We start from the raw sequence: 60,948 nt of genomic DNA, 5'->3' as shown, positions 1-60,948 counted from the left end.
TTGCATTCCTATAACATGCAGCTTCACACTGCTCTTCCTGCCTCCTGCTTGTAATAGTTGGGGGAGAAACCTATCCCAAGCAGAAGGCAGGTAGAGCAGTGTGAGGCTGCATCACATGAGATACCCTGAAACTACAAATACGAGTTACAGGAAGGTCACTGATCTATGACTTGGTGCCCTTAGATTGGACTCATAGCAGAGCAAGTGCGGTGTGATGAGACTCTGCCCACTTTATCTCTGCAAAGTTAGAGACATGATGGGTAAATGTATTGGAGGAGCCATATCAGAGCAGAAGAAGGAACCAAGATGATAGACAACCCATAAATGGCACTAAAGCAGATGTACACCAGAGCCTCTACCTTATTCTTTAATAATAGCATATACTGCACTATATAGGCAAAATATTGTTGCTGGAGTGCTTCTTTAAACATGAAGCTATTAAGAAGAGACACAGTAATCCTTATCACAATCATGCAGATTAATGTTGCATAGCATAAACAGTGAGACTACTATCAAAGTGCACTATACCATGGGATGGTATAGGAAATCAATATATTTTGTGGGGAAACTGGGCAACATTTTTCAACTCATAAACATTTAGAAACGATCAACCAGTCAAACTAGTTTCATAGTAATACTTCATGGAGGTCCGGTTAACGAAACTTGCACATAACAACAGCTCCTGCACAATTAGGAGTCCTGAAAATTTCCATTTTCATAGTGGTAGGATGTTTGTTCATCAAAGTCCTGGGTCATGCCTTTCTGTTTCCTCCAGCCAGCCTTGCGGACTTCATTACTCTGAATGGTAGCACCATAAGTGGTCTTTTTACTTGGACTAGTAAATGATTCATTATTAAGCTCAGTCTCTTCCGCCAGCTCATCATTGTCTATAATACCACATTTATCCTCACTAAGACTCTCTGGATCTGCCCAGTCCTGCTTCTCTCCTGAAGCAAAAATGCCATAAAATATAACACCACTGTAGTGGACTATTGCGGCTATTAGAAATACATTTTGCCATTCTTCACGAGTCTAAAAAAAAATAAAGGCAATATCATTAAAATATATTGTTTTGTCCCAAAATTACACAATGCACAGTAATACTCATCTGACATATGCAGCAAACAGGCTGGTGGATGTATTCATACAATGAAAATCACTCTTTTTCTAAACTCCATCAATACAGGCAAAAATGAATTGCTTGGCATTGAAGGGTGATGGAATGATCTTATGGGTTAAAATTTGCATTGGGGAAGCGCAGCGGCAGCGTCCACGAGCGGAGAATCATAGCTATTTTCTGCTTGCGGGATTCAAATCGGCATGCCGCGATGAGCCTATCTATTAGACCTGACAGCTCTCCCTTCTCATCCGCACTAGCTGTGCACATGGGGCCTTAATAACTGTCTACAAATACCTGAAGGGCTGTCACACTGCAGAGAGATCAGCCCTGCTCTCATTTGCACAAGGAAATACTAGAAGCAATCGAATGAAACTGAAAAGGAGGAGACACAAATTAGATATAAGAAAAAACTTTCTGACAGTGAGAGTGATCATTGAGTGGAACAGGTTACCATGGGAAGTGGTGAGTTCTGCTTCATTGGAAGTGTTCAAACAGAGGCTGGACAGACATCTGTCTGGGATGACTTAGTGAGTCCTGCACTGAGCAGGGGGTTGGACCTGATGACCTTGGAGGTCCCTTCCAACTCTACCATTCTATGATGACAGACATGCTGATTTCAGGTAATGTGCATTGGCTTTTAAGAATTTACAGGCTTCTTTTGCAGCTCCCAGCAAGAAATGAGTTAAGCTTAGGGTGCATTCACACGCCCGTTTGTTTATCCAGCACATTTCCATTTCTCTGTTCTGTCTTTAGTAATAGAAAAACTTCAATAAATGTTTTCATTTTCTCCTCAATTTTTTCCCTTGCAGTGCTATTTTCTGGCAATTAAAGGAAATATAACAGAATGGAAGCAGACACAAGACAAATGTGAAACTGGGAAACACATTTAAATAAATTAATAAAAAACTGAAGCATCTGTTTCCATTTTTCTGTTACTAAGACGAAATAGAGAAATGGAAATGTGCTGGATAGACTAACCGTAGTGTGAATGCATCCTTATTCATGAGGTAGCCTCACCAACCTTCCATGTTTGGTAGTTTTCTAGCTATTACACTACATACTGAGAAAACTGCCAATCGTGGTGGATGGGTGGCGCTATCAGCCCCTCATGAATAAACTGGACTTATATTTTGTCAGGATGACCCTCCTTACTTTATGCTGCCCACGGTGACAGCAGCATAAGGTACATCCCTGTAAGGATGTGGCCTAGTTTGGTACTTAAAGACACAATGGTTTGGGGGGGATTTTCATTTTCACTTTTTAAAAGCCAAAACCTTTTAAACTTTTCCATCAACCTATTTATATGAAGCCTTGCTTGTTGTGTGCTGTAGTTTTCAGTGGTACCATTTTGGAGAACATATAATGTTTTATATAACTTTTACTTTTTTGGATGGGCAGGGTGAAAGAACACAGGGTTACAATCTGTTTAGAAAAGATCATAAAAAGCAGAAAGAGGGAGGGGTTTATCTAAAATCCTGTTTAAAGCACACACTATGGGAGGATATATGTGAGGGAGATGAACATGTGGAGTCTCTATGGGTAGAGATACATGAAGGAAAAAACAATAATAAAATCCTCATAGGGATTTTCTGTAGGCCACCAAATATAACAGAAGCCAGCAAAATCTATTACTGAGGCAAACAGATGAAGCTGCAAATCACAATGAGGGAATTATTATGGGAGACTTTAACGATCCGGATATAAACTGGAAAGTTGAAACCTGCGGATCTCCTAAGGCTGCCTGCAATGGGAGCCGTCTGTGCGTAGCCCACACAGAATCGCAGCATGCCTCAATTTCTTTCTCTTTTAGAGAGACTCATTGACAAGAAGAATGAAAAATCGTTTTACTATTTCTATATTAAAGAACAGTTTAGAGTTAAATACTGGAAGTGTTGGCTTTTTAATAGATAAAGTTGCAAAAATTGTAGAGGGTGATGAGGAGAAGGTAAATCTATTAAATAGTTTTTTCTTACTTCTATTGTGGGTAAAATGTTTGAAGGGATTCTGAGAGATGCTATCCTGGAGAACCTCAAGGAAAATAAATGTATAACTCCCTATCAGCATGGGTTTATGAGGGGTCGCTCTTGTCAAACCAATCTGATCAGCTTAAATGAGGAGGTAAGTTCTAGACTGGACCAAGGAGAGTCATTGGATATTGTATATCTGGAGTTTTCCAAAGTGTTTGATACTTTGCCTCATAAAAGGTTGGTATATGAAAAGAGAATGCTTGGTCCAAGTGAGAATGTATGTAAGTGGGTAAGTACCTGGCTCAGTGATAGAAAGCAGAGGGTGGTTATTAATGGTACATACTCTGATTGTGTCATGGGCGGTTGCTGCGCGATGGCAAGAAAATACACTGCTGCGCGGAAATCCCTCAATCGGCAGAAATCCTCAGAATGACTGTTAATGCTTAAATAGAGCTAGCTGTCCTCTTTTCACAAAGTTGGACGCAAGTAAACTCTCTCCCCCTCCCTTTTTTCAGTTGTCATAGAAGTCTATGGGAGCTTCTAGCCTATCTCGTCAAAAAATAAGGCAAGACGTATTTTTTGACGCTGCGTATAAAATCAGTCGCCGTTTTCGGTTGCTGATGTCTTATTTTTCTTGGCATGATTTTTTTTACACGCCCAAAAATTGTTCATTTGAATAAATACATTGGAATCCAATGCTTTAGTTGGTTAGGATTTTTGAATGCATCTACAAAAGCTGTGGGTATACGGTCATCTGAATAAGGCTTAAATGGGAAACCACCGAGGAACACTGACATGGAAAAGGACATTGGGATTTTAGCTAACTGTAAACTTAACTGGTACAATCAGGCAGCTGCTGCCAAGGCAAATAGGATCATAAAGTGCATCAACAGAGGTATAGGAGCACATGGCGAGAACAATGTTCTTCCTCTTTGCAGGTCACTGGTTAGACCACACATTGAATATTGTGTACAGTTTGGGGCAGAAGGACATAACGGAGCTTGAGCGGGTACAAAAAAAGGAATACAATATCCAGAGAGGTTATCAAAATTGGGATTATGTAGTTTAAAAAAAAAGCCGTCTGAGGGGTGACCTAATAACTATGTATAAATATATCAGGGAACAATACAGAGGTCACTCCCATGATCTGTTTATACAAAGGACTGTGACGGTAACAAGGGGGCATCCACTATGTCTAGAGGAAAGGAGGTTTCTACACCGGCATAGAAGTAGGTTCTCTACTGTAAGAGCAGTGAGACTATGGAACTCTCTGCCTGAGGAGGTGGTGATGGTGAATTCGATATAAGAGTTTGAGGGGCCTGGATGCCTTTCTTGAGCATTACAATATTATATGTTATGATCGCTGATTACTTCACAAGGGTTGTTGATCAAGCGATTATTCTGATTGTCAGGCTTGAAGTCAGAAAGGAATTTTTTTCCTATTTAACCCCTTCCCGCTGCAGGGCGTAAGTTTACGTCCTGGGAGCGGGGTACTTCCCGCAACAGGGCGTAAACTTACGTCCTGGAGATAGCGGGGGATCACATATGATCCAGCGCTATCCCGCAGCGGGAGCCGGCTGTCAGTCACAGCCGGCGTCTCGCTGCAGCAGCGGGGGGACATCGGAGATGCGCCCGCCACTTTTAACCCCTTCCCTGCCGCGATCTAAGTAGATCGCGGCAGGGAAAGAGTTCACAGCGGGAGCGCGGCTCCCTCTGTGTCTCCGGACGGAACTCGCGATGTCATTGCGAGAGCCCGGCCTGTCACCATGGCAACAGGACGCCAGACACTGGCGTCCTGTATTGCCTATGCCTGAGATCGCTGTATGAGCGATAAGGCATGGGAGAGCAGTAGCTCTGCCATGCCTTATACCAGCGATCATCAGGACAGTGGTTAAAGTCCCTCAGAGGGACACAAACAGTGTAAAAAAAAGAAAGATTTAAAAAATGAATTAAAAAAAATGTAAAAAAAAAGAGTAAAAAAACCATTTTTTATGCTTTTTCTCAGATTAGCATAAAAAAAGGTAAAAAAAAATAAAACCCCACATATTTGGTATTGTCGCGTCCGTAACAATGCGTACAATAAGTTGCACATGCTTTTGATTGTGCACCGAAAAAAACGCTAAAAAAAAAGCTAAAAAACTGAGGCAAAATGCTCATTTTTAGCATTTTGCCTTACTAAAAACGCAATAAAAGTGATCAAAAAAGTCGTATGTACACCAAAATGGTACCAATAAAATCTACAGCTCGTCTCGCAAAAAATAAGCCCTCATAGAGCTCTGTACATCAAAAAATAAAAAAGTTACGTGACTTTGAATGCAGCAATTTAGAATAGAAAAAAGATTTCCAAAAAAAAGGGTTTTTATTGCAGAAAAGTGGGAAAACCTAAAAAAAATGTTAGAATTTTGGTATCGTTGTAACCGTACCGGTCTGCAGAAAAAATGGAAAGTCTCATTTATGCTGCATGATTAACGGTGTAAAAAAAAAATAAAAAAATCTATGGCAGAATTGATGCGTTTTCTCTCTCTATCATTAAAAAAAAAAAAAAAATTACAATATAGTCTATGTACCCAAAATTGGCATCCATAAAAACTACAGTTCGCCACGCAAAAAACAAGCCCTCATACGGCCGCGTCCACGGAAAAATAAAAAAGTTATGGCTTTTGAAAAATGGAGATGGAAAAATACCAAAAAATCGCTTGGTCCTCAACGCCAAAATAGGCCATGTCATGAAGGGGTTAATGAGGAAAATGGGCTTCTACCCCATTGGAGTTTCTTTTGCCTTACTCTGGATCCACATTGGGGAAGGGGAGGTAATAAGCTGAACTAGATGGGCATATGTATTTTTTCAACCCAACATACTATGTTACATCAATTCTGCCATTGTTTTGTGGGGTGTTTTTGTACAGCATTCAGCATGCAGTCTAAATCACATGATAACTTTTTTCTGCAGTACCAAAACTATCTATCTTGGCTCCTGAACCTGTGCCATCTATATGCCATACATGTACACCATTTCACAGGGGCTTAGCTCCCAATGGGCACAAAAAGGTTAAGGGTAAAACAGCCTTTTAAATGAAAAAAAAATAAAAAGTCGAATGCAACAAAAAAGCAATACATATTTTTTACATCATAAATAAAAATAATTTTCGATAGAGCCAAGCATCTTCACGCTCAGAATTGGATAAATATTTTAAATGAGTTGATGGCATGATGAGAAAGTAGCAAGTTATTATTAATCTTTACAGGTTAAAGGGGTTGTTCAGCTAAAAGAAAATCGGTTTTAATCTGCTTTAAGCGAAACTAAATGCAACTTTCCAATAATTAGTTAGGATTTAAAGGAGTATTTCAGTGGCATTAAGTTATCCTGTATCCACAGGATATTGGTGGGTGTCAAGCCACTGGCACCTTCACTGATCGACAGAACGGGGTTCCATGTCCCCCAAGAGACTGGCAAATAGAATGGAGTGGAAATGCGCATCCACCATTCATTTCAATGGGAGCACTGAAGTAGCTGAGTTCAAGTCCTCAGCAATCTTAGGCTCTCTTATTGAAATGAAAGAAGCGGTAACCAAGCATGTGTGCTGCAGTTCCATACATTTTGTCAGTCTCTTGGGGGCCTCAGCAGTCCAATCCACACGGAACAGGTAGTTATCCCTTATCCTGGAGGATAACTTAATGTCACCGAAACACCCCTTTAAACTTGGAGTCTCCTGTGTCCCAGGCAGTAGCTCTCCCCGCTGAATTACTGGACAGCTCATTTCATAGAATCTGTGGACCAATTACCTTGCTCCTTGAAATTCATGCCTTGATTGCCGAATTAATCTCACCTCCTACTGCCTATAAAAGCCTAGCACTTCCTCCTTTGCCACATTATTGGGCTTCCTGCATTAGCCTAGCTCATTGCTTCTGTACTGCCTCATACTTCAATCTACCTCTGCTTATCTGCGTATCAAACTTGGATTGCTTGTTGACTACATATCTGCCTCACTTTGCGATTTACTACTGCTTATATGTGTACCAAACCTAGACTGTTGACTTCACTTGTTTCAGTAACAATATTCATCCAGATTGTCTCAGCCGCTTGACTCCGAATCCATTTCTAGACTATGTCATATACTTTAACTAAGAATGGTGCCCAGATGTCAAAATGTCAACACCGGTCCCAGTATCCTAACGTAATGTCTGATATTGCTGCCATCCGATCAAATCTACAATAGCATCAGCGCATCCTGCATCTACAATGACATTGCACAGAACTTTTACCTTATGCTTTGTCATAGCACCAACAATCAGTGGGCAGACCATGCCAGATAAGGTTCCAACACCATTAGATATTCCCATCAGTATACTGGCATATCTTGGTGCAATATCCAGATGGTTTACGTTAAAACCTACAACAAAAAAGTAGTTTGGCTAATAAAGACTAGTAACTGATATAACAGATATATATAACTATATTATACACCACCTTATATTGCATACTATCTCTATATGGTACATTCATGGTTTTGAATGTAGGATTTCTGAATTCTATAGGGAAATCAATGTTAACATGCACAACACTTTGCAGTGTAATAAAATATTCAGGGGTTGTCAGTATTTAGGAATCCTCTTAGATTCTGAGTTGGACACTTTTTGCACCTTTCAATGAACATTTGCAATAAGACAAAACATAAAAACAATCAAACACAAACTTTTTGCAGATATTTTACATGTAGGGCTTCATTCAGGATTGTTTTAGTGTTTTCTATTGTTCAGCTCCATAGAGGATTCAAATGCAATATTAACAATTGAAGTGCTGGATCTAGCACGTGATGGGCACAAACAGTGCCTGACGGATGCCATTATCCATAACTCATCTTTCATGCTTCGGTCATGCCCTTTGTCATTTTACCATACAGTATAGCACAGCATGCTACGCTATTTTGTCCGGCATTTTCTGCCGGATGTGTGCTGGAGTTTTGAATGGAGCCTCCAATGCAGTTGTGAACATAACCTTAGGGAGCCTTCACACTGCGTTTTCTGTATGCATTAAACATATTTGTTTTTATGCTGTTAAAAGTCTAAAAATATATATATATTGGCACCACTTTTGTTGCAGTATACTACACTTAACCCCTTAAAGACCAAGCTGTTTTGTACCTTAAGGACCAGACACTTTTTAGGGATTTTACCCATGTGGCGGTTTTACTGCTCTATTTTTTTTTCCTTTAGCTGCCAAAATTATTTTTGCTGCATTCTTTTTTTCCTTGACATATAGGACTACTTTTTAATATCTTTTTCACTGATTTTTTTTCCTAGTTTTTAGTTTTATTGTGGATAAGAAGCTAAAAAAAATCATTTTTTTAACATTTATATATTTTTTAAAAATGATTTTTATATTTACACTAAAATAAAGTATGGGCATAGGTTCCTCTATTTGTTTCGGACATTTTGATATATAGTATGTATGGTTTTGGTTTACAGGGCGCATGCGGCGACGGTTTTTGTTGGCGTCAGCTTTGTGTTATTCTCTTTCTTATGTATGTATTGTTGTTTTATTCTGTTATTTTGTTTTACTTATTTATGTAATTGTGTTTTTTACTATGTATGTCTCCCATGATGTCATTTAAGACCTCTGGGGGACATTCACATTTTTTTTTCTTTATTTGACACTTTCCCACTGTAGCTAGGGCTTCCATAGGAGCCCTAGTTACAGGGGAAAGCAACCCCTGTGGTGACATTAGTCACCTGCAGAGCTGCCAGGGTCTAGTATGACCCTCCAGCTCTGCAGTAGCAGGGAATCCCAGGAGGTTACATGACCCCCCGAGGCTCCCGTATTGAGTACATGTTACTTTCACTTTCCCCATACAGTGCTCATGGAGCACTGTATTTCGGGGAAGCAGAAGGCAGGAAGGGTTAAAAACCCCTCCTGCCTTCTGCTCCAGGTTATCAGCTGTCACTAACAGCTGATAACCTGTTCCTGACTCTGACTGATTGCAGAGGCAGAAGACTTAAAGCACCGCCGTAATTTTACTATCCAAGTAACGTATGGCAGCACTGGGCTTGAGAAAGGCTTCAGTTGAAGCCAAAACGTCGCCGTCTTTTTGTATTATGGAGGAATAAAAGGAATTTACTTGCTGCCTGGCTTACTCCATACATCCTGTAATTTTACTATCGGCAGTGCTCTAAGCCCAGGACCAGCCGCCGTAAATTTACTGTGGCTGGTCCTAAATGGGTTAATTTTCTCACACAGATATTACCAATATGCAATAATGTACTTGCTTCAGATACCATAATAAAATACAGAAAGATTATCATGTATTGTGGCAGCCCCTGCCATCTATGCTCAGTGATTTACTAATCAGCATCACATTGTAGACCTGGCAAGAAGACAACACAGCGAAGCCAATATTATCTATATTTTAGAATCACAGATCTCCAACTGGCTGATTACCCAGATGTTATCAAGCACAACATTCATTAATTATAACAAGGCTTGAATATTTGTGTTTTTGTTTAGAGAAAATAGAGAAAACAGAAGGCAACACTGACAGACATTTAATTACAATTTCTAATTATTAATTACAATTCCTAATTACGAATCGTGTTGAATTATCTTTTTCAGCATCAGTGATATAGAATAATTCAAGGATGCAATGAGGAGAAGATGTCTGTTTAGCATGAATTAATTCAAGCAGTAAGTAAAAAATGCATTTAACCCTTTAAGGACCAATCACTGTAAATTTATAGTGCTTTGTCCTGGGCTTTAATCCCAGCTGATAGGAAAAATATGACTTGGGATTAAAGCTCCTGCAATATAGCAGGAGCAGGTCACAGCGAAGGACACCGAGGAGAAGGCACAAGCAGTTTTTAACCACTTCTGCCTTCTCTTTTCCAGGGTACATAAAGCTCAGTCAGTGCTATGTGGTGAAAAGAGAAAGTGGAAGTGTTACTTCCTCTCTTCGACCCTGGGATCACTGGGTGCCCCCTGCCAAGGCAGAGCTGCAGTGTCCAAGCAGACCCAGATCAACTCTGTTAGTGGCAACTGTGAATGCAGGGGGATGTTTTGCCCTGTAACTTGGGATCCGTTGGATGCCCGAACTACAGTGGAAATGGGGGAAATTAAAAAACAGACAACGTGAATGAGCTCCAGAGGTCTGATATGATGTCATACGGAACATAGATGTTGAAAAAAATAGTTAAAAAATAAGTTTAAAAAAATTCCAGAATAAAAAAAGAAATATATATAAAAAAAGAAAATGACCGACCACCGACGCCAAACAAAACCATCGCCATATGCGCTCTGTAATCCAACACTATACCAAATATATATAATATATATATCCAATTCCTGGATTTTATTTTAGTGTAATTATACTAATTTTAAAAATTAATAACTATAAGTTAGAAAAAAAAATTTTTTTACCTTTTACCCTGATGGAACTAAAAAACTGAAGAAAAAAAATTCTGTGAAAATATTCATTAAAAAAAGATCTACAGATAGCTAGTCTACAGATGGATAGGTAGCCTACAGATACTGTAGATAGATAGACTGTCTACAGATAGATAGTCTACAGATAGACAGATTACAGATTGATAATTTATAGATAAATAGATAGAATACTGATATGTCACCGGAAAAAAAACACTGCAAAAATCATTTTAGTAGCTGAAGAAAAAAAACAGGGCAGCAAAACCACCACATGGGTAAAATCTAGAGATGAGCGAGCGTACTCGGAAAAGCACTACTCGCTCGAGTAATTTGCTTTATCCGAGTATCGCTGTGCTCGTCCCTGAAGATTCGGGTGCCGCTGCGGCTGACAGGTGAGTCGCAGCGGGGAGCAGGGGAGAGCGGGCGGGAGAGAGGTAAAGAAAGATCTCCCCTCCGTTCCTCCCCGCTCTCCCCTGCAGCTCCCCGCTCCGTGCCAGCACCCGAATCTTCAGGGACGAGCACAGCAATACTCGGATAAAGCAAATTACTCGAGCGAGTAGTGCTTTTCCGAGTACGCTCGCTCATCCCTAGTAAAATCCCCTATAAAATATCTGGTCCTTTAGGGCCAAAACACCCTGGTTCTTAAGAGGTTATAGAGAACTCAACTAAAACAACAAAAATGAAAGTGCACAACAAGGTAGTAATATCTAACAGCATAGTAAAAGAGCACTAAAAGTTCAAACAACTGTGATTGATCTATAGCCAAGCTTGTAAATGCATGTTATTGGACTCACAGATTCCAGCTAATTCATGTTTTAAGATAGATAGATAGACAGACAGACAAATATTAAGATAGATAGTCTACAGATAGATAGTATACAGATAGATAGAATACAGATAGATAGGTAGTCGATAGAATATAGATAGATATTACATAGATAGTATACAGATAGATAAATAGATAGTAGATAGAATACAGATACATAAATAGATAGTATACAGATAGATCTGTACTCTACTAATAGATAGATAGGTAGTCTACAGATAGATAGATAGTCAATAGGAGGGATAGCTAACACTAGGGAAGAGAGAGAGAGTATTCAAAAGGATTTAGAAAAGCTTGAACAGTGGGCGGCGACTAACAATGGTATTTAACAAGGAGAAATGCAGGGTCCTACATCTGGGCAAGAAAAATTAAAAAGCACATACAGAATGGGAGGAATTGGGCCAAGCAGCAGCACATGTGAAAAAGACTTGGGTATACTAATAGATCATAGACTGAACATGAGTCAACAGTATGATCCAGCATGCACAAAGGCAAACACAATTCTGGGATTCATTAAGAGAAGCATAGAGTCTAGATCACGTGAGGTAATTATCCCCCTCTACTCTTCCTTAGTCAGACCTCATCTGGAATACTGTGTCCAGTTCTGGGCACCCCACTTTAAAAAAGACCGACAAACTGGAGCAAGTTCAAAGAAGGATTACCAAGATGGTGAGCGGTCTGCAAATCATGTCCTATGAGGAACGGTTAAAGGATCTGGGAATGTTTAGCTTGCAAAAAAGAAGGCTGAGAGGAGACTTAATAGCTGTCTACAAATATCTGAAGGGCTGTCACAGTGCAGAGGGATCAGCCCTATTCTCATTTGCACAAGGAAGGACTAAAGGCCCATTTACATTGGACGATTAACGCTAAAACTTCGCTCATCGACGATTGTTATAGCGATAATCAGTGCGTGTAAATGGACACGGGGCACCCGCATTTCGGGCTCTTTTCGCAATCATTTTTATCAGTAGTTCTCCAGTTCTCCACAGGGGGGGGGGGGATGCTGATAGCATTGTTTCCCCTGCGGAGAACAAAGGATCTGAGCACAGCTAATAGCCTCGGGCTATTTGCATGTGCTCAGGAAGGCTTCATTAACATACATAATTGGCATTTAAGTAGCTGAGAATAACTGAATACCAATTATTTTTTAAACAAAATAATCGCTCAACTGTTGTTTGAGCAATTATCTGCTCGTGTAAATGGGCCTTAGAAAAAACAAGAGGGTGATCAATTAATGGAACAGGTTACCACAGAGGTGGTGTGTTCTCCTTCAATGGAAGTGTTCAAACAAAGGCTGGACAGACATCTGGGATAATTTAGTGAATCCTGTACTTAGCAGGGAGTTGGACCCGATGACCCTGGAGGTCCCTTTCAACTCTACCAGTCTATGATAGATAGTCTACAGATAGATAGATAGTCTACAGATAGATAGTCTATAGATAGATAGGTAGTCTACAGATAGATAGATTACAGACAGATAGTATACAGATTAATAGATCGAATAGCGATAGGTAGTTGAAAGATAGAATACAGATAGTAGTAGATAGATAGAATACAGATAGATAGATAGCATACAGATAAATAGAAGACAGATAAATAGCATACAGATAGGTAGTCTACATATAGATAGTATACAGATAGATAGATTGATTGATTGATTTAAGGGATTATTTATAAATCTACTTACTACTAAAGTGAATTTCAATCATGACAACTCACGAACATGTAGCAATACTGCCATAAGGGCTATATGCAACTATATACTACCAAGTAACCTAGCCATAAAAGATGATTAAATAAAATGGATTCTGTTATTTTACACTAAAGACATACTAATATTAATAGCATAAACATTTAATAGTAGTAAGTGGACTCAATAACAAAATAGCAGTTCCCACCTGATATAGCAAAACCACTGAACCCCACAGCCAGGATGAGAAAAGAAATTGCAATGACCTTCGTATGAGAAAAGCCAACCACCAGCAGAAGAGTGGCCTCCATTCCAAATCCTGCACATAAATATGGTAAAATGATTACTATTTATAGGTTACTTGGCTTCAAATAAATCCTTTACTGTACACAGCCATATCTGAATATTAAAGGGACATTCCCATCTTAGATATTTATGGCATTTCCACAGAATAAATATCTAATAGATATGGATTTCACATCTGGAACCTGCACCTATCTTGAGAATGGAGGCCCCTTCGACCCATCCTGCCTGGTAAGGTGGCCCAAGGCCGTTCTATCCAAGCTGCCATTGAGTGCAAAGGTGACTGGGATTACAGAAACATCCGCGCTCCCTGTGCTACTCTGTTTCTATTACTGCCATAGGAGTCTTTCATACATTCACTTCTATGAGAGTTATAGAAAAAGTGTAGCACAGCAAACTCAGCTGTTTTCCTAATCTTAGCCACCTCTGCATTCAATTGCAGTCTGGATGTGGCAACTTTATATGACCTATGAGGATTGTAAAAATGGTTTGATATCAAAATCGTTGCTCAGATCCAACATTATATATCCACTGTATTTCTCTCCCACTTTAACTGCTTTTTTATTACACCCTCACCAAGGAAACTGTTACCATGCAGGGCGGCGCTGGGTCCCGCGGCCGGCGCGCGGCGCTCCGATGTCGGCTTCGGCGTCCCGGAGCTCTGCTGTCGGGGCTCTCCCGGTGGCGTGGAGCAGCCAGCATGCAGAGGCGTGGGCGTGTCCGCCCGTAGGGTGCCACCCGCTCTCCTCCACCTTCCATATGCAACAGTGGGAGAGTCGGCTCCTCCCACTCTCCGCCCCTGGGCGGAGGCTTTAAGTTAAAAGGCTGGCAGTGACCTGAGCTCACTGCCAGTTATTGGTTCTGCTAGCCTCTAGTCAGGTCTGTCTCAGTCTGCTCTAGTTGCTCGTCAGTAGCCTGTCAGTTTGCCTGTGAGCTCCATCTCCAGCCTTAGTCTGCTTGTAAGTTTTGTTGGTCTGTTCCACCTGCCTCTTCTGTCGGCACTCTGTCCCCTGTTAGTAGTTCCATCTAGGTAGTCGCCAGGTCCCTAGCCAGCGCAGGGACCGCCGCCCAGTTGGCCGCCTGGGGTTAGCCAGGGCCGAGGCAAGTAGGCAGGGACAGTGGGGTGCGGGAAGATCAGGGCACCCCATCTGGCGCTCGGGGGGCAGAGTGCCGCAACAGAAACACAACTTTTTCTATTACCCCAAACTTTTATCCCTTAGGGGAACTACCATAAACCTTTTTGTAATTAAAGGGGTTGTCCCGCGGCAGCAAGTGGGTCTATACACTTCTGTATGGCCATATTAATGCACTTTGTAATGTACATTGTGCATTAATTATAAGCCATACAGAAGTTATAAAAAGTTTTTTACTTACCTGCTCCGTTGCTAGCGTCCTCGTTCCCATGGAGCCGACTAATTTTCGCCCTCCGATGGCCAAATTAGCCGCGCTTGCGCAGTCCGGGTCTTCTGCTCTCTTCAATGGAGCCGCTCGTGCAGAATGCCGGCTCCGTGTAGCTCCGCCCCGTCACGTGCCGATTCCAGCCAATCAGGAGGCTGGAATCGGCAATGGACCGCACAGAAGAGCTGCGGTCCACGGAGGGAGCAGACCCCGGCGGCCATCTTCAGCAGGTAAGTATGAAGACGCCGGACCGCCGGGATTCAGGTAAGCGCTGAGCGGTTTGTTTTTTTAACCCCTGCATCGGGGTTGTCTCGCGCCGAACGGGGGGGGGGGGTTAAAAAAAAAAAAAAAACGTTTCGGCGCGGGACAACCCCTTTAAGTGAAACGCTACAAGTTTCCAATCCGATACGAATTTTGTACATGTGTTCTTCCACTCTAACCTTCATTTTACAGAGAGTCCACCCTATATACTGGAGGCCTCCTGGTTGTTCCCCATAGGGATTAAAGTTTTGTGTAATAGGAAAAGTTGTGTTTCCTCGGAGAGTGTATAATTAAAAGTCAGTTAAAAGCAGGAGAACAATGCAGGGGATATAAAATGTTGGATCTCTTTTTTCAAAGGATTTGAACAATGATGTTGAAATCAAACCTTTTTTTTTTGCGGTCCTCATAGATCGTATAAAGTTAATGTGTACTTTGTAGCCCTATTTAAGGTTCTAGAAGGGTTTACCACAACTTTTTGGTGGAAGAATAACATAGCAATACTGATGGAATAATGTTATTGTAGAGGGCAGAGGAGGACTCTCCATGTTGGATTGCTTTTATGTTGCTTTAACCTTACCGTTTGAGTATAATAAAAGGGACATACCCATACTTCTCTTGTTGCCAAGGCTTTATTGCACTACTTCCTGTCCTCTACCTCTGTATTAGGGATAATAGATGGCTTTGTAAGCCGACAGGTCTAATTGTGAGGAAGATATCTGCATAGAAGATTGCTACTTGTGTCTGGGATTCTTGGAGTGGCGATCACTTATCAACTGACATTACATTCTTTGGTTTCCGTAATGTATGAATACTGACTGAAAGAGATTTGAGACACTCTTGCTTTACTGCACCCAGTAAACCTTAACCAGCTGTGGGGAAATATTATTTTCTTTGCAGAAATTTTGACTTTGCCTAGCTAATCGGTTCCAAGCAACCTTCTCGCCTGCATTGATAGGAGTGCATTGATAGGAGTTGCATGGAGTGCTTAAGTGTCAATGGCCTTACCCCCATATGTCTCCATGATGTCACAACATTTCCTGTTAATATACTAGAAATGTCAAAGTTGGTGATGCTCAAGTTAAACCTTTCAACTTTAAAATAATTACTCAAATGCCTACCTAATGATTTCTTTACTATTACTAAATATATAGACAGTACAAATAGAGAACCATAATGTAATAATCCAGTACCTCCACAGTTCATGATTTTTCTTACGGTTGTGGTGCTCAGTATTTGCCTGCTTCTTAACAAATCTGCCAACTGTCCTCCAATGGGTACAATAATTGTCATTACCATGTGCGGAACTGCAGAGAGAAGACCAACCTAAGAAACAGAAGATTATGCTAGTATGAAGGTTTAGGGCAATTCTGAAAGGGTTATTAAATAATAATGTAATATTAGACAAATAGAACCTACACAAACACACAAAAGACAGGACTTAAAGTATAATATTTATTTGAGAAATACAGTTATCCAAAGGTATAACCTATGAGAAAAGAAGCACTGAAACAGTGGTGAACACTTGCAAGAATAGCTGATTTGACAAAATTACTTGAAAGCTAGAGTAAGTCACTTCCAAAGAACTGCAGAGCTCTCTAGTCCAGAACTGTATAGTACGAGAGCTTTACTTCATCTTGGAGCAAAGATTAAAGAGGTATTCCCATCTCCCTGTTTTACCTCCTGTTTAACTTGTGTGGCTGGCTTGTTCCTGGTTTTCTCTGGGCAGAACCTCGCCTTCTTATTGACAACCTGAATGTGCACACACCTGCCCTTGTATAAGCTAGAGGCATAGCATTGTCACCATAAAAATCTGCCTGCATGGTTCGTCCAATTGTGCTAGTTCTTGCCTTGTTCCCTCCCCCATTCGGCCTTTTTCAGTCCTCCCTGTAGCTCAATACCTCCTTTCTACCACCTATTACAGTTTGCCTTCACCTGCCAAGATGCAGAGGGTGCAGACTCTACAATCTGGACTGGCCTTTTATATGGGCCAATAATCATTCAGATTCCTGCGATCTAGCAAGAATCTGAATGATTATCTTTCAGTGTAAACGCATGCACCGAATGAACGACAAACTTTAATTCGTTCACTTATCGTTCATCGTTCAGTTTTTACATGCATAAAAACTAAACTATGATCAGTCCGTGTAAACAGGCAGTTGTTAATCTATGAATGACTCCACTTCTATTCACTGAGCCTTGACTGTTCCTGCGTAAAAGCACAGGAATGATCATCGCTGGGACGAATGTCAAGCACTCTGCACCATGCAGGTTAGTTCGTGTGAAAGGGCCCTTAGAGGTAGTATACTGGCAATCCTGAGAAACCCTATAAAAATAGAAGAGCTAGTCAGCTCTATAGAATGGCTTCTAAGCTACTGAGCATGTCTAGAAGCTGTCCTATGAAGATGAATTGCAGAACAGTGGCTGGATGGTGGTTAGTAGCCTCGACTGCAGACTGTACAGTGTGAAGTTAGAGCCCTTTTACACGGGACGATTAAATCGTTCAGATTCCCGCATCCATCAGGAATTGGAACTATTATCATTGTAAATGCATGCCCTGACTCAAACAAAAATGCATGCAGAAAACTGAATTATGGATTGGTCCATGTAAACAGGCAGCCATTCAGTTATGAACCACTGCCTGTTTGCTTTGAATGGAGTTGGATGTGCCGGAATGATCCCTAGCCCGCTCCACCTCCATTCACTAGCAATTATCATTTCTTTTAAAAGGGCCCTTACAACAAGGAAGATATATCTTCAGTGTTTCATTTTGAACACAGGAAGCAAACTGGTGACCTGCTCCATTTCACCTATTGGACATAATGAGTGTTGATTAATGATATGGGACTACCCCTTTTAAATTCACTGCCCTGTTGCTGAATACCTTGGCCAAAGTGACTTGTTGATGCCCTCTTCCCCTGGGTCTCAGCACCAGGGCACATGTCCCTTTAGTTCTCTACTAGGTACTGTACACTTCTTCAGCTTACAGTAATATTAGTGTTTCTGACTCCACTATAAAGGAGAGGCTCAACAAAAATATAATTCGTTACATAATAGCAAAACTGAAACCACGATATCTAAAAGTAACATCTATGATTAACGCATATTTGATCACCACTGTATGGCCCCATTATATATGGTCATTTTTTAGTTAAATTATTTGAGCACTTTTCAGACAGCACAGCTCTTGTTATATCTAGGATAAAACAAATGCAGCTTTTCCTGTTATCTGCATCATAAAAACAGTAAATGTGATGACGGTGACTATAACCCTCCCCCGGCATCAACGGCCCTACTGGCTGATGGTATTTCATTTGACTCATTCTCGCCAGAAGCAACAATTATCTGCATGGGGTATATGAACATGATTATGGATCCATCCCTAGATAGATTTGATGGGGGTGGCTAGAGGGGAGGAGATGTGGGCGTGACTCGGCTGGCCTCGATAATCTCGGTACTAGGGTGGCTGGATTTATGGCGTGTATTTCACCCCCAACAAGAATTTTCCTTTCATGCTGCCCACAACCACGCCCTTAGCCATATTGGTTATATATTTGGATCCCTTTCCTTATTCCCAAAAATTAATTCCATAGACTTCCTCCCTAGAGGAGTATCGGATCACTCACCGATCGGTTGGTCCTGAAAGACCATGGTCTAGTTGCCCCCAGGAGATGGAAAATACACCATTCTGGCTCTCACTGCTTGGCCCTAATCATCGTATACCGGACCAGATTCAAATATATTATGAGGCGCTTGAGGGCTGCCCTGAGGATATTCTAAGGATATTCTGGTGTTGGAGGCATTCAAGCCCTACCTCAGAGGTTGCTTTAGAGCCTCAATTTCTTTTATTAAAAAAGACCCTGGGACCAGATGGTCTACCGCTGGAGGTCTATTTACAATATAGGGAAGGAATCGTACCATATTTGCTTTCTTTATACAAATATATATTTGAGGAGGGTCGCCTCCCAGAATCCACTCAGAAGCTAGCATAGTGCTCATTTTAAAGCCCAATAAAGACCCAGAGGACTGTTGGTCATATAGGCAAATTTCGCTGTTAAACACTGATTATAAGATCCTCACTAAGACATTGGCCTTTTGCCTAAATCAAGCTATAAAAAAAATCATACATCCTGACCAAGCAGGTATTATTCCAGAAAGGTCTACCTCAGATAATATTAGAAGGACACAAGTAGTTACGCAGGTGGCCTGGAGGTGGGGGTCAGATTGGGCCTGGGCTTCATTAGACGCTGCTAAGGCATTCGTTTCTGTCGAGTCGCTATATTTAAAAAAGTTACTTTGGAGATTTGGATTTGGAAAATCATTTATTAAGTGGATTTCTATTCTGTATAGGTCTGGGGTAGCCATGGTCATGGTGAATGGTCAGACTTCCACCTTCTTCTCATTACACAGGGGCACCCCGCAGGGCTGCCTGCTCTCCCCCCTCCTGTTTGCTATTGCCATAGAGCCTTTGGCTCTAATAATTCTGCAACATGTGTCATACAAGGGCATTGAGATTGGATCTAGAGAGGATAAGATAAGTTTGTACGCAGATGATTTAATATTATATATGTCTGAACCTAGGCGCACTTTTCCACTTGCTATCTCTCTAATAGATGGGTTTGGGAGATTTTCAGGCTTACGCATTAACTGGAAGAAATCTGCTTTCTTATGCCCCTGAGACTCGAGGGTTGGCAGGTAGGAGAGGTATTCTACAACCTATAGGTCACTTCCCAATTAAACTATCTCGGGATTTATATCTCTAAGGATCACGCTCTGAGCTTTGACCTGAAAATTGCTCCCCTATTAACGTCTCTGTAACATAAGCTCAAAACATGGAGCACCCTGCCACTATTTTTGGCCGGTAGAATAAATCTTATTAAAATGATTGTTCTCCCCAAGTACCTATATTGCCTAGAACACGCAGACACAATCATACCGCAGAAATTCTTCAATAAGACCAACTCATCAGTAGTATCCTTCATTTGGGGGAAATCTAGAGCTAAGCTTCGTATGGAGACCCTACAGTGCCCTAAAGACATGGCGCTACCAGGTTTTAAGCTGTATTATTTGGCCGGACAAGTTAAGTATATTCGTCACTGGTTGTCGAACGTTCCCCCTCCCAAACTCTGACACCACCCAATGGTTTTTTTGTCCGAAATCTCCCTCTGGATCGTTCCGGAGAAACCAGATTTACTGGCCAGGCAGATGCTAACTTCATAAATTGTCGGTTGGAGTGTGGCAGACATGTAAATCACTGACTAAATATGTAGATACCCCTTTGGAAACCCCTCTGTGGGAAAATAGAGCGCTCCCACACCTAGTGAATCTTCCAGATAAGCCGTTCTGGGTGAACCTAGGAATTACCACATTGGAACATCTATATATTAATGGGGTACTAGTCTCCTTTGAACAACTCCAGCAGCTTTACCAGGTCCTGCAGACTAGATTCTATAGATATTTACGGCACAATTCCCTCTTCTGCTGCATATACAGTATTTACTAGTAATCTTCTCAAATTTGAATAAAGTAAACTTTTATACCTTACTTATTGGGAAGCCAAACACTTCTTCAAAGTAAGCAGGCTGGCTGATCAGCAGTAAATAAAAAGTCCAACTCCGGCAGAAATTTGCAACTATGATTGCATAGACTGGCATTGAGGTGAAGAACTTCTTCCAAGGTGTCTTAAATTTCTGGAAAAATAAACAGAAAATTACTGAATAATTGTAATTCTGTATTTACAGTGTCGATAGCGAGTTGCGCCTAAAGTTCTCGGGCCCAACTTGCATCACACAGCATTAAGGCAGCCCATCCGTGTGCTGTGTGATGTCAGGAAGACCGCACATTTGCATGCATAATAATTTCGTGTAAGACTCACTTGAAACAAGGACATACAAGCTATTCTTCTGTCTAGCAGCATCATTCATCTAAATAGACACATTGCAAATAATGGGTTCTATTTTCGTGTGAGTTTTGTGCTTCTCGCAACACCCAAAATGTGTGAGTTATCAGACATGTAAATACAGCCTTCGTGGGCTGATACACACCATAAATTCTGTTGTAAACTACCTCTTTTCTTTTTGCAGTCATTGAGTGAGAACATTCATTATTTCTTTCCAGGGAATACAAATCATTCCTGGTCATGTCATGATGAGACAGGTGGTACTGGTGTATCTTGTCTCTAACAGAACTGTGGGTGGAGACAAGGGTTTGTCCTGCTGGAGTCCAAGAGAACGCCCCTAGCAGTGGATTGGCTACATTGCTGACACTGCCTTTTACAGCATGTAGAGGTTGACGCCAGCAAAACACACCGATTGACACCTGACGGGGACAGAAACAGCGTTATGAGCTGCAGCGGAGGACCGGCCGCACATAAGAAGATATATTAGCGCCACCGGGGAGAATCAAAGTGGGGTACTGACAGCACCATGAGCATGGAGGGGGGAGTCCGGAGAGACAGCTGATGGAGCGAGGACCACCATAGCATGGAGGGGGAGCCCCGGGGAGACAGCTAATGGAGCGATGAGGCAGCAGAGCATCGCACGGATGAGTCACAGCAGGCATGGAAGAGGGGACCCGGCTTCAGCTGGGACCGCAGCATGGCAGCCAGGAGGTGCTGAGCGGACATGCCACCCCGCCAGGGGGACAGAGTGACAGGGTCGTCAAAACTGGAGATTGAAGTCTGGCGGGGAGCGTACATGCCAGAGGGGAGTGTACTGCTGTTAGCCTGGCCCTTTCCTACTACTCTCAAGGACAAGCCCTTGTCTCCACCCACAGTTCCGTTGGAGACAAGATACACCAGTACCGACACAGGTGAAGGGCTCATTAGAAGTCAGAGCTCTAATAACTTTACTGTGACAAGCTGTGTGTCCACCACATGACCAGGACAGTTTTGCATCCACAATGAAGATTCCCATTCAGTGATTTCAAGCAGATATCCTGTAAAAAATGAAGAATTGATGTGCAAAGCATATTAGAAAATGGCAAATCTTTTCATTATACAATAAAAATGTGCTATTTGTTCAAACTGAAATAACTCAGATTTCTAATTACGAAAATTCAGAATATCACATACTTAGGACATCCATTAGCCATTCAATTAAACATTACAATCCACAATATGCTTAGCTTCAAAGAAAACTAGCTTGTTTGCATCAGTTTAGTCGGGATTGGATAAAAGAATTATGGCTTTGCAAACTAGGCATCTTGATTGATTGGTCAAAATGAATGTATTCAGAGCCTTCAACTGGACACATACTAGTACATGCATATACACACTACACTAATCCATAGGGCTACATTACCACGGCATCCTTAATAAATGTCAGAAATAGCTCATTGACATAAAATGAATACATTTCCTTTGAGTACACGTTATATATGAACATTATACTTACACTGCTAGTAACTAAACTACTACTTTCTCCAATGCTGGTCTCAATGTATGATCTTTCCTCAGCAGAAATAGAGGGATGTGCAGCTGGGCTCTCTGTGGCATGTAGCAACCAGAACACATACCAAATCATTCCAAACATTCCTGCATGAAGGTAGTTTATGTGTTAATATGTTCACTACAACAGAATTTACTTATTGTTATAGTTCAGTATAAGAAAAAGAATACCAAAAATGCATGGATCTACTGTATAGAAGATTGTTTCTAAGTATCTAGTTAAAGGAATTTTGTGGCTTAGAAAACCTGTTTATAAATGCTGTCTTGCCTGAGTAGGGAGGGTCTCTTGTTCAGAACCCTCATCTAATAGCCAAAGTAAGGGCTCCTGCACACAGAATCCGGCCCTGGGAGCAGCAGCATCTGCGCCTACCTGCTTACTTTCGTCGGACACGCGCAGTACAGATTTCTTCTTTAAACTCCTGCTTTTCCCGTGCCATCACCTAGCGATGACGCGGAATCCGCAACCTTTTTGCAATGTCATTGCGGATGGGCCACAGATCGGACAGCCTCCATTGACTTCAATGGAAGCCATCTGCACGGAATCCGCGGAAAAATGGGTATTGTTGCGATTTTTCCTACGCTTGAGGAAACTGCAATTGGTTTCCGCAAGTGTGCAGGAAAAATCGATTTCTCATAGCATGCTATGGGCGCATTTGCTGCAGATCCGCGGTGCAGACACCGACCGTGATTTCAGCACCAAATGTCTGCCCGTGAGCAGGAGCCCTAAAAGAACAGCTACAAAAAATGCCTGTCACTCTGGAGAACCCGACATAACTATGCATGGCCCCTTTGAATTCAAAGGCAACTGAGTAATGCTTCAGTGAACTTGTGGTTGTGTTGCAGGAGACATGAACACTTAACCCCTTTAGTGGCACGCCCGGAAATTTTCCGGGACGAGCGCCACTGCCCATAATGATATAGCCCAGAAGATTTCCGGGCTATGTTTCATTATGGGACCTGCAGAGCACAATGCCATAAGCTGTGGCATTGTGATCTGCCTGCACCGTCCCACAGAGAACAGTGCAGGACTTTAAAAAAAAGAAGCAGCAAGATAGAACCGATCTGCCGGCAACTTCCCGCTTCTCTTTTTAAACTCCTGCGCTGCTTTGTTTACAGGTTGCCACGGAGACCATCGGCTTGTCAGAAGCTGGCCAATGAGCCCCGTGGCAGGGAGAGCTGGTGCTCGACTGTCAGAAGAAAGCTGGACACCAGCTCTTATAGCAGAGAATGGAGAAACCTCCTATTTCTGCTGTTTAACCCTTTACATGCCGCAGTCTATGTGACTGCAGCATGTAAAGGGCTGTCACCACCAACTCCCCGCAATATGATCAGGGGGTCCTGATAGGTCTCTGTGGAAGTCCCCTAAAGAGAAATTTTTTTTTTAAAGTTTAAAGAAATGATAAAAAAATAAAAATTAAAAACGCCTAAACACCAACTTCCTCCCTTAGGCCTTAGTCAGACGGGCGTTTTTTCACGCGATTTGCGCATGCGCATGCGTCCGGCGATTTTATAAAACCATTGCTGTGCAATGGTATCGGACACCTATCTGCGATCTGCGATTCCTGTTCTCTTCTCTATATGCGCTCAATGGGGCCGGCGGCAGCAGCGCCGACCCCATTGAGAGCATATACTAGACAAATCATTCTTCTCTGCCACAGCTGCAACAGCTGTGGCAGAGAAGAACGATGTTTGCCCATTGAATTCAATGGAGCCGGCAATACAGCCGGCTCCATTGAAAGCAATGGGCTGCCGGCGAGCGCGGGATGAATTTTCGGGAAGGGCTTAAATATATAAGCCCTTCCCTGCAATTTATCCAGAAATGTGTAAAAATAAAAAAGTATATATATACTCACCTGGTCCCAGCAGACGGAGTTCAGCCGCGGCTGGCGGCAGTTCTCCTGAACTGCTCTCTGTAGTATTCAGCAGCCGGGGATTTAAAATCCCCGCCTGCTGAATGAGCTGCCTCTGATTGGTCACAGCCTGACCAATCAGAGACAGCTCTCACTCACACCCATTCATGAATTCATGAATGGGTGTGAGTGAGAGCTGCCTCTGATTGGTCAGGCTGTGACCAATCAGAGGCAGCTCATTCAGCATGAATGGGTGTGAGTGAGAGCTGTCTCTGATTGGTCAGGCTGTGACCAATCAGAGGCAGCTCATTCAGCAGGCGGGGATTTTAAATCCCCGGCTGCTGAATACTACAGAGAGCAGTTCAGGAGAACTGCCGCCGGCCGCGGCTGAACTCCGTCTGCCGGGACAAGGTGAGTATATATATTTTTTTTGTTTTTACACATTTCTGGATGAATTTCAGGTAAGGGCTTATATATTTAAGCCCTTCCCGAAAATTCATTCCGCGATCGCCCGCAGCGCATTGCTTTCAATGGAGCCGGCTCTATTGCCATCTCCATTGAATTCAATGCGCTGGACAGCTCCGGCCCGTTTCTATTGAAACGCGGCTAGGAGCAGTATTTTCGGGCGATTTTTCAGCCCCGGTCATGCGATTTGCGGATGCGCATCCGTCATGCAATCCGCAAATGGCGGGAAAAAACGCCCGTGTGACTAAGGCCTTACTTTGTAAAAAATTTAAAATGAAAAACAAAATTACTCGTGGTATCCCTGCATTCGTAATGACCCACAGAAGGAACTTAGTACATTATTTAACCCCTTAATGCTGCTGCTCCTTCCACCGCCCTCCCCTTTTTTGGTCCCCCCCCCCCCCTTCCTTTTAAAAAATCATAACTCCTTTATTTATTCATCGACGTTGCTGCATGAGGGCTTATTTTTTGCAGAATGAGTTGTATTTTTCAATGGTGCTGTTTAAAGTACCATATAATGTACTGATAAAAATTTACAAAATTCTAAGTATAGTAAAATGAAAAAAAACTGACATTCCACCATCTTTCAGTTTGTTTTGTTTCTATGGTGCACAAACTGCAACAAAAATGACACAATAACTTTATTTTATGGGTTAGTGCAATTACTACGATACTAAACTTGTATATATATATTTTTTTGCTGTAGTACTTTTTCTGCAATAACTTTTTTATTTTTCTGTCGACGTAGATGTGCGAGGGCTCATTTTTTGTGGGATGTCCTATAGTTTATGTTAGTACTAATTTGGAATACATACGACTTTTTGTTCGCTTTTTATTGCATTTTTTTCTGGACGACAGGGTGACTTAAAAAGTGCATATCTGACGTTCACCTTGTGGAGTAAATAATGTGCTACTTTGATAAATCTAACTTTTACGGATGCAGCGATACCAAATATGTATTTTTCTTTTATGATTTATATTTTTTTATTACAGATATGGCAAAAGGGGGGGGGATTTAAACTTTTATTACTTTTTTTTTTTACAATTAGTAAAAGTTTATTGATCTTATTTTTACTTCTTTTTTTAAGCCCCCTGGGAGACCACAACTAGCTGTGCTTTGGTCACTCCTGCAGTATGATGTAATGCTGTACAATTGCAGTTATTGCCCCTTGGTATCAGCTGTAATAAACAGCTGACACTCACACTGTATGAAGAGAGGTTGCGCCGCGATCTCTCTTCATACATACCCCGACACTGCAGGGAAGAGGTTAATCTACAGGGTGCACGGCATGGACAAAAAAGAATTTAAAATGTGGCAAAAATAGCTAATTTAGCCTATCTCACCATACAAAAAACGGAATAGAAAGTGATCAAAATTCTGCACAGATCAGTAAATGGTACTAATAAAAAGTACAACTCAACCCGCAAAATAAAAACCCTTACACAGCTCCGTTTATAAAAAAAATTAAGATTCTAGGGGTCTTTGAATAATCTTTTTTTTTAGCTCTTGGAATGTGGTAACACAAAAGCAAACTTTTAAGAGAAAAAAAATGTTTTAAATGTACAAAAATAGGAAGAAAAAAAAAAACTGTATAAACTTAGTATCGCCGGAATCGTGTTGACTCAGAGAATAATGTTATCACATTATTTATTCTGCATGCTGAATGCCGTAAAAATAAAATCCAAAAGATAAATGGCAGAATTTCTTTTTTCCCCCCCAATCTCCCTACAAATTTTTTTTTTTTAAGTTATGCAATACATTATATAAACCCAAAACTGATGCCATCAAAAAATACAATTTGTCCCGCAAAAAACAAGTTATGGCTTTTGGAACGCGACTGGAAAATTAAAAACCTGACATGGTAAGTCTGACAGGGTGGTAAGAAACCCACCACTGAAGGGGTAATGCACCCAAGACTTTATTTGCTTTTGCAGCAGCTGACTGGCATTGATTGCTCCAGTTTAATTTACAGTCCACCAGTACCCCCAGGTCTTTTTTTCATGACTTTTCCCTAGCTGTACCCTATTTAGTGTATATTGGTGTCATCCGTTTCTCCTGCCCTCCCTCTAACCTTACATTTATCAATATTAAATACATTTGCCATTTTTCTACCCAAGCCTCCAGTTTATCTATGCTTGTTTGTAGCCATACATTGTCCTCTGTTGTATTAATTATCCTGTATAATTTTGTATCATCTGCAAATATTGATATTTTACTGTGCAGTTCCTCTATTGGGCACTAGGCAACATGTTTTACATGAAAAATTATGAATACAATGTATTTTTTTCTAGTTAGGATATGAAAATATATAGGTTAAACAAACCTTACCATAAATGTAAAATACAGAAGACCAACCAATGTATTGTACAAGTATCCCTGCTAATGGCATCGCAATTACTGCACCAGCATAGGATCCTGCAAGGGTAACATAACAGATAAAACAGCATTTGATGTTTTTATAGCAGTTGCACTTTTTCAGAAGCTGAATAATTCACCAAACCAGTTTTATCACCCTGAAGTTCCGTAATGTTGGACATTCAATTAAGGCCTACTTTAGTGATATATTGGTACATTGGTCCCAAGATCGTATCAGACATACTGTATATCAGCCCAGGTTTATTAAGTTTAGAAGTATTCTGAGCATCATCTGCATGGAATTTATGTTTCTACTATGTTTTTGTTGATTTACTTAAAAATAGCGGGTTACGTGGTTTCCTATGAATGTCCTCCAAGTCTTAATGGGTTTTTTGGTCATAAGCATTTGTCACCTAGCCACTGTATCACATGTTATCTAATTTCAGCCAGTCCAATCATACATATTTGTGGGGAGGTGGGGGAGAGATAACTAAAGGATGGCTTAACTAAGAGTTGATTGAAAAGAAAGGCTTTATTACCACAAAAGGAAGTGGTTGCTAGTCTGCTTCTCTCCAGGGGAGGTGCCCACTTACTCCACATCCCATGGCATGCTGGATATGTTACACCCTGAAAAAAATATATATACAAAAAATAGTTTAACCCCAAAAGTTTATAAAAAAAACCTAAAACGATATATTTAAATTGATCCTGTTCAGTTGTGGTCCCCATAAACTTGTAACACCGCTAAATATGCGCTGGGGAAACAAGTTGAAACATTCCGATGTTTACTATCACAAACAAATCATATCTGAGAAAATACACTGTTATTCACCCACATGCCATATCCAAATAAATCTTCAACTTTTATTCACTTGTGTCAAACGCAAAAAAATCAAGTGTCCTCTAGGTGTTCCTTCACGCATTAAGTGTCTTGCGCTATCAGTGGCAACCTCTGCCAAACTTCTCCACCCCTCCATGTTATATAATTAATAGCCTTTTCACGAGACTTTAATCAAAAGTGGAACGGAGTGTTTGGCAGGGGTTGCCATTGTCTACCCAGTAGACATTTGGTAATTTTTTTGGGTTTGACACGAGTGAATAAAAGTCTATTTTCTCAATTATGCCTGGTTTATGATGGCAAACATGGGGATGTATGAACTTTTCTCCTTGGCACCAATTACAAGCATATGGGGGTCAAAACTGATGGCAGGATCCCTTAAACTATGATCACATCTTTACTACCTACCTCAACAAGGCCTTGTAGAACACGGACAGATATAACACATCCATAATGAACATTTGCTGCTGATGGTATCAACATATTTAGTATAGATGTTAAAAAAATAGCAGCACCAAATACCCTACAATTTAAAAAGAGATATATTTTAAAAAACTTATTTTTAACTGTGATTTACAATATTATACAATGTTTACAAAATGTTGACTAATTTTATAAATACATTGCTGTACTTATCTTTTTATGAAGAAAATACTTTTCTTCTCCATTTTTGTCTAAAACTAAATTCAGAATTTGGTCAGTTACTATAGAGTATGCTCATCAGGTCACAAGTCTGCCAGCAGATCGGAGCTAAAACACTGTATGGGAAACCACCAGAACTTTGTGTAAATTGGCATCAAATAACTCAAAATATGAAAAAAACACAAAGTATTTACCAAATTACCAAACTGTTATGCGGATTTGGATTATAAAATGCTGTTAAAACCAGAATTATGTACACTTTATTTATGTTCATATATGTTTTTTTAACACTACACTGGAATCAATTTAACCCTTTCCAGTCCAATTTGTATCCTGGTTTTCCTAGGGGGCTTACTCTTTTTCTGCCATTATACAATGGCGCTATCTGCTGGCTAAAGCCAGTACTGCATGAGGTGACACGTTGGATAGGCTCCAACAGCAGAGAGGCTGGCAATATACAGTAAGAGAACCCCGACGGACATCTTCCAACATCGGCGCTATATAGCCTTAAATCGTAATGTCTTTAGACGTCAGACAGTGGATTGGAAAGGGTTAAGAACAACAAGAAAAGGACAAACCCTAAAGGTTAATGTAAATGTGTAGAAGTTCACTTTTAAAGGGTTGCCTCATCAAGGCAGTCCCAATTTGCATTAAAGCTGGCTTACTGATGAATCAATTTTCCCCAACTCTGGCTTCAGAAACCCCAAGCGTTCAGCTGTTATGGCCAAGAGAAACTACAGTTGGCCACTACACACCAGCCATTCAAATGATTGGTCAACCATCTAATATTTTCACAGCCCAAGTCCACCAGAATGAGAAGCTCTCTGCTTTGACCAATAGAAGGACCTAAGGAGGAAACCTCCACTATGACATCCATGCGCCCTAACGGGGCATAAGGTAGGGGGTTATCTTCATGACACAACTTGTTTTTTATAGGGGAATTCCAAACTATGTAGATATAAAACTTATCAAGAAAGCTACAGGCTAAATACAGAAGATACTATAATCTATAAAATACAGTAGCTCCTCCACTTTCAAGATTATATTTATCTAATGGGTCAGGAAAACAAAGAGTTGATTCAGTAGCAGTGCTTATCTCAAGATATCCCTGTAGCCAGTAGATACTGCACTTACAATACACCAAGATACTATTATGTCACTGATAGCTAAACAATGTTCTACCATGGTAACCTAAGTTTGAAAACTCATGTGTACTACAGCACTCCTCTTGAAGATAAAATCAAGGTGATTTATCTTGTTAAAAACAGCACACAAGCCAAAAAGAACCCAAGTGAAGAAAATTGCTCGGCTTTCAGCATGCCCTCCGTCAGTTTACTGGACAAAGTAGCATAGCATGCTGTGTTATCGTGACATTTTCTTGGCAGCCTGTTTTTTGCAGGGTGGTTTGCCATTGTCTTCTTTTACCCTGGGTGCTCATTTTATGTTTTTGAATGCATGGTACAGCATTTGACAACGCCTTTTAATGCATCCCATCCTTGTGATGGGTGTGGAGGTGCGTTAAAAAACATGAAGACGCAAAATAGAACAGACAGCTGTTGAACATTCTAGCGTTAGAACCACTGCGTTTGAGCTCAGGTCTGAGTTACCCCATTAAAATCAATTGGAAAGATTACTTCAAGGGGCAGATCATGTATGGAAATTTGTTTTGCAGCTGTAGGGTTCAGTCACACGGGCGCATCGGCGCCCGTGTTACTGCAGGAGGAAGACGGCCGTACCTCAAGATGGACATCTCTCTGCAGCGCTGGAAGAAAGAACATGTGACTGGCTTCATTGCTGGTCATGTGTTCTTTCTTCAGCGCTGCGGGGAGTCGTCTGTCTTGAAGTACGGCCGTCTTCTTCCTGCAGGAAGGGCTCAGTCACACGGGCGCATCGGCGCCCGTGTGACTGAGCCCGTATGCAGCATGATTTAGATATGGGTACGGGGCCCTAGCTGAACTTTTGGACCTGGGCCCCTGAGCCTTTAGTTATGCCTCTACTTACATTATTTAATTTGCACAGTGAGCGATATTTTTTAAAAAAGCCAAAATTGCTGTTATTAGTTCAACCTGCCTCGCTCATCCCAAAATACAAGCCATAGCATGTTATAACTCTCAGAAAAACTAATTATTTTTTTAAGTGTTTTAATTGTGCAAAAGTAGTGGAGCTAAAAAAAATCATATAAATTTGGTGTCATTGTAATCATACTGACCTGCAGAATAAATTTAACATGTCATTTATCACGATTGGTGAATGCCATAAAAATGGCACTCAGAAAACAAAACACAAGAAATAATGGAATGCTGTCTTCCCCCCCCCCCCCAAAAAAAATAAATAAATAACATTTTTTCAATATATTACATGTTCCCCAAAATGGTGCAATTAAAGAATACAATGTATCCTGCAAAAGATAAACTGGGTACGTTAACAGGAAACTACACTACAGTGCTTAAAAGCCAGGAGTGAAAAAAAAAAGAAAGTCTTAAGTGGCAAAACAGGCAGCTTCCTTAACCCCTCCATGACCGCCCATTGTAATTTACATCATTGTTGTCTTGGCTCTGTGCAGCAGCAATGTAAGTGTTTATATTCTGCTATCAGTGGGCGATTGCAGCCCTCACAGCAGGTAATGCCGGCATCGCTAGCCGGGAAAGTTTGACTTACTAACAGACTTTCCTGGCATGTCGGTATTGTATCAGCATCTCTCTCCCCTTCTTATTCTCTCACTCTCCTGTGAGGGGAGCATACTATATATGACTATTTTTACACAATTTTTTTTTGCATTCATATTCCCATAGCTTTTTATTAGTTTTCCATCAATGCTCTGTGCTTGTTTTTGTGTGATGAGCTGCAGTGTTTATTGGTACCCTTTAGGGGGTTCATACATCTTTTCTTATCACTTTTATTGCATTTTTTAGGGAGGCGAAATGAACAAAATAAGCATTTAGGCTCATTTAAAATTTTTTTTTTTTTTACAGTTTTTGTCATGTAGAATAAATAATTTATTAAATTTATTGTATAGGTCATTGTGGATGTGGTGATACAAAACATATGTTTTTGTTTTTGTTTTTTTTAAAGAGAAGTAGTCAAAAAAAGGGTTTTTTACTACTATTTTTATTCACTTTTTTTTTTGCTATTTTTTTTATACATTTTTTAAAATGTTTCTGTATGGGATATGAACCGACAAATGTATAATCGCTATAGTAATACATTGTGGTGATCATATGCTATTGCACATCTGGGTGCCAGACAATGGCATCCAGTTGCCATAGAAACCCATTTACCCTCCGCAATGACACCAAGGAGGGCCGACGACATCACAGAGGTAGCGCTCTGCCTCTGTGAACCCTTTGCATGCCTCAATCAACATTGATCACAGTATGTAAAGGGTTATTAGAAGCTGGCTATCAGTCACAGGTTATGTTTACATCCGGTTGCCTTAAGTACCAGGCGGCCAGGACATAAACTTACATCTTATAGCATTAAGGGGTTAAGGCACAAACACGTTTGGTGTTGAAGGGGTTAACAGGTAAATATTAAGGAACAAGCATAGCAGTTGTGTTTAATTGTATCTTGTGCAAAATATGGTGATCAACTCTCAGGCCATATAGGGTTTAAATTTCCAGGGCTACTGGCTTCATTTAGCATAAATAATAACGTATTTTTATAAAAAGAAAACTAAACCGCAATGCTATATAAAGGGAACAATAAGTTAAATTATTATGGCATATCAGTATACAAAAAAATACAGGAGGGAAAGTCAGAATTCAGATATTATTCTCACAAGTAAAATTTGCTGGTCAAAATCTGTAGGATGTAGACCTTGCTGGACAGGATTCAGAATTTTTCAAGTAGTTGGCTCTAAGCTGGATTGAAAAGACATGGTCCCTGATGAGTTAGCAAGAAGAGTTGACTAGGCAGGTAAGTGCATATAAGATAGACCGAGAGACTTGCAAAAATAGGACACATCACTATTAGAGATGAGCGAACGTACTCGTCCGAGCTTGATACTCGTTCGAGTATTAGCGTGTTCGAGATGCTCGTTACTAGAGGCGAGCACCACGCGATGTTCGAGTTACTTTCACTTTCATCTCTGAGACGTTAGCGCGCTTTTCTGGCCAATAGAAAGACAGGGAAGGCATTACAACTTCCCCCTGCGACGTTCAAGCCCTATACCACCCCCCTGCAGTGAGCGGCTGGTGAGATCAGGTGTCACCCGAGTATATAAATCGGCCCCTCCCGCGGCTCGCCACAGATGCATTCTGACAGAGATCAGGGAAAGTGCTGTTGATGCCGGAGCTGCTATAGGGAGAGTGTTAGGATTGATTTTAGGCTTCAAGAACCCCAACGGTCCTTCTTAGGGCCACATCTGACCGTGTGCAGTACTGTTGAGGCTGCTTTTTGCAGTGTTGCACATTTTTTTTTTTTTTTGTATATCGGCCGTGCAGAGCATTGCGTCCAGAGCATTGCGTCCTGCAGTAATTTTACATAGTCCAGGGCCAGTAGTGCTGGTGAGGCAGGGACAGTGAAAGACATATACAGTCTATATAGGCAGTGGGCTTTTCCAAAAAAATTTGGGAAAAAAAATCTATTTGGGCTGCGTGTGACCGTCCTGACTGTACTGCGTCTCTGCTGGGGGTAGTTGTCCTAATTCATACGCAGCCAGCTAAATGTTACAGCAGGCTTGCGCAAAATTCTTTCCTGGCTCTGCGTTGACTCTTACATCACCGCTGTCATGCTGTCCAGAGTGAAACAGTCTGCAGTAATTTTACATAGTCCAGGGCCAGTAGTGGTGGTGAGGCAGGGACAGTGAAATACATATACAGTCTATATAGGCAGTCGGCTTTTCCAAAAAAATTTGGGAAAAAAAATCTATTTGGGCTGCCTGTGACCGTCCTGACTGTACTGCGTCTCTGCTGGGGGTAGTTGTCCTAATTCATACGCAGCCAGCGAATTGTTACAGCAGGCTTGCGCAAAATTCTTTCCTGGCTCTGCGTTGCCTCTTACATCACCGCTGTCATCCTGTCCAGAGTGAAACAGTCTGCAGTAATTTTACATAGTCCAGGGCCAGTAGTGGTGGTGAGGCAGGGACAGTGAAATACATATACAGTCTATATAGGCAGTCGGCTTTTCCAAAAAAATTTGGGAAAAAAAATCTATTTGGGCTGCCTGTGACCGTCCTGACTGTACTGCGTCTCTGCTGGGGGTAGTTGTCCTAATTCATACGCAGCCAGCGAATTGTTACAGCAGGCTTGCGCAAAATTCTTTCCTGGCTCTGCGTTGCCTCTTACATCACCGCTGTCATCCTGTCCAGAGTGAAACAGTCTGCAGTAATTTTACATAGTCCAGGGCCAGTAGTGGTGGTGAGGCAGGGACAGTGAAATACATATACAGTCTATATAGGCAGTCGGCTTTTCCAAAAAAATTTGGGAAAAAAAATCTATTTGGGCTGCCTGTGACCGTCCTGACTGTACTGCGTCTCTGCTGGGTGTAGTTGTCCTAATTCATACGCAGCCAGCGAATTGTTACAGCAGGCTTGCGCAAAATTCTTTCCTGGCTCTGCGTTGCCTCTTACATCACCGCTGTCATCCTGTCCAGAGTGAAACAGTCTGCAGTAATTTTACATAGTCCAGGGCCAGTAGTGGTGGTGAGGCAGGGACAGTGAAAGACATATACAGTCTATATAGGCAGTCGGCTTTTCCAAAAAAATTTGGGAAAAAAAATCTATTTGGGCTGCCTGTGACCGTCCTGACTGTACTGAGTCTCTGCTGGGGGTAGTTGTCCTAATTCATACGCAGCCAGCTAAGTGTTACAGCAGGCTTGCGCAAAATTCTTTCCTGGCTCTGCGTTGCCTCTTACATCACCGCTGTCATCCTGTCCAGAGTGAAACAGTCTGCAGTAATTTTACATAGTCCAGGGCCAGTAGTGGTGGTGAGGCAGGGACAGTGAAAGACATATACAGTCTATATAGGCAGTGGGCTTTTCCAAAAAAATCTGGGGAAAAAAATCTATTTGGGCTGCCTGTGACCGTCCTGACTGTGCTGCGTCTCTGCTGGGGGTAGTTGTCCTAATTCATACGCAGAATTCTTTCCTGCTTCTGCTGTGCGTTCCGTAAGCGAACTCAGCCTCCAACCACAGGCCAATAAGCGGCACATTTAATTACAGCGTTCTGTTTCTGCACTACTGGTAATACAGCATGCTGAGGGGTAGGGGTAGGCCTAGAGGACGTGGACGCGGGCGAGGACGCGGAGGCCCAAGTCAGGGTGTGGGCACAGGCCGAGCTCCTGATCCAGGTGTATCGCAGCCGACTGCTGCGGAGAGAGGCACGTTTGTGGCGTCCCCACATTCATCTCACAATTAATGGGTCCACGCGGTAGACCTTTATTAGAAAATGAGCAGTGTGAGCAGGTCCTGTCGTGGATGGCAGAAAGTGCATCCAGCAATCTATCGACCACCCAGAATTCTGCGCCGTCCACTGCTGCAACTCTGAATCCTCTGGCTGCTGCTCCTCCTTCCTCCCAGCCTCCTCACTCCATTACAATGACACATTCTGAGGAGCAGGCAGACTCCCAGGAACTGTTCTCGGGCCCCTGCCCAGAATGGGCAGCAATGGTTCCGAATCCTCTCCCACTGGAGGAGTTTGTCGTGCCCGATGCCCAACCTTTGGAAAGTTCCCGGGGTCCAGGGGATGAGGCTAGGGACTTCCGGCAACTGTCTCAAGAGCTTTCAGTGGGTGAGGAGGACGATGACGATGAGACACAGTTGTCTATCACTCAGGTAGTAGTAATTGGAGTAAGTCCGAGGGAGGAGCGCACAGAGGATTCGGAGGAAGAGCAGCAGGACAATGAGGTGACTGACCCCACCTGGTTTGCTACGCCTACTGAGGACAGGTCTTCAGAGGGGGAGGCAAGTGCAGCAGCAGGGCAGGTTGGAAGAGGAAGTGCGGTGACCAGGGGTAGAGGCAGGGCCAGACCAAATAATCCACCAACTGTTTCCCAAAACGCCCCCCCGCGCCATGCCACCCTGCAGAGGCCGAGGTGCTCAAAGGTCTGGCAGTTTTTCACTGAGAGTGCAGACGACCGACGAACAGTGGTGTGCAACCTTTGTCGCGCCAAGATCAGCCGGGGAGCCACCACCACCAGCCTCACCACCACCAGCATGCGCAGACATATGATGGCCAAGCACCCCACAAGGTGGGACGAAGGCCGTTCACCGCCTCCGGTTTTCACCGCTGCCTCTCCCCCTGTGCCCCAACCTGCCACTGAGATCCAACCCCCCTCTCAGGACACAGGCACTACCGTCTCCTGACCTGCACCCACACCCTCACCTCCGCTGTCCTCGGCCCCATCCACCAATGTCTCTCAGCGCACCGTCCAGCCGTCGCTAGCGCAAGTACGCCGCCACGCACCCGCACGCTCAAGCGTTAAACGTGCACATAGCCAAATTTATCAGCCTGGAGATGCTGCCGTATAGGGTTGTGGAAACGGAGGCTTTCAAAGGTATGATGACGGCGGCGGCCCCGCGCTACTCAATTCCCAGTCGCCACTACTTTTCCCGATGTGCCGTCCCAGCCCTGCACGACCACGTCTCCCGCAACATTGTACGTGCCCTCACCAACGCGGTTACTGCCAAGGTCCACTTAACAACGGACACGTGGACAAGCACAGGCGGGCAGGGCCACTATATCTCCCTGACGGCACATTGGGTGAATTTAGTGGAGGGTGGGACAGAGTCAGAGCCTGGGACCGCTTACATCCCACCCACCCCCAGAATTGCGGGCCCCAGCTCGGTGGCGGTATCTGCGGCGGTGTATGTTTCCTCCACTAAACCACCCTCCTCCTCCTCCTCCTACGAAACCTCTGTCTCGCAATCAAGATGTGTCAGCAGCAGCACGTCGCCAGCAGTCGGTGTCACGCGGCACGGCAGCACAGCGGTGGGCAAGCGTCAGCAGGCCGTGCTGAAACTACTCAGCTTAGGAGAGAAGAGGCACACGGCCCACGAACTGCTGCAGGGTCTGACAGAGCAGACCGACCGCTGGCTTGCGCCGCTGAGCCTCCAACTGGGCATGGTCGTGTGTGACAACGGCCGTAACCTGGTGGCGGCTCTGCAGCTCAGCAGCCTCACGCACGTGCCATGCCTGGCCCACGTCTTTAATTTGGTGGTTCAGTGCTTTCTGAAAAGCTACCCATGCTTGTCAGACCTGCTCGGAAAGGTGCGCCGGCTCTGCGCACATTTCCGCAAGTCCCACACGGACGCTGCCACCCTGCGCACCCTGCAACATTGGTTTCATCTGCCAGTGCACCGACTGCTGTGCGACGTGCCCACACGGTGGAACTCTACGCTCCACATGTTGGCCAGGCTCTATGAGCAGCGTAGAGCTATAGTGGAATACCAACTCCAACATGGGCGGCGCAGTGGGAGTCAGCCTCCTCAATTCTTTACAGAAGAGTGGGCCTGGTTGGCAGACATCTGCCAGGTCCTTGGAAACTTTGAGGAGTCTACCCAGATGGTGAGCGGCGATGCTGCAATCATTAGCGTCACCATTCCTCTGCTATGCCTCTTGAGAAGTTCCCTGCAAAGCATAAAGGCAGACGCTTTGCGCTCGGAAACAGAGGCGGGGGAAGACAGTATGTCGCTGGATAGTCAGAGCACCCTCCTGTCTATATCTCAGCGCGTTGAGGAGGAGGAGGAGGAGCATGAGGAGGATGAGGAGGAGGGGGAAGAGACAGCTTGGCCCACTGCTGAGGGTACCCATGCTGCTTGCCTGTCATCCTTTCAGCGTGTATGGCCTGAGGAGGAGGAGGAGGATCCTGAAAGTGATCTTCCTAGTGAGGACAGCCATGTGTTGCGTACAGGTACCCTGGCACACATGGCTGACTTCATGTTAGGATGCCTTTCTCGTGACCCTCGCGTTACACGCATTCTGGCCACTACGGATTACTGGGTGTACACACTGCTCGACTTACGGTATAAGGAGAACCTTTCCACTCCCATACCCGAAGAGGAAAGGGGTTCGAGAGTGATGCTATACCACAGGACCCTGGCGGACAAGCTCATGGTAAAATTCCCATCCGACAGCGCTAGTGGCAGAAGGCGCAGTTCCGAGGGCCAGGTAGCAGGGGAGGCGCGGAGATCAGGCAGCATGTACAGCACAGCAGGGGAACACTCTCTAAGGCCTTTGACAGCTTTCTGGCTCCCCAGCAAGACTGTGTCACCGCTCCCCAGTCAAGGCTGAGTCGGCGGGAGCACTGTAAAAGGATGGTGAGGGAGTACGTTGCCGATCGCACGACCGTCCTCCGTGACGCCTCTGCCCCCTACAACTACTGGGTGTCGAAGCTGGACACGTGGCCTGAACTCGCGCTGTATGCCCTGGAGGTGCTTGCTTGTCCTGCGGCTAGCGTCTTGTCAGAGAGGGTGTTTAGTGCGGCTGGGGGAATCATCACAGATAAGCGTACCCGCCTGTCAACCGACAGTGCCGACAGGCTTACACTCATCAAGATGAACAAAGCCTGGATTTCCCCAGACTTCTCTTCTCCACCAGCGGACAGCAGCGATACCTAAACAATACGTAGGCTGCACCCGCGGATGGAAGCATTGTTCTCTATCACCATCAAAAACGTGGACCTTTTAGCTTCATCAATCTGTGTATAATATTCATCCTCCTCCTCCTGCTCCTCCTCCTGAAACCTGACGTAATCACGCTGAATGGGCAATTTTTCTTGGGGCCACAAGGCTCACTCATATAATTTTTGTAAACAATTTTTATACGTTTCAATGCTCATTAAAGCGTTGAAACTTGCACCTGAACCAATTTTTATTTTATCTAGGCAGCCTCCAGGCCTAGTTACAAATTAAGCCACATTAACCAAAGCGATTAATGGGTTTCACCTGCCCTCTTGGTTGGGCATGGGCAATTTTTCTGACATACATTAGTACTGTTGGTACACCAATTTTTTGGGGCCCTCGCCTACAGTGTAATCCAATTAATTTTTTGCCCACCTGCATTAAAGCTGACGTTACATCAGCTGTGCTGGGCACTGCAATGGGATATATTTATGTACCGCCGGTGGCTTCCTGGCACCCACCCATGCTGTCGGTCCTCACGGAGTTGTAACTGCATGTGTCCACTTCTAAAGAACCCCAGTCTGACTGGGGCATGCAGTGTGGGCCGAAGCCCACCTGCATTAAACATGACATTACCTCAGCTGTGCTGGGCACTGCAATGGGATATATTTATGTACCATCGGTGGGTTCCAGGGAGCCACCCATGCTGTCGGTCCACACGGAGTTGTAACTGCATGTGTCCACTTCTAAAGAACCCTAGTCTGACTGGGGCATGCAGTGTGGGCCGAAGCCCACCTGCATTAAACATGACATTACCTCAGCTGTGCTGAGCAATGCAATGGGATTTATTTATGTACTGCCGGTGGCTTCCTGGGACCCTCCCATGCTGTCGGTCCACACGGACTTCACAATAGGGAGTTGTACCTGCCTGTGTCTACTTATAAAGAACCCCAGTCTGACTGGGGCATGCAGTGTGGGCCGAAGCCCACCTGCATTTAATCTGACGTTAGCTCTGCTGTCCAGGGCACTGCAATGGGATACATTTATGTACAGCCGGTGAGTTCCAGGGAGCCACCCATGCTGTCGGTCCACACGGAGTTGTAACTGCATGTGTCCACTTCTAAAGAACCCCAGTCTGACTGGGGCATGCAGTGTGGGCCGAAGCCCACCTGCATTAAACTTGACATTACCTCAGCTGTGATGGGCAATGCAATGGGATATATTTATGTACCGCCGGTGGCTTCCTGGCACCCACCCATGCTGTCGGTCCACAGGGACTTCACAATAGGTAGTTGTACCTGCCTGTGTCTATAAATTAAAACCCCGGTCAGGTTGGGGCATGCAGTGTGGGCCTAAGCCCACCTGCATTTAATCTGACGTTAGCTCTGCTGTCCAGGGCACTGCAATGGGATACATTTATATACAGCCGGTGGGTTCCAGGGAGCCACCCATGCTGTGGGTGCACACGGAATTCCCATTGCGGAGTTGTACCTGCCTGTGACTATTTATAAAAAAACGCGGTCTGACTGGGGCATGCAGACACCTTGACAGAATGAATAGTGTGTGGCACATAGGTTCCCCATTGCTATGCCCACGTGTGCAGCTCCTGATGGTGGTGGCACAGGATTATATTTCTCATTGCTTCTGTACAGCATTGTGGGCTATTGCCCCACCCCTTTTAAAGAGGGTCGCTGCCTAGCCGTGCCAACCCTCTGCAGTGTGTGCCTGCGGTTCCTCCTCATGGCAGACACACTTATAAATAGACATGAGGGTGGTGTGGCATGAGGGCAGCTGAAGGCTGCGCAGGGACACTTTAGTGTGCACTGTGGACACTGGGTCATGCGGGGGGGGGGGTTGGGCAGCATGTAACCCAGGAGAAGTGGCAGCGGAGTGTCATGCAGGCAGTGATTGTGCTTTGTTAGAGGTAGTGTGGTGCTTAGCTAAGGTATGCATTGCTAATGAGGGCTTTTCAGAAGTAAAAATTGTTGGGAGGGGGGGCCCACTCTTGCCACTATTGTGGCTTAATAGTGGGACCTGGGAACTTGAGATGCAGCCCAACATGTAGCCCCTCGCCTGCCCTATCCGTTGCTGCGTCGTTCCCATCACTTTCTTGAATTGCCCAGATTTTCACAAATGGAAACCTTAGCGAGCATCGGCGATATACAAAAGTGCTCGGGTCGCCCATTGACTTCAATGGGGTTCGTTACTCGAAACGAACCCTCGAGCATCGCGAAAATTTCGTCCCGAGTAACGAGCACCCGACGATTTTGGTGCTCGCTCATCTCTAATCACTATGTATGAAGGATCAGTACATAGTCTCCATGTGAAACAAATAGTCCAAATAGTAGCTCCACAAGTAATGTAGTCCTTAAGCTTGCAAGCACTGGAGTAGGGCTTTCAGAGCAGATCACAGCAGGAGAGTCTGCCTAGGCAGGTCTAGAGAAAATTTTACTGGTACTCCATGAGGGTATCATACATGGTATTAGTGTATCTTGACGCCACCAGCAAGTGCTGGTGGAGTCAAAATTGACAGGGGGTTGATGTCCCCTGTGCATGATTGGCTGCAGAGGTGGCTGGAGAGCAAGTCCTGGCAGACAACTATGAATCTCACATACAGCGTCCTACGCCCAGGAACACTGCCGCAGCGAACAGTGTGTTGGGTGCTGCCAGCGGCACCCTCCTCGGTGGGGTAGGCCACAGCATTGTGGGAAGCAGGGAGCCGGCAGCAGCATCAATAAGCTTTATCATCGTGGCCCCAGATGGCCGGCCCCCACCCCTGGCGGAAGGATGTAATTTACAGATCGGCGGCGGCGTTCCCATATCCCCCGTTCATACCCCGGCCGGGAGCATGGAGAAGACAGCGATGGTGGAAGAAGCGCTCGCAGCGGTGCTGAGTACTGCAGAACAGTGGATCCCACAGCATGTCGTACGCACAACCCCCTTTACAGCGCGGACAACAGGAGGGAGCACAGTACTGCAGCACAGGGGATCACACAGCACCACAACAAGTTGGGGTAGGATACAGCGCCGAATTCATGTCACAGACAGCCGGGTAACAGTGGGCAGCACTGCGCCGGGGAACACTCAGGGAGCGCGCATCACAAACCTCTGCACCTTCCGGACCTAGGGATCTTCTGCCAATCGGGAGCTAGGGTTGTGCCAGGGGCGTTTCTCCATGGAAGCCCTGTCAAACCCCTAGCTTCTGGTGGCGTCAAGATACACTAATACCATCATACATTTAGAGGGACTGTGGGCAAGAGATAATGTCCCTAGGTCTAGCAGGGTCTGCATTTTTGGGCTGAGCGTTCCTTAAAGTATTGTCTATGTTTAGCATTGGAGATGAGTATTGAACCAAATTTTCCAGGAAAAGGGATATCAAAGTATTCTCCACTGAAAGTATATTTGAGGATTCTTGAACCCCATGACTGTTAATGTTTCTATGGAGATTACTCTCAAAAAGAGTCAGCGGTCAGTCTCAAGGCTAGGTTAAAGTGCGGCAAAGACAACACAGTAGACCATAAGAAGCCTAATTTCCCCCACACCTCAGTTATTGGGTCAGTGATTTCAATATGCATTTTGGACATTCTGATTGCCATGTTGACTCAAGATTATTAGTTTCAGTTTGGCATTCAATGGAAGGAGTGGCAGCAGTTTCTGAATTTGTCAATCATTTACCTCAGATTTTAGTAGCATGGGAGAGGAATGAGAGAAAGAAGGCATGATGGATTTTGGAAACAGTGGGTCTATTTGGGTTCACCACATACAAGGGATAGGATTCAAATTATAGACTCAACCGCTTAATCATCTTATTCTGATTAGATGAGCTGCTGAAATGTTGCTGTATTGAGGAGAGAGAGCTATAGGTGTTTCAACCTGCTTTAAATTTGTGTAAGAGATGCATTGAGTTGCCAGTCCCAGCATGGGGTAGAAAAAACATCCATGCTGAAGGTCAATGTATGTGTGTGTGTAGTGCAGGGCCTTTTGTCTCTGAAGAGATGGCCCAAGAATTGAGTGAAGTGGTCTCTTGCAGAGGTGTCAGTGGTACAAGGTTCTGAAACGGAATCCTTGCGATGACAAGAAGCAATGGGACAGGTGCCTTCTCTGGTGTCTGTCTGGAGTTATCTTTGGTATGGAGGCTGTGAATGAGATAGCAGGATGCAGCAGAGATACAACAGAGGAGACAAGGAAGCTATACTTGTCATCCATATCTGCAACCAACAGGAGATCAAAGGGTCCTAGGGAAATGTCCAAATGCAATAAGATCTCTCATAAGAGGACCTTCAATGTTCCCTCTGTTTCTGTGATCCTTTCCCATAAGAGTGGAAAAGCTGTCCACAAAACATTGTTCCAATAGCATTCCGACATTAGCATTAGCTAATATGAGAAAAGCCTTTAGTTGCTTAGAGGTTACCTTGGGTCATGGGCTATTATACGTCTTGCTCTCAGAGTGATCTTGATTGGTCGACCACTCTTGGGGAGGGTAATAATGATCTTGAGTCTACTCCATTCATACACAGTCTGGCTAGCTGTAAATTAGTGAAGTTCACACTCTTTTCCAGCTTGGTGAGCATCATCAACTCTTTATCTGAGGTCTTCAGAAAACACCTGTGTTCCTGCCATTATACACTTCCACAAACGTGTTGTGAAGATCAGACTTTGATAGATCCCTATTCTTTAAATAAAACAAGTCACCCACTCACATCTGCTTGTCATCCCATTGATTGAAAACACCTGACTCTAATTTCACCTTTAAATGATCTGTTAATCCTAAAGGTTCACATACTTTTTCCGCTCAGAGACATGTAATATTGGATCATTTTCCTCGATATATAAATGACCAAATCTTTTTTATTCTTTTGTTTGATTTGGTTCTCTTTATTTTTTTTTAAGGAATTGTATGAAAATTGATGTAGTTTAAGGTCAAATATAAAAAGAAATGTGGAAAATTCTGAATGGTTCATAAACTTTCAACAAACACTGTATGCCTCTATAGAGGAGATGTACAACAGACTGCACTTTCTCACGCAGTGTAAAAGAAAGGAATACTATTGCATACCAGCCCAGTGCAGACCAAAAGATTACTCTTTTGGCATAGTACAGGTGCGTATGTGCAGGAAATAGTTAAAAAACAATATGTGAACGGAGCCTCAGCTGGAACACTTGTGCAATTGATGCATTTACTAGATGTGAATGGAAAAATAACGGTTACACAACTATTGTGCGACTTGATCATATTGGGCAGGAAAACGTTATGTGACTTATGTTATGCCACTGTTGTTGCACAACTAAACGTGTAGTTTAGCTTTAACCTATCTGTGATAAAAAATGATAATGTTTGTTTTTAATCCTGAAAGTCTCTTCAAAGGCAACACCTGCTTTAAATAATCCCTTTTGTTAGAGGGGCTCCCAGACAATATGCTAGTATCCTGCTACTGAGACCCCCAGTGATCATTTGCAATTTCCACGCAGTGACAAAGCAGGAAAAACTAATTGCACAAGAGTCCGGTAGGTAATAGAGATTAGATTATTATATTGCATCTAACGGGTTTAGCTAATGAATTCCATAATTGCTGGGACATTGGCAGACATGTAGGGTGCTCTTTGCTTAGTTAGGGACCCATATACCATTCTTACACCGAGCACCACTATGAACTTGCTTTTTGGGTATTTGAAAATAGGTTTAGACATCAGATTATCACTTTAAATGTTTATGGTTAGAAACTCTGGCTCTGATCCACTAAATCAGCAATAGAGATGAGCCAGCATACTCGGTAAGGCTATATACTCGAGAGAGCATCGCCTTTTTCGAGTACCTGCTGGCTCATCCCTGAAGATTCGGCGGGGCCGCAGGGGTGAGCGGGGGGTTGCAAAGGGGATTGGGAGGGAGCGAAAGAGAGAGGGATCTCTCTTACTCTCCTCCCCGCTCCGCCTCGCTGCCCTGCGCCGCTCCCACGACCCCCGCGGCCCTCTCGAATCTTCAGGGACGAGCCAGCAGGTACTCGAAAAAGGCGATGCTCTCTCTCGAGTATATCGCCTTACAGAGTATGCTGGCTCATCTCTAATCAGCAAGTTTTAATTCTAATATAACACACATTTTTCATTGATACGACGGAAGACTATCCCATTCAAGCATAAAATGTAATTACCTATTGGCAGCAAGCTTGTTTGCAATGAATCCTCCTGGTATCTGGGTCACAATATATCCCCAAAAAAATGATCCATGGATCAATCCAACAGTTTCTGGATCCCAGTTAAATTGGGCTATCTGTAAAGAGGTGTTACAAATAAATTGGGCATTGCAGATACAGGGCTATGAATTAAATTAAGTACTTTATCAAACAATACCTTTGCCAATGGTGTAGCTATCGCATATCAACAAACGTGCTAGAGTTTTTCAACTTTTTTTATTGCAGTAAGAGATTCCTACCTTTTTTTACTTGGTAAATATTTTTAGAATTGCAATTTTAAATTTTTTTACAGAAAGGAACCGTCACCGGATTGGCAAGAATGTGTATTCTTTGGAGAAAGAATTGTTTGATGTGGACTACAATGTACAGTACATGATAACAATGATTCTCACCTGAATCTCGGGTTTTCCATCAACATAAACAGTACTGTTATTCACCATTTCTACAATGGCCACACCAAGATTACATCTAATTCCAAAGGAAATGCAAAATCCCAGCCCACTCATAATGGCAATGATGTAACGTTTGGGCAGTCCACAGCAGTAGCAGTCAAATCTTGGTGGTGAATGGGTGGGGTTGTGTATTGGCTGTCCATCTTCATTTAGTTCTATGTTGTCCTCCTCAACATTTCTTCCATCAATTTTCCTTATTGAAAGAGAAAAATGTGCTATTTTGGTAATTGCCCTTTTAATGTTTTTGGGGTTTTTTTTGCAGTCCTGTCTAAACTTTGCTGATCTACATAAAAATACATAGTAATGATTATAAATATAGGCTGAAACGTGACATTTTATGAATGTATTTAGTTAATACTTTATTCTCAATGCATGAATTAGAATTTAAAAGGGGTTTTCCCATAAGACATTTATGACATTATCCACAGGATACAATGTGGATGGGGATAATGCAGTGTATAGTATACATATAGTAAAGTATACATACCTGGTGTTAAAATACTCTTTGTTTCCAACAAAAGACTGATACTGTATATTGACACATAAGCTGAATTTATGACCAGCAATGTCCATATAATGTTGCCACTGGGAATGATATTTTCATAGACTGACATATTAAAAATATAACCTGCAACATATGCATTGATGGCAATAATTTCATGAAACGGATATGCCACAAATATCTAATAGATGCAGGTTCCACATCTAGGGCTCCGTGTTACATACAATATACTAAAATATTTAATAATATATAATATAATTTCATAATAATATTATTTCATCATAGTAATATGGGTTGAAGATTATTCAAAATTTCCTCCCTTTTATATAAGAAAATTACAAATTTAACATTTTTATTATATTTATATATTTACCAATATTACTACAAACTCATCTAGCCTAAAAGAGGTTTTTATACTTTAATATTTGATTTGCAATTGAACTGAAAAATAGTAATACTGTACGCATTTCCTTGATTCGAGCTTATTGCTCTAAATAGCAAATAAATTTGCCACAATTTTTTCACAAAATGTCTTAAATTCAATGAAGTCACTAACAGACACATAAAATGTATCCCATGATAAACTAAAAAAACTGTGATAAATCCAGTATCAATAATCACCTCTATATATAGTTTATAATTTATAGTGAATTCATATAAAACTTTTTTGAAAGATTATTTTTAATTAATTCAGATTTTTAACATATTTCCAATCTTTCAGAGTTGTTTAGTTTTAGTAAATGTCATATTTTAATTAATGTGTTACAATGTAAATTTTGTAATAAAGTACTATGATGTAAAATTTGATTAATTCAATTTAAATACACAACAATTTTGATGCATATTTAGGCAGATACAAATATAGTTGAAAAAGTACAAAATAAATTAAATTGGATCATCATAATAATAAATTGGACCACTCACCATAAAAACAATAAAGACTCTTTTGAGCAGAAAAATGTACATGGTTAATGTTGACAGTAAGTCATAACATTTGTGTATAATTCATGAAGAATCTACTCTTTATAGCAAAAGCCAAATGTGAGGAAATACTAAGAATACTTAAGCAACCTAAAATAAAACATTACATCAAATAAAAATTAAAACAAACCAAACATTAAGCAAAAAACCATTAAACGAAGAAGGGAACTCTTACCTTTGAAGATGACCCAGGGAATCCCCTATGGTGTTCTTCACCTCTTCTTTCCCTGGATTGAAGATCTTCTCTTTGAATGAACTGAGTGCTTGAAACGGCATTGTACAGGAAGTATTTATCTTCACAAGTCTACAGCAAACAATTCATCTTCACCCTTATGTTTCATGTACAACTGTCTCTGCTTAACAATCAACAATACATCTCTGCAAGGGTTAATTCATTTGCCAATTAGACTTGTATTTGTAGTTTTTGAATTAAAAATGGAGTATTCTTTATAAAATCCAAATCAGATGCTGAACTCCAGTATTTAACAAGTATAATTATCCGAGTTGTTATTGAAGCTCACATCAATGATCTTCTATCTGGAGGGGAAGCTGACAGCTGCATAGCACAGAGGCAAAGTCATTCAACCTATTTCCAGAAGGAGTAGTGAACAGTGAAGTTTGAGGAAGCTAAACTATGGGACAGACTTTGGGAGACTCCAAAGATCAAATAAAGTCATACATTGTGCTGGGAAAAAAAATGAAGGAACCAAATCTACTTCTAATATTCTGTCCAGGCAAGGCTCCAGGATTCTGAGAAGTGATAATGATCCTCCTAGGCTGTCATGAGTCCGTGACAGGGAAGAGATGCTACACTAGTCGATGCTATAGTAACGGAAACGATATGGTCCTACCAGTTTAGTTATTAATAGCATCCCTTACAAAAGGGAGACAAAGAAGAAGTTTATTAAACATTTAAGTGTTTCCTCCCGTCTCCATGACGCAAGCAGGTGGTCATGGACTGAAATTCACATATATTATTACTGAGCCTTTTCTTCTTTCTCATGAGCCACAACTCTTATTAAGGCAGCTGTATCTCTGTGCTAGATCAACTGATAAACAGTGTGAGAACCAACAATGGCCTGCAGACTCCTTCTAGTCCTTACTACAATACGATGGGTGAAATAAGCATGGATGGTGTAGAGAGTCTTCTGTTAAAAGTGTATATGTGAACAGACAGAGTGAACTACAACGAATGATTAAATAAATTATTTAAAATTGTAATAAAAATCATTTAAAATGTTCAATGGCCACTGACCTTTCAAACAATTGGACTATGTGATAACTAGCAAATGTGGAAATCACTTTATTTACCTAAATTTACATGCTTGTGCTGAAAAAGCCTCTAAAGAGCTGGTAACTAGGGATTTCTCTTCTTTCTAATTTGCTGTCCATTCTCTATGCCCATCTCTAGTAACACAGTTAAGATGGATCACAGGAAATGGAGAAGGGTACTGACTCATGTTGGCCATAGAAGTTTATGGAGAGGAGAAGGAAAAGGAGGAGGAAAGGAGAAGAGACTCGTACAGAAGTGCTGCTGTAGATGAAAGTTTGGGATTCACTGTGTTACTGGAATCACATCTGCACTACTCAGTACTGCTGTACACTACCCTCCGTGATTCAGGTGTGTGCTACAGATAGCAGAATCTGCTGTTTTCTCCATGTGCAGTGTTTAGAATATAGCACAACATCTAGACTTCTCCCGGCTTCAGAGAAAACTCAAAAGTAGATATACAGTCTGCAGAGGGAAGAAAGGTCAAAAATACAGGATATGTATCAGATTACAGTTTTTCCCCCCCTGTGAATCTCATATAGATATAATTAGTTAAGAATGTCAATTATGTGTAGTACATGTATATTTTTATTATCATGTTGCTAATATCACATCATGTGCCATTTTGGTAAATTGTTTGCTAGTCTTAGACCACAGAGGTATGACTATATGGAGTTAATAGGTTGCAGTTGCACTCAAGCTCTGCAGTCTGAGGGGGCAAAATTTATTCTAATCCATAGTACTATTAAAGAAGCACCCTGCAATGTTTTTTGCCTATATAGGTCAGCATATGCTATTATTAAGGAGTAATGTAGAGGCTCTTTCACATGCCTTGTGTATACCTGTTTTAGTATGAGCTGTCTGTCATCTTGGCTCCTAAATACAATTTCCCTAATGTAGCCTACATTTCCCATTATGCCTTTGTATGATCACACTGTACTTGCTTTGCTTTGAGTCCTATTTAGGGACAGTAAGTGATAGATTAGGGACATTAAACATTTGTCCTCCCCTCACACTGCAAAGTTTCATTGTATTTATATGTGATCCGGCTTCACACTGCTCTTTCCTGCCTCCTGCTTGTAATAGATTTCTCCCTGTATTCCCTTAGAAGCAAGATGAAGGGAGAGCAGTGTGAAGCTGCAAAGTATAGAAATACTCTGGGGATTCAGTAAACACAGTGCAGAAATTATTTTCTCAGCAGCACTCTATGCATAAAAGGACATATAGAGGAACAAGATGGGCAGAGCTTGATGGAGATGTGTCTGAGAGCTACTAGGAGGAATTTGATAGATGCTGATATAATCCCATATTTTATAGAAAGTCAACCACACAAGGGAGACTGAAAACCTCTCAACAGGGAAGAACAAGCTTTAGACTGGTAGTCAGATTGGGATCATACGACTTAAAGTGTTCAAAACGTATGGATGGAACTGAGGTGGGATGAAACAAATTACTCGGCTAGAATATTGCTAAGAAGTTACCCTTATATGTGCAAAAAATCCTGCAATGCTTCTTTATAGACTTAATAGCTAGGAAGCCTTTTATACATTTTATAATAGAGCCCAGGAGATTGAAGTTAAGTCATCCCAGGCCGTATATTCTAGTCATATTTTCAGTATAAGATGAAATCTCAGGCATTTTCAAGTCTAAACCTAACAAAGGCAGGTCCAACACTCCACGGATACTCAACTGTTTTGCTCTAAATATCTGGCACAGGAGGTTGTGGCCAAGCCTGAGGAAGAAATGAGACCTTTCAGGTTTGATTTCCTTGGATTCTCTCAAGATGTGAATTGCAATATTATTAAGTAGGAAGCGCTCACTGTTCAGATGACCATAGGTGATGTTGCATCAAAGGAATGATGCAATAATGGAGAGAGGTGTAGATCCCAGAGTGAAGATGATGTGTACCCAAATTCATGCAGGTAATGATGGTGCTGCAGAGCGGCTTGAGGAAAACCCCAACATATAAATGATGGGGAAAATATATAAGAGAAAAAGAAAAAAATCTCAGCGCTCAGGAAAAAGGGTACCAGTTGGTGGAAAGATAAAATCAATGAGTGCAGTAATAATAATAATAGTAATAAACTTACTTCACGGAGGCGTCCGAGCTCAGACGCCTCCAATCCCAGTAGGCATATAGAACAAAATCCTGCGGCTAAAAGCAGTCGGTTCCACGTATTTATTGTGACAATAGTAGACGCGTTTCGGCCAATAAAATCATCTGGCCTTCATCAAGTACAAGTTAAAACATGAAAAACATACAATATTTATAACAATAAAATAAGTGGGTAATTACCTCCTCATGTGGTGTGTGTAGTGTTCCGTTCTGCAGAAAGTCGCGTAAATTACGTAAGGGCGCCATGAAATGACGCAGCGATTCCTCTTCATGCCCCGTTTGTAAATGGCCGGAACCGAGTCAGTCGCGTGATGACGCGGCAGAGCGTAACTATATTGATGGGAATAGAGAGGTTCCAATAGGGTTATGTATAGATATAGTGACGTAATCGCGCTAGAGGCACGTCATCACGTGATATGATCACGCGGAGAGCGTGGTAGCGCGATGACGTGGTGCGGGTATTCCCTAAGGGAACATAGCGAAATGACGTTGCGTAGGCTCACTGGAAGTAAAGGAAATCCCAATAGGGTCATATGCAAATATAATAGCGTGATGACGTTAGAGCACGTGGTCACGTGACTCAGTCACGCGATGACGTAAAGCCTATGGGCACGTAGCGTAATAACGCTACGTAAATATAATAGCGTGGTGACGTTAGAATACGTGGTCACGTGACTCAGTCACGTGATGACGTAGAGCCTGTGGGCACGTAGCGTAATAACGCTACGTGAGTCCACAGGGAGCACCGTAGAGAAATCACATGGTGCAAAACGTCACTGAAGATGGGCGGGGAAAGCGTCGCTTAGCAACGCCACAGGTTCTCAACAAATAGGTAGGGAATCATATAAAAAAATAACTCATACGAAATAAAATCGAAACATAACATGTATGGGCATATATATAACATCTAATTGGGGGGCCGTTGTCTAACTACTCAACAGACTCTCAATCTATGTGAATATCTTCATACAGGAGGGTATCTCATGTGCATGACAGTAAAAATTGCATTAATAACATCACAGTTGGTTTACTACATACAAAGTCATTTTTTATGGATAGGTTCCCTATACATAATTATCCATTTTCACACTTTATATGTGATAAAAAGGTAATTGTATTAAAATGATAAAATACCATCTCAATGCAGAAAACTATGTGCAGAGACAACATATGTGATCATAGTAATAAAATCAAATTTTCTCTAATATTTCGTTTAATCCGTAAGGGGTTAGGGTATTAAAATGAAATATGTGGAACATTTCTTTTGCTTTTAATGTTGAAAAATTGCCTACAGGGATTTGTTCTATAGGGGTAATTTTTAGTAAAGATGGGTTAGAATTATGATGGGTGAAGAAGTGTTTAGACACACTATGTTTCAAAAATTTATTCCTAATATTGAACCTATGTTGGTTAGCTCGGGTCCGTAAAGAATTAATAGTACGTCCTATGTATCTAAAGGGACAGGGACATTCGATGAGATAGATAATATATACGGATCCACAATCCAGATGTTGTTTGATTGGGAAGGGGATACTACCATTGATAGATTCAATCTCTTTTCTTTTGTGGTAAATAATTGGGCAGCATTTGCAATTATATTTGCCGCATTTATAAATACCTGGAGGTTTTAAAGAGCAAATTTGTAAGGTTATTCTGATGGAATTAAACTGTTTTGGATGAGAGGGGGCTAAAATATTGCCTAGGGTACGGCTTTTTCTAAATAATATTTGGGGTTGGGAAGACAATTCTGATGTTAATAGAGGATCTAGTTTAAGAATGTGCCAGTGTTGTTTGATGATAACCTTTAGTTCTTTATGGAAAGAATTATAACGAGTGATGAAGTTGCAGTTGTATTTAGGTGATGAAGTACTATCTTTAGGGCTATATGCTGTGGGGCTAGAAGGATAAATGCCTCTATCTCCTTGTTGGGCCCTATATCTAGAGTTGGAAATCAGGGTTTCTGGATAGTGTTTATCCCTAAATCTTTGTGAAAGGATATCCGATTGATTGTTAAATTCTTCCAGTGTGGAACAATTCCGTCTGATCCTTTTGAATTGACTATAAGGAACGTTTAGTTTCAACTGTTTGGCATGATGGCTATGGAAGTCAAGGAAGGAGTTAGCATCAACTGTTTTGAAATGAGTTTTGGTTCGGATGGTATTTTCCTCGATATATAAATCAAGGTCTAAAAAAGAAATTTGGGTTTGGCTGTAGGAACCAGTAAATTCAAGGTTCCAAGAATTACGGTTAAGTTGATGGATAAAATTAATGACTTCTTCAATGGTTCCATCCCAGATGACGATGATGTCGTCAATATACCTTTTATAGAATTGAATGTGGGGATCTGATAATTGGTCTTCAAAAGCCCCCATGTATAAGTTAGCGTAACATGGGGCACATTTCGTCCCCATCGCGGTTCCTCTTGTTTGTATGTAGAATTGGCCATTGAACTTGAAATAGTTGTTATATAAAATAAACTGGATACTATCTAAAATAAATTCCTTTTGTCAAGTGGGAATTAGATTATCTTTCTCCAGAAAAAATTTAACCGCCTGGAGACCTTGGGTATGGGGTATGTTAGAGTATAACGCACTAACATCTAGGGTAACCAAAATGTATGACTTTTTCCATGTGATATTTTCTAGCAGTTGTAAAACATGTGTTGTGTCTTTGAGGTAGGCTGGCAATTGTATTACCAGTCTTTGCAGTTGTTTATCAATGTAATGTGACAAGTTACTCGTAAGAGAGTTAATTCCAGCTATAATGGGTCTGCCTGGTGGTTGGGTAATGGACTTGTGTATTTTCGGCAAAAAATAAAAATAAGCTATTTCTGGATGTTTGGGAAACAGATATAATTTTTCATTTTTAGAAATAACTTTGTCCTCATAGGCTTTATTAATTAGTAGAAATAGCTTATTTTGTAATTTAATAGAAGGATCATTTTGTATAATTTTAGAATTCTCATTATCACTGAGGATCCGCATGGCCTCTTCAAGATAATAAGATTTATCCATGAGAAACTCCCCCCCCCCCCCTTTGTCGGCTTGTTTAATAACTAAATCTTTTTCACTGGCTAATTTACTCATCAATTTAGACTGTATAGTAGTCAAGTTACTCTTCTTCTTGACACCATTTGTACCCAAATTGTCAATCAATTGTTTAAAATTGGCTAGTACCTCATCATAAAACAACGTAATATTAGGCCCTTTAGATTCAATCGGATAGAACTTGCTAGATGGTTTTAAATCCGTGTATAGTGGTGGAATCTCCGTTGAATGGTCTAGATTAGTCATTTGTTGTGAAAAAATGTCTTTATTTCGAGAAAAATGTCTCTTTAGAGTAAGGTTCCGTACAAACGAGTTCAAGTCTACAAAAAGTTCAAAAAGGACAGGGCTATTAGATGGACTATATGACAGGCCCTTTGAAAGAATATCTAGTTCACCTCGTGTAAGTATGTGTTTGGAAAGATTGAAGACTCCCTTTTTTAATGCTTGGTCATTGGAGACTGTGATTTCGGTATCGTTTTTATTGTTGTTTGTTTGAGATTTTTTCCTATTTTTGCGACCACCCCGTTTGCCCTTCCGTCTGGTCTTACGGGGTCTTGGGGGGGAAGCAGTCTGTTCGGGGATTGATAATATTTGGTAATTTTTTGTGTGCTCGGCCCGTTTATCAGGGGAGTTTTGGATGATAAAATTTTCCCTTTGGCATTGGTTATGGCAGAGCTTCGAGTGACCCTTATGTTTGGAGTAAGTCTCTCGGCTAAGGGGGACCGGGAGGACCTCTCCTCTAAAAAAGGTTTAGGGGAGGTGCTAGACATAGATTTGGAAGATATCATGATATTTCCTTCGGTTGGTTTCTCTAAGTTCTCTATTGTGTTAGATTCTTGTGTGCCTAAACATCTAACTAAATCTGTAGGGCTCCCTGAGATGTTAACTAAAAAGGGGGGTATATTGGACAGCATCTGATTAGAGGTGTCCAATATTTGAGAAGTTGGAAGATTAACGGGGCTAGTTGAATTTAATTGGACGTCTAAAGTAGGAGCGGTCTCACTTGGAGTATTATTGATTGTATCAAGAGGTGTATTAACCTCTCTGTTGTCAAATCCACCGTTGTGGAAATATGTGGGGAAGAGTTATTATTTCTCCTATTTTGTTGTTTTTCAAATTTATTCGTATGTGCTCTACCTGTTATCTTTGTTTGATGAAAAGTCTTATACAGATATCGGTTATTAGATCGATCTCTGTAATGAGGGACATCATACGTATCATAAGTATTATGTCGACTGAAAGAAGAATGGTTATGCATGGGTAACTGTCTCCAGTCTATTGACATAAGTGGGGGTGGAAAATCGTGGTATTGAAAGGGAGCATGCATAGTATAACCATTTCTTGAGGTGTTGTATCTATTATATCTATTATTCCACATGGGGTCGTGATGATTATAGTTCTGTTTATACCTGTTTGGATGAGCATTGTGTGCATGATGAAAAAAAGTGTTAAATGATCTATACTTGTTCCTCCTTATTGGAGGAAATGGGTGATGATTCTTATCCTTATTTTGATTATCAATAGTAGGTTTATCAAGAGTATTGTTGTCAAGAATGTTTTTGTCAACAATATTATCCTCCTTGTTCCCTTTACAGTATATTCCCATACAAAATATTTTTTCTCACTTTTATCATTCAGGTCTCTATGCAATTTTTTAATTTTACGATTAGATAGAGTTTTAAATGAATTATCAATGGTTTCAACAATCCCTTCAATAAGGTCATTGTTGCCTTTTAGTCCCAAATAAAGGATTTTCTGTAGTATTAGATCACTCAAACTTTGTCGTTTATCAATAAGTTTACCTAAAGAAAGATCAGAGAATGTACCCAGCATTATATTCCATTCACCTGTGTATTTTGGGTCATCAGGGAAGGCTGATTTAATTGGGATGCGTAAACCCCTAGGGGCGATGGTATTTAATCTATATATAGAAAGCATGAGCCAATCAAGGGCATGACGCCAAAGTTTTTCAATAAGGGTCTTCAAATTCTTTTTGATTTTGTTCTGATCTGAAACAATATCATTAAATTCATCAAATGATAGTTTGTTAATGGTATCAAGATCCCAATTTTTCTCAAATTGATGAAATGAGAACAGTTTGGTCGCATCGGGATCGTCCAATTTAATGTCCAATGCAGTTTGAATGGAAAGGGAAAACGTTCCTGGTAAAGATAACCATTTTTCTTCTATAGCCGTCAGCAGGGTGCGCTCAACCTGTAAAGTGGAAACACCGGAGTTCTCCATAGGAGTCCGTCAAGCAAAGCAATATTATTAAGTAGGAAGCGCTCACTGTTCAGATGACCATAGGTGATGTTGCATCAAAGGAATGATGCAATAATGGAGAGAGGTGTAGATCCCAGAGTGAAGATGATGTGTACCCAAATTCATGCAGGTAATGATGGTGCTGCAGAGCGGCTTGAGGAAAACCCCAACATATAAATGATGGGGAAAATATATAAGAGAAAAAGAAAAAAATCTCAGCGCTCAGGAAAAAGGGTACCAGTTGGTGGAAAGATAAAATCAATGAGTGCAGTAATAATAATAATAATAGTAATAAACTTACTTCACGGAGGCGTCCGAGCTCAGACGCCTCCAATCCCAGTAGGCATATAGAACAAAATCCTGCGGCTAAAAGCAGTCGGTTCCACGTATTTATTGTGACAATAGTAGACGCGTTTCGGCCAATAAAATCATCTGGCCTTCATCAAGTACAAGTTAAAACATGAAAAACATACAATATTTATAACAATAAAATAAGTGGGTAATTACCTCCTCATGTGGTGTGTGTAGTGTTCCGTTCTGCAGAAAGTCGCGTAAATTACGTAAGGGCGCCATGAAATGACGCAGCGATTCCTCTTCATGCCCCGTTTGTAAATGGCCGGAACCGAGTCAGTCGCGTGATGACGCGGCAGAGCGTAACTATATTGATGGGAATAGAGAGGTTCCAATAGGGTTATGTATAGATATAGTGACGTAATCGCGCTAGAGGCACGTCATCACATGATATGATCACGCGGAGAGCGTGGTAGCGCGATGACGTGGTGCGGGTATTCCCTAAGGGAACGTAGCGAAATGACGTTGCGTAGGCTCACTGGAAGTAAAGGAAATCCCAATAGGGTCATATGCAAATATAATAGCGTGATGACGTTAGAGCACGTGGTCACGTGACTCAGTCACGCGATGACGTAAAGCCTATGGGCACGTAGCGTAATAACGCTACGTAAATATAATAGCGTGGTGACGTTAGAATACGTGGTCACGTGACTCAGTCACGTGATGACGTAGAGCCTGTGGGCATGTAGCGTAATAACGCTACGTGAGTCCACAGGGAGCACCGTAGAGAAATCACATGGTGCAAAACGTCACTGAAGATGGGCGGGGAAAGCGTCGCTTAGCAACGCCACAGGTTCTCAACAAATAGGTAGGGAATCATATAAAAAAATAACTCATACGAAATAAAATCGAAACATAACATGTATGGGCATATATATAACATCTAATTGGGGGGCCGTTGTCTAACTACACAACAGACTCTCAATCTATGTGAATATCTTCATACAGGAGGGTATCTCATGTGCATGACAGTAAAAATTGCATTAATAACATCACAGTTGGTTTACTACATACAAAGTCATTTTTTATGGATAGGTGCCCTATACATAATTATCCATTTTCACACTTTATATGTGATAAAAAGGTAATTGTATTAAAATGATAAAATACCATCTCAATGCCAGCCTACCTCAAAGACACAACACATGTTTTACAACTGCTAGAAAATATCACATGGAAAAAGTCATACATTTTGGTTACCCTAGATGTTAGTGCGTTATACTCTAACATACCCCATACCCAAGGTCTCCAGGCGGTTAAATTTTTTCTGGAGAAAGATAATCTAATTCCCACTCGACAAAAGGAATTTATTTTAGATAGTATCCAGTTTATTTTATATAACAACTATTTCAAGTTCAATGGCCAATTCTACATACAAACAAGAGGAACCGCGATGGGGACGAAATGTGCCCCATGTTACGCTAACTTATACATGGGGGCTTTTGAAGACCAATTATCAGATCCCCACATTCAATTCTATAAAAGGTATATTGACGACATCATCCTCATCTGGGATGGAACCATTGAAGAAGTCATTAATTTTATCCATCAACTTAACCGTAATTCTTGGAACCTTGAATTTACTGGTTCCTACAGCCAAACCCAAATTTCTTTTTTAGACCTTGATTTATATATCGAGGAAAATACCATCCGAACCAAAACTCATTTCAAAACAGTTGATGCTAACTCCTTCCTTGACTTCCATAGCCATCATGCCAAACAGTGGAAACTAAACGTTCCTTATAGTCAATTCAAAAGGATCAGACGGAATTGTTCCACACTGGAAGAATTTAACAATCAATCGGATATCCTTTCACAAAGATTTAGGGATAAACACTATCCAGAAACCCTGATTTCCAACTCTAGATATAGGGCCCAACAAGGAGATAGAGGCATTTATCCTTCTAGCCCCACAGCATATAGCCCTAAAGATAGTACTTCATCACCTAAATACAACTGCAACTTCATCACTCGTTATAATTCTTTCCATAAAGAACTAAAGGTTATCATCAAACAACACTGGCACATTCTTAAACTAGATCCTCTATTAACATCAGAATTGTCTTCCCAACCCCAAATATTATTTAGAAAAAGCCGTACCCTAGGCAATATTTTAGCCCCCTCTCGTCCAAAACAGTTTAATTCCATCAGAATAACCTCACAAATTTGCTCTTTAAAACCTCCAGGTATTTATAAATGCGGCAAATATAATTGCAAATGCTGCCCAATTATTTACCACAAAAGAAAAGAGATTGAATCTTTCAATGGTAGTATCCCCTTCCCAATCAAACAACATCTGGATTGTGGATCCGTATATATTATCTATCTCATCGAATGTCCCTGTCCCTTTAGATACATAGGACGTACTATTAATTCTTTACGGACCCGAGCTAACCAACATAGGTTCAATATTAGGAATAAATTTTTGAAACATAGTGTGTCTAAACACTTCTTCACCCATCATAATTCTAACCCATCTTTACTAAAAATTACCCCTATAGAACAAATCCCTGTAGGCAATTTTTCAACATTAAAAGCAAAAGAAATGTTCCACATATTTCATTTTAATACCCTAACCCCTTACGGATTAAACGAAATATTAGAGAAAATTTGATTTTATTACTATGATCACATATGTTGTCTCTGCACATAGTTTTCTGCATTGAGATGGTATTTTATCATTTTAATACAATTACCTTTTTATCACATATAAAGTGTGAAAATGGATAATTATGTATAGGGAACCTATCCATAAAAAATGACTTTGTATGTAGTAAACCAACTGTGATGTTATTAATGCAATTTTTACTGTCATGCACATGAGATACCCTCCTGTATGAAGATATTCACATAGATTGAGAGTCTGTTGAGTAGTTAGACAACGGCCCCCCAATTAGATGTTATATATATGCCCATACATGTTATGTTTCGATTTTATTTCGTATGAGTTATTTTTTTATATGATTCCCTACCTATTTGTTGAGAACCTGTGGCGTTGCTAAGCGACGCTTTCCCCGCCCATCTTCAGTGACGTTTTGCACCATGTGATTTCTCTACGGTGCTCCCTGTGGACTCACGTAGCGTTATTACGCTACGTGCCCACAGGCTCTACGTCATCACGTGACTGAGTCACGTGACCACGTATTCTAACGTCACCACGCTATTATATTTACGTAGCGTTATTACGCTACGTGCCCATAGGCTTTACGTCATCGCGTGACTGAGTCACGTGACCACGTGCTCTAACGTCATCACGCTATTATATTTGCATATGACCCTATTGGGATTTCCTTTACTTCCAGTGAGCCTACGCAACGTCATTTTGCTACGTTCCCTTAGGGAATACCCGCACCACGTCATCGCGCTACCACGCTCTCCGCGTGATCATATCACGTGATGACGTGCCTCTAGCGCGATTACGTCACTATATCTATACATAACCCTATTGGAACCTCTCTATTCCCATCAATATAGTTACGCTCTGCCGCGTCATCACGCGACTGACTCGGTTCCGGCCATTTACAAACGGGGCATGAAGAGGAATTGCTGCGTCATTTCATGGCGCCCTTACGTAATTTACGCGACTTTCTGCAGAACGGAACACTACACACACCACATGAGGAGGTAATTACCCACTTATTTTATTGTTATAAATATTGTATGTTTTTCATGTTTTAACTTGTACTTGATGAAGGCCAGATGATTTTATTGGCCGAAACGCGTCTACTATTGTCACAATAAATACGTGGAACCGACTGCTTTTAGCCGCAGGATTTTGTTCTATATGCCTACTGGGATTGGAGGCGTCTGAGCTCGGACGCCTCCGTGAAGTAAGTTTATTACTATTATTATTATTACTGCACTCATTGATTTTATCTTTCCACCAACTGGTACCCTTTTTCCTGAGCGCTGAGATTTTTTTCTTTTTCTCTTAAGATGTGAATTGAATAGTTTAGATTTATATCATCTATTGAGAGTGATTCCTTTGAGGTGTTAAATGAATAGAGCCGATTTATAGAACAGCATAAGAGTTCACAAGATGGTTGTAATGATGGCTATTCATCACCTTTAAAATATTAATGAGTAGATCAGTTAACTTTGTTGGCAAAGGGGATACACATTGAGCGGTATGAAGACTGATTTGTGTGCATTGAGACTGATAGAGACCCAAATGGGCAGTGGAAACTTGTGGATGGCAGCATTATCCAATGCATCTTTCAAAACTCACAAGGAAGCTCCCTAATAAACATGGACTCACAGGCATCATTAACCCTTTCCAATTCAATTTGTATCCTGGTTTTTCTAGGGGGCTTACTCTTTTCTGCCATTATACAACTGCGCTATCTGCTGGCTAAAGCCAGTACTGCATGAGGTGACACGTTGGATAGGCTCCAACAGCAGAGAGGCTGGTAGTATACAGTAAGAGAACCCCGACGGACGTCTTCCAACATCGGAGCTGTACAGCCTTAAATCATAATGTCTTCAGACAACCTTTGGATGAATAAAGGTCATTGTATTTATTTTTAAGTTGCCATATTGTAATTAAAACTTTGTAAATAAATATGCTATAAAACTAACATTAACTACAAAATAAGGTCCAATTTTAAAGTAAACACAATTAAAGACCATGTCTACCCATGTTTACCTTGGGAAGGAGGGAGGGTTGGGACATTACTCAAACTTCTCTTCAAAGACACTCTGCTTCATCACTTATATAAATAACTTGTTGAGATTTCTGCACTGCAGGCCAATCACATGGAACTACAGCTCTCCTTATACACCATCCCAAATATTCCAGAACCTGCTCATGGCAACATAGTCAATCCTAAAATGAACTCAGGCAGGTAAGTACTAACATTCTTAGCGGCGATAGGAAAAATCTAGAAGACACTACTGAAATTAGCAGAAGTGTCGTGATCCCACATGATCCCCACCCCTAATTGCGCTGTTGACCCATGATGTCGCCTTTGTCAGAGGGTTCTTATGTCTGATGTATACACTTTTGTAGCAATTCAGCAGTATCAATAAGCACACAGTAGAAGTGCTGGAGGTGAATTTCGAAACATACCCCTGGGACTCCTTGTTCAAGCTACAAGAGAGAGATGACAGTTGGTCCCAGGACCATGGATTGTTCAGAAAGTCAGCAGGCATGTGCAGGGTACAAGTTATGTTTGTGCTGTATGGTGGTATTATTATGACCCTATTTGACACTAGTGCATGTGTAAAGTATCACAGTTATTTTATCGATAGCTATGAATAGGTGTGATTTTAAGAGAGAGGCCTACTACATTTGGCCAAATAAAGAAAATGGGAGGGAATTTATCAGGGAATCTTTCCCCCCACCGGCACAAAATTTACTATATTTTTGCATTATGTTAATAAATTTCTTGCATCTTTAAATATGTCTAGAGATGTTCCTCATTTATACCACCTACCTACTGTGGTGAGACTGCATAAAAAGTCTCAAACTTTTTAAACTGCCTAGTGAGGCGTAACCTCTGTTATTTTGGCAGTAATCAATAAACAATAAATTTGTCTTAAAGGGGTTTTCCAGGCAAAAATGGTTGATGACCTAGCCTGATCGTCCGACCCACTGTCAATGCAGCAGGCCGGACGTCGTCATCAGTATCAAGAGCGGAAGTGCCAT

At 41.8% G+C, this 60,948-nt stretch overlaps 1 protein-coding gene across 2 annotated transcripts; it reads right to left on the bottom strand.

The window, feature by feature from the left end:
• Positions 1–567: 567 nt before the first annotated feature.
• On the bottom strand, positions 568–46,531 carry SLC17A8 (solute carrier family 17 member 8). 2 transcript variants are annotated; one of them, XM_066589844.1, is made up of 12 exons: positions 46,431–46,531; positions 44,713–44,965; positions 44,279–44,397; positions 28,341–28,455; positions 27,634–27,721; positions 27,068–27,154; positions 22,371–22,510; positions 20,517–20,666; positions 16,170–16,302; positions 13,226–13,336; positions 7,351–7,478; positions 568–1,032 (listed from the first exon to the last, which is right to left on the bottom strand). In XM_066589844.1, exons 1-12 carry the CDS (start codon positions 46,529–46,531, stop codon positions 691–693), a joined length of 1,767 nt encoding a protein of 588 aa, XP_066445941.1. In that variant the 3' UTR covers positions 568–690. The 2 variants fall into 2 exon arrangements, with proteins under 2 accessions (XP_066445941.1, XP_066445942.1); XM_066589845.1 differs by lacking the exon at positions 20,517–20,666.
• Between the last annotated feature and the right edge of the window lie 14,417 nt (positions 46,532–60,948).

The sequence above is a fragment of the Eleutherodactylus coqui genome, chromosome 2 (assembly GCF_035609145.1).
Source record: "Eleutherodactylus coqui strain aEleCoq1 chromosome 2, aEleCoq1.hap1, whole genome shotgun sequence".
Lineage (NCBI taxonomy): Eukaryota > Metazoa > Chordata > Amphibia > Anura > Eleutherodactylidae > Eleutherodactylus > Eleutherodactylus coqui.
This window is presented reverse-complemented; position numbering and strand designations above follow the sequence as displayed.

What these genes read in the sequence shown, in the direction of transcription:
- SLC17A8 (XM_066589844.1), bottom strand. Translation starts at nt 46,531, where the DNA reads ATGCCGTTTCAAGCACTCAGTTCATTCAAAGAGAAGATCTTCAATCCA. An exon ending in TTCTACAAGGCCTTGTTGAG is followed by an intron (nt 27,722 to 28,340) that starts GTAGGTAGTAAA and finishes TATTTTTTTCAG; the next exon opens with GGTGTAACATATCCAGCATG. An exon ending in TTCTGTATTTTACATTTATG is followed by an intron (nt 22,511 to 27,067) that starts GTAAGGTTTGTT and finishes ACCTTCATGCAG; the next exon opens with GAATGTTTGGAATGATTTGG.